We start from the raw sequence: 72,089 nt of genomic DNA, 5'->3' as shown, positions 1-72,089 counted from the left end.
TTGTTTAGCACTCATGCACGGCATGTCTAACCTAGAAATATGAGTTATTGCCCACAGGACCAAGCTTGACCAATGGCGGACAGGAGCTGATGGAAATATGCCCTCCTTTTAGTCAAAGAGTTCTAAAACGCATTTTTTAGTCTCTTCAGAAGGTCGAACTGTATACCCTTGTCTGTCATTCCCGCTCCATGAGACCCTATTCCCAGATAAACTACCTGCAGGCAAAACCTCCTCTTAGCACTGCTTTTGGAGAGGCCGGGTTGAGGCAGCAATTGCCCATTTACTCTTGAAAGTTTATATTCTAAGGACACATACTTAATATTAAACATAGTTAGACATTTCCTCTTATATCAAATGTGCTACATTTTCATGCATTTCAAACTCCTCACAAAGGCCCTCCTTTATGAGCAAAAAAAGAAAATATTATCTCTTAAACTTGGAAAATCAATGTTTTCTAGTTTTTAATGAAATTCAACCATGATGTCAAATATAAGACCTACCTTAAAATGTAAAGACATCAGCTATTATTATGAAGTGTTTTAAGGCACATCTTGAAACATGATCATAGCTAGAATATATATGAAGTTCTATATGATAAAAGATTAACTTAATAACCTTGGAGCATTTTCTCTGCATCAGCAACATTTTAGAGTATTGGAAGAGAAGCACTATATCAAATGATTGGTAAAACTTTCTTTAACAACACATCAAGGGGGGAAAATAGACAAGTTGGTTTCAAATAATTAAACTTGCTTCTCAAGAGAACCATTGTCTAAGAAGTAAAACCCTCTGTTTATTCTCTGTGACAGCCTATTACTTCACCTATTATCTATCACCCCTTTGCCCTTGGAGAATTCTCTTTAAATGTGTTTACAAAGGCAAAGACAAGTTTGAAGCAATTATCAAAGAAATGTGGGGTAGCATGGTACACAAAGAAATAGGCATTGTGCTTAGTTTTCCTTTTATCTACATATTTCCCAGGATCTGGCTTATGCCCAATTCCAGATATCCCTCTTTCTTCCATCATGTACCTCTTGATCTACAATCAATATTTCAAAACCATATTTGGATGCTCATTTTCTTCTTCTTTATATTATTTTTCTACTTCTTTAATACATCATTTCTTTTCTGATAATAGAATTCTAAATTGCTTGGGTATACTTATATTTCTTATTCAGATTTGCATATCATTCTAATATTCTTTGCAAACTAATCTCTACAGTTTGAAATACCTTCATTTTCATATCACTGCAGTATTTTAGTTTATCATTATTAGATTTTCTGAGGTTGTGTTTAGATTTTCTAAGGTTGTGCTTTGCACACTTTCTGAAATATCATGTTATTTGATTTTATAAATATATTTCATTTAAAAATCTTGTATCGGTACCTGTATAAAGTTATTGAGTTATATATTTAGTGGTAACAAGAAATAAAGTAATATTTAGGCAATTTTTAAACTATCATATCCCATACAGGTGAAATTCCAATGAGATGGGCACTCAAACGTTGTTGAGAATATGAATTTGCTACATATTACCATAAGGAACTTTGGGAAGTAAAGTTCCCAAAGGAAAACTTCCCTTTTCCATAAGGAACACAAATCAGTATGTCAAAATAGTCATACTTTTTGATCCATAATGTATCTCACTATCTATCCTGTGGAAATATCCAGAGATGCAGTCAAAAACTTATGGGCAAGAATATATACTCATTTCAGCAGTATTTATACTAGTAGAAAATTTGGAAGAAGCTTTAAAACTTACAAGATTGGTAAAAAAAAAAAATATATATATATATATATATATAAAACGTATCAGCATAGAATTAATGCTGTCATTTAAAAAACATATATGTCATTTTAACGTAACAATGTTTGTGATATAATGTTAAACAGGAAGCAAATACTGAATAGAATATTGAATATCTAGTATTGTATACATTTTAGAAAAAATAAAATTAGATACATAGATTATAAATGTATAAAAATCAGGTATAAAACACTCGGTAAAGTTTTCTCTGAATCATGGGATATCAGGTGATTTTTATTTATTTCTTTATGTTTGCCTGTATTTTATATATCTGGTCCCTAATCAACATGTATTTTTTATATAAATCAGAAAATAACTTTATTTTTTAAAGATTAAAATCCAATTCTGGGTTCTGTTTCTTCTACAATTAGAAAGTAGACTGAAGCTTTGTCACCACGATATTTAATTAGCTAAAAGATGAACCATTAATAAAATAAGTTTTCTCTGAACTCCTGATTACTGCCTTCATTAAAACAATTTTATTTCAAGTGATAGAACTCAAAATGTGTTATAACATCTTATTAAAGATAATGAGCAAGAAATGTAGGTAGCCCCCAGAATCGTGCAGAAAAAGATATTCTCTACATATCTCATTTCCACCTCATTCATTCTTTGTCACTGTCTTTTAGAGCAGCCTGGCTTTCTCCATAGTACAGAACATATGCACACTATCTGTTCCTGAGCATCTCATCTTACAGTATTGGCCAGTTAGACAGAATGTGATTCTCTGACTCAATTTCACTATTCAGAAAGAGTCTGACCAATTTAGCTTGGATCACTTGCAATCATTTGTGGCTAGAGGAAAATTAATAGGGAAGTTTCCAGAAGACCTCATTTATAGAGCTAAAAGAGTCAGAGAAGGCAATTCTCAGAAATGGGAAGTTGTAGAGATTACAGTATGTCCAATACAATAACCATAAGTACATAAATAAATTAATAAACTATTTCTAATTGTATTATTTCAATTAATATTCTAAATGAACTACACTTTATAGTACTGTATAATAATGATTTGATCATACAGGTATATTCCTAGACATTTTTGAAAACCACCTCCCAGTGTGTACTTTATATATTTGTAATATGTAGAATATACCTTTATTATCTAGAAAATATATATTTTTAGAAGAGCTCTATTCAATATAAATATGTGAGCCACATATTTAATTTTAAATTATGTGGCACACATTTTTAAAAAGTAAAAATAAACAGGTAAAATTAATTTTAATAGCATATTTAATTTAAGCAACTATGTCCAAAATATTATTGTTTAAATATGTGGCATTAGCTACATTTCAAGTATTCAACAGCATCTCTGGTTAATGTTTACTCTATTGGATAGTGTAACTCTAAATTATATGGTCAGTATAGGTAAAGGCATAGAACATATGCTTTCTTTATATATGTATATATACTAAATATAGAATATATTTATTCAAAAATTTTATATAAATGTGGAATATCTTTGTTCATATATTCTATATAAGTTATCATTGTAGTGATATAATCGGCATATTACAGAATGATTAAACATAAGTTCTAATGGCTTCACTCACATCCCAGTGCATCATGTATGAGTGCACATGACTGAGGGGACCAGTGTTGTAGAGATTCAATTCCGTTTACTTCTCAAGGATGTAGGAATTCTAAGTGTATCTGCATGAATCAATTAATGTAGAAATTAATTCAATCAATAACAGAAAAAGTATACAAAGAATGAGTTAGGTAATGGATGAAATAAACAAATTTCTGATTACTCTTTACTTGACATTAATGATGACTTGCTAAACTTGTCTCTCTTATACCAGAGAAAAGCTTTTTTTTTTTTATAGAATACACATTTGTAAAAATAAAACTTTCCAATGAATAGTATCAAACTGAAATAAGGAGTCTGGTTCAAGAGAACTTAAATATAACATTTCCCTTTTAAAATTTTCAAAATACTTTGTATTTCATAAGATGCTCCATAAGCATTCATAAATGGATTTGAATTATCACTTGCCACAAGAGCAAAATAAGGAGATCTTAGAGTCAAATCAGAAATATAAAATGTGTAAGAAATTCATAAGGGGAAGAAACAACAACAACCCTGAAAGTCTCCTCTTAATTGTCTCAAGGAATGGCTGAAGCAGCTCTGGAGAACCTTATTGTCTCTATTTTTCTATGGAACTCTTTTTGAAAAATTATTTAACTTTGTTGAGGACTGCACTCATCTTCAGGTAGTCTTTCATTTCAAGAATATCTTAGAATAGTTTTGTGCTAAGGAAACTGAGGTACAAGGGAAATACAAAATAAGTTTCTAGAAGGACCTGGCTAAATGCCACCAGTCCTGTAAAACGGTGATGGGCAATAGGTAGGGCTTGTGAGAAGCCCTGCATTTTCCTATATAGCTCTGCCTTTTGTTCTTTCCTTGTGCCACCCTGAGTGATCAAGTCGAGCAAAAGCCTTGGCTATCATAAGCGAATTGAGAGCAGGCAATTTCTCATTGCCATCAGTCATATCATCTTTGCTTTCTTCCTCTTTATCTTCACCTATGAAATTTAAGGGTGCTTTTTGGCTGGGAAGAAACAAGTAAATGTTCAATGAGAGTCTCTGCCCTACCTTAGTTGATTTAGGGATTAAACAACTCTGGATTAAAGTGAGAAGGGACAAATTGATTTCTGAACTCTGCCAGGGCTCGTAACTTTAAATATATTTTCTCTTCTCAAATCTGTAATTGAAGGAATGGCAAATGTTAGTCCATAAGAGCAACAATCCCCTTTAGGATTGCCAATTCTGGGTTTACCCCTTCTCTTTATCAGCTGTGTAGGATTACAGAAAAGTCAATTCAGGCACTGTCTTTCCCTGCCTTGGAAGTAACTAGACATTTTATGGAACCAACAAGATTTGGATAAACATAACTTAAAGTTGTTAAGACATGTAAAATTTCTTTGAGAATGTTCATCGTACACTATGGATCTACTAAAGTAGTAAATGCTTGACTTAAGAATAATAATAAATTCCTCAAACACAATAATACTGTGAGTTTAAATCAGACCCCAATATAAAAAACATCTTTGGCATGTGTTAATTGCCAGGCATATAAAGGATACTCAAAACAATTTATATCAATATCCCCTCATTAAGGAGGAGCTAGTAAAAGGTATAGCAAAACAAAAGATAACCTTGCCAAAGGGCCATAGTCTTTAGCCTTTATATATTCTTTCCTTGACTCTCTTTTTTGCATGTGTGTTGCTGAAAGTTCATTCATGCCTCTTGGTTTTATGAAATGTCCCTTTGTTAAATAACCAGGACTTTACAGTCCTGACTGCAGCTTCTTACAGAATCACCTTTCCTTTTTCCAGCAATGTTACCCCACAGTTTTTCCTTTTTTGAGATGCTCCTGCACACTCTTCTCCTCCTGTCTATACTGCAAGGCAACACATAATGTTCTCTGCAGCTGCCTGGCTCTATTACTGAAGGTCCCCGCTGTACTCACTGGAACCACACTCTCTCACATAGATCCACTTTCACAGAATTAAATTGTGTCCCTTATGTTGCATTTATGCATTCTGAGCTCACAGCTTTTTCCTTATGAACTGTGCCTGCCTTTGCCCCAAGACAGCATCTTTCAGTCTGTGTCAGGCTACCATAGCTACGCTGGCACTTCCCCCTATCCCCAACCCTACCAACATGGCCATTCAGGTCATTCATTTCTCTGAAAATATTTTCACATTCTTTCTCCACAAAAGGAAAAGTGCTACTTACGTTTAAATGAAGCAACATCATTTTAGACTAAGAAAACTAGAGTTTTCTTTCTTATGTTCACTGTTACCAGAAGAGCCATCACTTAAGGAACAGATATTTTCAAGTATATTTTTTTCAACTACATGACAAACTTAAAATAAAATTCTTTCTCTGAATCCTTCAGAACTGGCAAAACTGATTTTTTCTTATGAATGTTTGCAACCCACTACGGGTGACTTACAAAAGCACAGCATGTCCTGCTTTCTTATGTACAACAAGGTGCACTTCAGAGGACCTGGACTTTTATCACGTGTCCAAAAGTTTGCTTCCTTAAGGAGGTTTTTAAAAATGTCATAACCTCAATAAAACAGGGATTGAAACAATATAAAGATTTCTCTCCTTGAATAATGTTTCTGGTCAGGTGAACACTTGACACTTTCTTCTGATGAAGCATTCTATATAAGAAAAGAATTAGCTCTTCATAGATTATAACTTCCAAAGTGTGCATTTTGTAAGTCAGAAAAAAAAATACTGTATGTTATTACATATGGAACCTAAAAAAGCTGAACTCATAGAAACAGAGAGTAGAATGGTAGTTTCCAGTGGCTAGGGCGTCGGGGGTTAGGGACATGTTGGTCAAAGGGTACAAACTTTTGGCTATAAATGAATAAGTTCTGGGGGTCTAATGTATTGTTAACAAAACTATATCATATGCTTGAAAGTTGCCAAGAGTAGATCTTAAATGTTATCACCATACACACAAAAAAATAGTAATTATGTTAGGTGAAGGATGTGTTAACCTTATTATGGTCATCAGTTCACAACATATACATGTACCAAATCATCATGCTCTACACCTTAAACTTACAAACTGTTATATGTCAATTATTTCTCAATAAATCTGGTGGGGGGGAACAAAAAGTCACTCAGCAGCACAGGTCTTTGCAAAAAAATCACTCTTAAATTAATAACTACATGGGCAAAGTGGAATGCTGAAGTTATCTTTATTTCTTGGACTCAGTTCCTCCACATATTACCTGTAGGCATTTGATAATACTTGCCTGATTTTTAAAATGTGTAGTTTTGTACATTCTATATATTTAAAGTGATTTTACATGCAATTTTTATTTATCCTCATATGCCCCTGTGAGGCTGTAGAACAGACACAATTACTTCTTTTAAGGAATGAAGACACTCAGGCTAAGAGAAGCTATAAGAGCTTACGTGACTTGACCAAATTAACACAGACACATTCATGAATGGAGGCAAGAGAATTAGATTCTAAGTTTACTACAGAATTAATCTCTAAATAAATTACTCTCTAATTCCCCATAATTAATGCATTAATAAGTAATTATTAAATTCTCACTCTGCATTTAGGCATTATGCTGAATTATTAAATTGTCACTGTGTATTAGGCATTATGCTAAAAGTGACCAAGCAAAACCGTACTCTAAGACAATATAGTGTGTAAACAGTGAGAAAAATGTCCTTAACATTAGTTACTTCCTAAGGGGAGTTAGGAGAGACTTCAAGGAGGAAGGCATGCCTCAGCTAGCTCCTGAAAGATGATTACACTTTTAGCCAGTAGATGGTATTCTTGGTACATGGCTAGATATGAGCAATCTAGAAAGATAATATTTAAGGACAAAACTTTAAAAGGTGATTGACAATCATTGTTTGATGTGACTGGAATCCAGGCATGTGAAATGGTTGGAACTGGGGGCAGAGAAGTAGAGATGGGGATGGATGGCGCCTATGTGCCCTCCCCTTGAATCTGGATAGATTCCATGACTGCCTGACCAACAGAATATAATGCAAGTCATGCTTCGCAGACTTCCAGGCCTGGTCCTTAAGAGGCTGGCAGCTTGTACCTCCTGTCTCTACTTGCTCCCAGAAGACAGGCACTATGCTGTAAGGAAACTCACAATCCTGTGGAGAAAAGCCCAGGCTGGGTTCCAGCCAACAGCCGGCACCAAATTCCCAATCCTGTAAGCCACTTGAAAGTAGACCCTCAGCCCCCATGTAAGCCTCCCAGTGATCCTGAATGGAGCAGACATGAGCTAGCTCTTTGAAGCAATAAACACTTGCAGACTCATGGGGAAAATAAATAACTGTTGTTGTTTTAAGCCACTAGGCTTGGGGTGGTTTGTATGCAGCCAGAGATCATTGGGATACAGGGAATTCATGATCAGACTTATAGAAAGGATTCAGGTGTGTGTTGGATGGACTGGCTACTTCATTTGATTAGATGAAGGGATGATAGGGCAGAGGGGAAAAAAGGATTAAATGTTCCACTAAATCAAATGATAATCATATTTTTTAATATCTTTATTGGAGTATAATTGCTTTATAATGGTGTGTTAGTTTCTGCTTTATAACAAAGTGAATCAGCTATACATATACATATATCCCCATATCTCCTCCCTCTTGGGTCTCCCTCCCACCCTCCCTATCCCACCCCTCTAGGTGGTCACAAAACACCGAGCTGATCTCCCTGTGCTATGTGGCTGCTTCCCACTAGCTGTCTATTTTACATTTAGTAGTGTATATATGTCCATGCCACTCGCTCACGTTGTGACAATCATATTTGTGAGCCCAGAATATAAAGCCTGGATTTTAATGATTCCTGAGAACATCCGCATTTTAGGAAAGCTCCATATTTACCTAGAGGATGTGCCATGAAATAAGGTTCATACTCTAAAATGCTTTGCCATCATTGAATATTCCTATCTAATGATAGAAAAAACACAGGAAAGTGACCCTAAACACAGGAGGGTGACCCTAGAATATGAAAATTACTCTTCCTCAAAGGGGCTATTAAAATTTGAAAGTATCTTTAAATCCCAGAATAGACGCTAAAGCTGTTTGAGAGCTTCCTGAAATATCTATCATATATGATTGTTTTTAATTCTGAGTTCCCGAAGAACCCACTATTTTTATTATGATGTATAACCCTTGATTAAAAGACCTGAATAGCCTTTAGAACTATAACACCTTGGTTTGCTCCACTGCTATCTAAACTTTTTTGGAGACGACTTGTGAATGGCTTGGTTTTTTGTTGGTTTGTTTTGCGTTTTGTTTATTCAAAGTCCCTTCACATCTATAAATGGTAGCTTGGTAGGAGATTATCATCCTTATAATTCCTATTTTCTCCATAATTATAGTGTTGAAATTGTTCCAAATATTCCTGAAATATGTCACCCAAGCAGAACACTTTTCTAAATAGTGTTGCTGGGTATGTTTAGTGATCATTTATTATCATATACATTTTATATTTTGAGAATGGTGATTTGACATGTGGGTATTGAAATCTACTTTAAATAAGCCTTATTGTTATGTTTCCTATATTCCTCTGATGATGCATTTACGTGGAATTTTCAAAACCAATAGCAAAGGAAAAATGATCAGTTAAGCCCTAGGTTAAAAAAAAAAAAGAGAGAGAGAGAGTTGTTTATCACCTCACTAAGAAACTATCTTCCAGGGTTTAGGATGACATAAATCACACCCCACTCTGCCTCTGGGAAGTTTGCTCTGGGCTAAGAACAGAGGATGCTGAGATAGTTATGAAAATGCTGAATTAAGGAATATCTGTACTGGAAAAAGAATGAATAAAAAATTGAATTAGCAGCCACAATTTAAAAATCAAGAGTTTCCATCTAAAAATTCGATGCTCTAGCTTCTCTTGAAAATAGAATAACTGGCAGGTCTGGGCCCACATTTCCACACAGCAATCTCTAGCTATGTGGCAGGGTGACTGCCCATTTTAGAGGGGGCATGGGAGCTCCAGGTCCCACCTTTCTTTGCTGGGACTCCCTGCCTTAAGGCAGCATTCTCATCTATCATCTCACCTATAATGTTTTCTAATCATAAAATTATGAGAAAGTGAAATATTTTTGTATCCAGATTTCTAGCAGAAGTAAGAAAATAAAATTTAGTCAAAAACGACAAATACCTCCAAAATATTTCTTATATCCAGGCCACTTTGCTCATTTATATTATATTCCTGACCCCCCATAGGAATTTGAGTTTACTTCCCCTGATTCCCCTGATTTTAGACAGTCAGGGTGAATTATTTGAGCCAAAAGAAAACTGATGACTCCGTTCCTCAGGCCTGAAGGAACTTGACAATATATCAATTTCCATTTTATTCTCTCTCAAAGAATCTGCTCACTGAGAGAGTCAATCCAAACGTCCTTTCATTAGCCTTTAAGCCACCTCACAAAATAGTCACTTATGGTTTTATAACTGCTTTACCCTCTCGACAAAGACGTCAGTCTCATCTCTATACTTCTCACGTATTTTAAATATCCCCCAGATTCAGATTTCACTGCCCTTAGCAGTCTGCTGTCTTATGGCCCGTTAACTCATTCAGCCATTCCCAAGTATCACCATCAAAGCAAGCGGGAGACAGTGATGTTTCTAACTCACAGAATATACCTGCTTCCAATTGCAGGTTCCAATTCCCTCTAATAGCCTCCTTATTTAAAGGCAGCAATCCGATAAATGCTCTAAAAACAAAAATCTTACTGTTATTTAATAAAATTGATTTTTAAATGGATTATTCAAGTAAATGCCTGAATTTTTCATTTGTTTTGTCTTGCTTGGTAAAATTACTCTTGTAAACCTTGGATGGAGGTGGGGATATAGAGCTGTGTCTTGCATCAGTAAATGATCAAACCTCACAATTCCAATGTAAATGGTTACAAGTGCCTCTGCTGCTGACTATGGTCTTAGGAAAGCAGAATGCCCTGAGAAGTGTCATCTATAATGAGGCAATGTCAGTAATTTTAAAAAGTAAACAAACCCTGCTACTAAAATAGATGTAGATGTCGATAGAGATATGGATATGGATATAGGTCTAGATACAGATATATAGGTACAGATCTATAAATATATAGAGATTTCCATAGAAGAACCAACAGAGAGCATTAATAGGCAATCAACAAAAGCCCAAGCAGTGATTAAGCTGCTTTCAGTTGGGGGCTGTACTGTTTGGTAATTAACATCTGTTTCCAGGTTGCATAGGTAGAGGCAAGTTAATAGCATTGCTGCCGAGGCCTTATCTGCTTTCTCTTCTCAGTAGCAGTTATTCTGATTTCTAGGCCTAGAGCCAGAAGAGAAACTGGCACCTGTTTCTGAATCTCTATTGAGGCTTAAAATGGAAAATAATAGCCTAATAAAATGAAAGGATTTTCCTCCGGTCCTGGAGCGGGTGGGAAGAATGCAACCGTTCATTGGAGCGTTCAAGATTTTGTGCAGCAGAACAGATTATGGATAAAAGTTCAGGTGCTCTGCAATTAGTGCTGGGCAAGTGCTCTGGCAAGGCACCCAGCGCCCAAAGACACAGCATGGCTACGGTCTGCCAAACTGTGTCCTTAGGAAACCTCATTTTCCATCCCTTCAAAAGTCTGAATTTTAAGTGTTATGCTCCGAGACAAAATGAAAGAAGCATCTGCATCCTCACAGTGTACATTTCCAGAGGGCTTCCTCTCTGGGTGTGTCAAGAAGCCAGCTCTAATTCTTCCCAAATCACTGCGGGCAGCAGTGATTCCCACACAAAATGCATGGCATGCACCACTTGTCATTATTTATCAAGGAAAATCTGTTGATCATTCACATCAGAACCATGGAGGGAAGAGGAATGGGACCCCAGACCAAACCACAAAATCAAAATCTTCCAGGTTGAAATTCAGAATCCATATTTTTTAGCAAGTTTTATGATTCTTATTCACATTAAAATTGGAGACCTACTGATCCTAGGTTAGTTTTTTTCCTTTCATAAGAATGTATTGAGCACTTACCCTTTAGGCTCATAGATATTGTTTATCTAGTAGTAAAGATCACAGATAATTTATACTTTCATCAAACCTATAGCCTTGTAAAACATAAATAAGTAAAAAAGCAAATCTATTATTACAAATCTTGATCATCTCTATGAAGAAAAAAAGGATGTATCACAAAGAGTAAATAGGGGAAGGCAGGAAACCAGTTAAGCAGGTACATGAGGAGAGCTCTCTATGAAGAGACCTCTTCTCCCCTAGAAAAAAATAACAATTTTCTGTAATATGTCAAACCCTGGTTCCTTGCTAAGGTCTTGGGAAAACTTAAAGTCAGTTCTAAGGAGATTTGGGATAGTACAGCTTTGTGTCTATAAATGTCTATGAATATTCTATTATATTTGATCCTCGTAGAAAGCCTGTGAGGTCATCAAAGGAAATATTATCATCCTCATCTGTAGAAGAGGAAAACTGTGGCAACACAGTTCAACCTGAAAAAGAAGACTTCACAGATGACGAGGATAATTCAACAGACACCCAAAGTAGAAGTAGATTTAGGCCATCTCAGAAATGTATTCCATACCGAAGAAATGGTAATCTTAATAGAGTGAAATGCTTTCTGGCTATGGCATTATCACTGACATCCAAAATTCCTTTCCCTTTATCTAGTCATGTGATAACACTCACCGACACTCTAAATTTAGAAACTGCCCTGAGTTTGATTTAGTTCTTAACCTTGTATTACGAGGAGGATATTGTAATAGGTGTTACAAATGATTAATACACGATCCTATCTCTCAGAGAATTTACAAACTATTGGGTGAGAGAAAGATACACTAGTTGTATATAATATAACCCAAAATTAAATAAGTACTAAGTAAAATATTTGATATAATTAAATCATTCAACAAATATTTAATAAATATCTACTATATGAGCAAAGCTTTTATGACAGGAGAACCTAGCAAAGCATTTTTAAGCAGGTGATATTTGAACTATGCTTTTAATCAGAAAACAGAGATTGATTGTTGGAAAATTAGGAGAAAGAGATTCCATGCAGAGGGCAGAACACAGATAAAATTACAGAGTGATAAAAGTATACAATATGTAGGAAAAATGTAAATATGGATTTGTTTAGGGTTTATAAAATGATGTAGCAGAAGAAGAAGAAAATGGAAAGTTTGAAGTTAGATCAGAGAAAAATCCTTACTGACTTAAGTGTTTAAGACTTTATTCCAAGGCAAGGGGAAGCCATTGTAAGTTTTAAGAGTGAGAAAATATACCGCAATCCATAATTGAGGAAGAAACTTACCTGAATTGCAAAAGGACATATAAAAAAATCTAATATCTCATTTTCCTCTTTGGTTTTATAATTCTTTAGTGTTACATATATCAATATGTACAATATGTATCCCTAAAATTATAACATGTTTAAGTCTAGGAAATAGACATATGTAAGTCTCTTTGAAAATCTCACTTTGTTAAGAACCAGCTCTGTTGATTATTACATGGTCCTGATTTCCTTTCTAAAGGAAGCAGGCAGCGTGGTTTGGAGGTCCTACCTCATCTTAAGTATGTGACTCATTTTACCTGGGCAAGCGGTGTGATTTCTCCATACTTAGTATAGTGCCTGGCACACAGTATCAATATTTAATAAATGAGTGAACGGGGGCTTCCCTGGTGGCGCAGTGGTTGAGAGTCCGCCTGCCGATGCTGGGGACACGGGTTCGTGCCCCAGTCCGGGAGGATCCCACATGCCGTGGAGCAGCTGGGCCCGTGAGCCATGGCCGCTGAGCCTGCGAGTCCGGAGCCTGTGCTCCGCACCGGGAGAGGCCACGGCAGTGAGAGGCCCACGTGCAGCAAAAAATAAATAAATAAATGAGTGAACAAATAAATGTGTTAGATCACAGGTCTAGTATAAACCAAGCTTGGAACTTTGATATTCCCAATTATTTTACACATACAGTTTTCATGGACATGCTGTTTACAAATAAGATGAATCTTCACCAGATTATAGCCTATAAATAGCCCCCTCACTTGAACACCATCCATCTGAAAACAGAGGATAAACTGAGAAAGTGTTCAATGTGCCTTTCCTAGCAATTTGGCTAAAGATAGATAGATAGGTAGACAGATAGACATATATACACAGATATACATATGCACATGCATATATATACATAAATTTCACCCTTAAATTCAGTTTGTTTAAGGAATATCAAGAACTACTTTTAACAAAAGCTAAGATAAAATTTACTTTTACTTTGTGTCAGCTTTTGCAGATTGAAATCAAAGTGAATAAAAGTATAGCATGTTTACATATAAGCAGAATTTAACATGTATTTAAACAGCAATATAAAGTCATCTTGTCACAGGAATCAAGTTTCTTCTTATTGAAACTTACATGACAGCTGCAATTTCTTTAATTATCAAAATATCTGGAAATCAGTTTCATGAGTGAGGTTATTTTTCTTTTTTATGTGATGATTAAATCTCCCTAGAAACATATCATCACATTTTACTTCCAAATAACCTCCAAGACTAAGAAATCATCACTAATTTAGAAAAAGAATATAAATGACATAAAATCTTGCCAAACAAAAATATTGGGATGGGAAATGTCTGTGTTCAAAGAATGTTCATGACAACTGTTGGCAACTCTGCAAAGGAAGAAATACAAAGATGTTAACTACCAAATAGTTTTATTAGAAGGTTATACACTGGGCTTCCCTGGTGGCGCAGTGGTTGAGAGTCCGCCTGCCGATCCAGGGTACAAGGGTTCGTACCCCGGTCTGGGAAGATCCCACATGCCGCGGAGCGGCTGGGCCCGTGCGCCATGGCCGCCGGGCCTGCGCGTCCAGAGCCTGTGCTCCTCAACGGGAGAGGCCACAACAGTGAGAGGCCCGCGCACCGCAGAAAAAAAAAAAAAAAAAAAAAAAAGAAGGTTATACACTTTGAAATTACCATTATCAGCATAGAGAAGAATTCTCTCCAGCTGCTCTTTCTTGTCAACATAGTGGGTAAACATTCATTTTAAGGTACTGCTTTTTTTTAGCCATCCAATTACCAGTTTCTGAGTTGAAAACACAGTAACAAAGGGTTGAATATGTCTATGGGAGTGCAGATATAGGGTTTTCCTGTGCTTTAGTAGAAGTAGAGTCACAAACAGAATTTTAGATTGGGTTTTAATCATCAACGTACATTGATAGCTGAGTGAGCTACTCCCCAATCTTTGGATTCTGGTAGGGTTGAGGCATGGTACAGGGTCCAATGGATGGCTTAGGTAAGGAGAAACTACCAAAAAAACTTTGTGGAACAGGCAAGCATTCTAAAATGTTCACAGAATATTCATGTTTATAAACAGTATAGAATGTTTACCATAAATACCCAGGGAGGAGGACTTAGGAAATAACTGGAATTCCTGGTGGAAAATGACCTAGAAGTATAGTGAATTCACCCTTAAAAGAATGATTTTTAATAGCACAAAGTATGAATTTACAAAAGGATTGTTCAAATGTATAATTAATTTAATTTACAAAACTAGATCAAACTTCAAGTTACATTTAAAGCTATATTCTGTTTAGTTAATGCCAAAAGTAAAAATAAATAAATAAAACAAATAAATAAAACAAATACCGTTTGTATTTCCAATTATCATGAAGAGTATTCTCCAAAAACCAAATGTGTTAAAACATATTTGATCACACAATTCAGGGCTAAATTCTTCCAGTTTCAGTACACAAAACCTCTTTAATCCTCCGAAAACCCAAGTTGACCTAGAATCATAGAGCCTAAGCCTGAGCTCCTTTAAATCCAGAAACTTTAGTAATCCAGTTACTCTAACCCTAAACTCTGAACTGCTTTGAGCCCTAGACCACTCTTCACTCAGATCCTGAGATGTGAGATTGAAATTCTAACAGACTTTTAATAACAAAGAGGATTATTTTATCTAAAAGGTAGAGTGCCCCCAAATAAATCACATAGCACTACATGCACTGAAACTGACAAGGGCATTTTATCAGAACTAGCTTTTCCTTAGGGCTTGATTCATGTGGAAAAAGGAGACTGTCTGGGGCTGAAAAGCAGAAACTCTATTTCCTCCCTATCTGAGTAAGACTGGTTAACCTAGTCCTGGGAAATGTATCTTTTTTTTAAAGTCCCAAACTGTAATCCAAATACTCTATTAACCTAAGTGTGACCTCATTGCTAATTGTTTATGCCTGCCTTTAGGGGCTATGCTTTTTAAGGAACAATTTGTGATCTTTTGATATGTTAATTTAATATGTTTTCTAATTTCCTTTTGTTAATGGTGCCCTTTTGTACATTTGAGTGCAAATTATTGAAAGGGCGTTTTATTTAAGAGGATATTTTCAGATGAGAAACATCTTAACTGAATATTTGAAGCCTGTACAGCTCTTTGTTACTTTTCTAGAGGTCACCATTCCTTCCATCACTGAAGTAAACAGCAACTTGGGTAATATCCAAGGGCAGCACACCATAGTACACTAATTCTTGTTCACAATTATGATCAAAATGTCAAGAAAAATAAATAAATACTTTTACGGGTGGATAGTTTTAATATACAGTGATATTAGAGGCAGAGTACAGTTTGGATCATAATCTAAGACTTCTTGGATCTATTCCTTATCCTGAGTCTAACAAGATGTTTAATGTTGATCAAGCCATGCAATCACTCTGAACCTTGCTGTCGTCTCTGTAATATTAGCAGGTTATACTAAGACCATAATCTGTACTCTGCTTCTAAAGTACTACCATAAATGGTCTAAATTGTCAGCTCCTCAACCTCCAAACAATAAACCTTCTGACTTCCGAAAGGTACAGCAAAGGATTAGTAGAATTTCCAATAATAAGTACATCTCAGTTACGGAAGTTTAGATAAAAGAAAGAATGGTAGATTTAGAGATGGTGACTCTTTGTTCAACTGCAGGGAATGGAGTCAGCAGACAGCCCCCAGCTGACAGCTCATTCCAGGTCCCAGAACCTGTGTCTATCTCAGCTACAGAGAGCCATCTGGCTCACGGTCAAATCCTCCCTAAGGCAGCCTACATTCAGCTACTGGGGGAGGTGGTGGCCCAACATGGAACACTCTGATGGGCTACACACCCTCCCGAACTTTTCACTGGGCAGGCTGCAACTTTGTTAGTCCTACCTCAAAGTTCATCTTCCTCTTTTCCATTCTGTTCCATTCTTCTACTCTATTTTTCCCTAATAAACACTTGTACCACAAATTCCATCTTAGCATCTACTTCCAAAGAACTTAACTTGGGACTAGCCTCTGTACCAGTCCATCCATAAATGGTGGGTTGTACTCTTAGTACAATATCCTATGTCTTCAGAAGTCCATGTCAATTCCAGAGCCCGAAGGTAAGAACTCAACAGGAGTAAAGTTCAAAGGGCCTACTTTTGTCATAAATATTCGGACTATAATTTAGTATTGGATTACCTTCCTAAGTGGAAATCAGACTGCATGATTCACCTATGTTAGAGAGATAAGGAAGAACCTGAGTTTAATGCAGATTCCCCAAAGCTTCTCTGAATAAATCAGAATAGGTTCTAGGCCTTGAGGAAAACTCTAGGTGTACCAACTTACCAGAAAGAGTACTTCTTCATGCCCTGCATACCAGAACTAGTCCAATCCTAAAAGCAAAGACAGGGGTCCAGCTATTTTGATAAAAGTGAATGAAGTGTGATCCTTTCTTTCAAAGCACTAAGTTGACTGATTAATAAGAACTTAAGTTATGTGAAAATTCTGAAATATTTTGCCTTGATTACAGAATATTCAGCACCTACCTTAAGTAGGCATGGGTTTGTGCCTTTACAGAGGCATTGTATGCATACACATTCTCAAAATCTAGAGTGATGAGAATTGTGGAAAATTACCCATATTAGCCGATAAGAAAATGATTCCTAAAATATGGATCTTCTGGCATTTTTCTCAGGATCATCTTATAAATCTGTATAATGGAGGTCAGAAAAATATTTTACTGTGAGTGATAGTCTTGTGAATAGAATTGTTAAATACAGGGATAATCAGTTCTAAATTATCCACTTTATAGTGTGATGACAAATTGAAATTATAATGGAGTAATCACAGTTCAGGCATAGAAAAAGAGTCTGACTGCCACTGAGGACCTGGTTTCAGGCATATCCTGGCACCACTGAGAACCTGAACTTTCTGTGAACTGTACCTAACCCAAGGACAGCAGCCATTTTTAATGCATCTGCTAGCTGCAACTTTGTGTCTCAGGGTTATTACCTCTTGTAACTATGCAACCATTTCAGACCCCAATCAATCTTTACTTAACAAGCATCCTTACTCCTTGCCAGCTCCAATTATAATTCTTGATAAACAACTCATGCAACTAACTGTAACCTGGTGTTTTTTGCCTTTATAGTCCTCCGCCATTTTGTAGTCTAGCAGAACACAATTCCAATGCTTCTTGAATCTGTCTCTCCTAAGCTGCAGTCCTAACAGACCCCAAATAAACAACTTTTTATTTCAATCAGCTCTCTGTTTCTCAAATTTTTGTTACCAAGTGTGATATAACTAAACAGAAAACTGTAAAAGCTAACTCCAAAATCTCTCACCAGTATAGAAGTGTTATGCTATTCTAAATAAAAATAGTTTAAAGATTAAAAACAATAACAAACAAAAAAACCCACCGGAGAGTCCTTGCTCTTGGCATAACAAAAAAGAATAGAATCAGAACTTCAACTCTAAACCCAAATCAATCTTGCTGGTTTAAGGTCCATGGTGTTTGGTTAACGACTGAGGAATGTTACCCATATATCCCAAGAAATTCCTCCCCTTAAACTGTTTTGTTCTGATCTTTTTTTTTTTTTTTTTTGCGGTACGCGGGTCTCTCACTGCTGTGGCCTCTCCCGTTGCGGGGCACAGGCTCCGGACGCGCAGGCTTAGCGGCCATGGCTCACGGGCCCAGCCTCTCCGCAGCATGTGGGATCTTCCCAGACCAGGGCACGAACCCGTGTCCCCTGCACCGACAGGCGGACTCTCAACCACTGTGCCACCAGGGAAGCCCCTTGAACTGTTTTAATTGAACTTTATCAACTGAAACAGGAATTACCTGAGATAATGAATTTATTACTACTTCAAATCCTCAATCTAAATCTTGATTTTAATAACATTTAATGTTATAATAACATTTAATGTTAATTTAATGTTGTTTATTGAGGCCACCTTCCAAGACATTTTTCTAGCAAACCTTTATATTTTTGTAATTACTCACAATTTTAACATAAGGAAAAGTGATACTATGCTAAAATGCATTAGGGCCAGATAATTGAATGCCATGTTCCAAGTGTGATGAAGCTTCAGATTTTACGTAGATACTTTCTTTTTCTCTCCTACTTTTGCCCCATATGTCTATTCAAATCATCTCAAACAAAGATTTTGAAAGTAATTGCCTTTGCTGATTTCAAGGATATATCCCAATGATCCTGGAACAATTGCTCTGGAACCTCTGAAATTCACCGAGAAGTTGCATTATTAGCCCATTAGTTTTTTGTTTAATTTAATTTATTTATTTTTTATACATCAGGTTCTTATTAGTTATCTATTTTATACATATTAATGTATACATGTCAATCCCAATCTCCCAATTCATCCCACCACCATCCCCCCCACTTTCCCCTCTTGGTGTCCATACATTTGTTCTCTACATCTGTGTCTCTATTTCTGCCTTGCAAACCCATTCATCTGTACCATTTTTCTAGATTCTACATATATGTGTTAATACACGATATTTGTTTTTCTCTTTCTGACTTACTTCACTCTGTATAACAGTCTCTAGGTCCATCCACGTCTCTACAAATGACCCAGTTTCGTTCTTTTTTTATGGTTGAGTAATATTCCATTATATATATATGTACCACATCTCCTTTATCCATTAATCTGTCAAGGGGCATTTATGTTGCTTGCATGACCTGACTATTGTAAATAGTGCTGCAATAAACATGGGGGTGCATGTGTCTTTTTGAATTATGGTTTTCTCTGGGTATATGCCCAATAGTGGGATTGCTGGGTCATATGGTAATACTATTTTTAGTTTTTTAAGGAACCTCCATACTGCTCTCCATAGTGGCTATATCAGCTTACATTCCCACCAACAGTGCAAGAGGGGTCCCTTTTCTCCACACCCTCTCCAGCATTTGTTGTTTGTAGATTTTCTGATGATGCCCGTTCTAACTGGTGTGAGGTGATACCTCATTGTAGTTTTGATTTGCATTTCTCTAATAATTAGTGATGTTGAGCAGCTTTTCATGTGCCTCTTGACCGTCTGTATGTCTTCTTTGGAGAAGTGTCTATTTAGGTCTTGTGCTCATTTTTGATTGGGTTGTTTGTTTTTTCAATAGTAAGCTGCATGAGTTGTTTATATATTTTGGAGATTAATCTTTTGTCTGTTGATTTGTTGGCAAATATTTTCTCTCATTCTGAGGGTTATCTTTACATCTTCTTTATAGTTTCCTTTCCTGTGCAAAAGCTTCTAAGTTTCATTAGCTCCCATTTGTTTATTTTTGTTTTTATTTCCATTACTCTAGGAGGAAGGTCAAGAAAGATCTTGCTGTGATTTATGTCAAACAGTGTTCTTCCTATGTTTTCCTCTAAAAGTTTTATAGGGTCCAGTCTTACATTTAGGTCCTTAATCCATTGTGAGTCTATTTTGGTGCATGCTGTTAGGGTGTGTTCTAATTTCATTCTTTTACATGTAGCTGTCCAGTTTTCCCAGCACCATTTATTGAAGAGACTGTCTTTTCTCCATTGTATATCCTTGCCTCCTTTGTCATAGATTAATTGATCATAGGTACACGGGTTTATCTCTGTGCTTTCTGTCCTATTCCATTGATCTATATTTCTGTTTTTGTGCTGGTACCATATTGTCTTGATTACTGTAGCATTGTAGTATAGTCAGAAGCCAGGGAGTCTGATTCCTCCAGCTCTGTTTTTTTCCCTCAAGATTGTTTTGGCTATTCAGGGTCTTTTGTGTCTCCATACAATTTTTAAGATTTTTTGTTCTAGTTCTGTAAAAAATGCCATTGGTAATTTCATAGGGATTGCACTGAATCTGTAGATTGCTTTGGGTAGTATAGTCATTTTCACAATGTTGATTCTTCCAATACAAGAACGTGGTATATCTCTCCATCTGTTTGTGTCATCTTTTATTTCTTTCATCAGTGTCTTACAGTTTTCTGAGTACAGGTCTTTTACCTCCATAGGTAGGTTTATTCCTAGGTATTTTATTCTTTTTGTTGCAATGGTAAATGGGATTGTTTCCTTAATTTCTCTTTCTGATCTTTTGTTGTTAGTGTATAGGAATGCAAGGAATTCCTGTGCATTAATTTTGTATCCTGCAACTTTACCAAACTCATTGATTAGTTCTAGTAGCTTTCTGGTGGCATCTTTAGGATTCTCTATGTATAGTATCATGTCATCTGCAAGCAGTGACAGTTTTACTTCTTTTCCTATTTGGATTCCTTTTATTTCTCTTTCTTGTCTGATTGCCATGGCTAGGACTTCCAAAACTATGTTGAATAATAGTGGTGAGAGTGGACATCCTTGTCTTGTTCCTGATCTTAGAGGAAATGCTTTCAGTTTTTTACCATTGAGAATGATGTTTGCTGTGGGTTTGTCATATATGACCTTTATTATGTTGAGGTAGGTTCCCTCTGTGCCCACTTTCTGGAGAGTTTTTATCATAAATGGGTGTTGGATTTTGTCAAAAGCTTTTTCTGCATCTATTAAGATGATCATATGGTTTTTATTCTTCAATTTGTTAATATGGGGTATCACGTTGATTGATTTGTGTATATTGAAGAATTCTTGCATTCCTGGGATAAATCCCACTTGATCATGATGTATGATCCGTTTAATGTGTTGTTGGATTCTGTTTGCTAGTATTTTGTTGAGGATTTTTGCATCTATATTCATCAGTGATATTGGCCTGTAATTTTCTTTTTTTGTAGTATCTCTGTCTGGTTTTGGTATCGGGGTGATGGTGACCTTGTAGAATGAGTTTGGGAGTGTTCTTTCCTCTGCAACTTTTTGGAAGAGTTTGAGAAGGGTGGGTGTTAGCTCTTCTGTAAATGTTTCATAGAATTCACCTATGAAGCCATCTGGTCTTGGACTTTTGTTTGTTGGAAGATTTTTAATCACAGTTTCAATTTCATTGCTTGTGATTGGTCGGTTCATATTTTCTATTTATTCCTGGTTCAGGCTTGGAAGGTTATACTTTCTAAGAATTTGTCCATTTCTTCCATGTTGTCCATTTTATTGGCATAGAGTTGCTTGTAGTAGTCTCTTAGGATGCTTTGTATTTCTGCAGTGTCTGTTGTAACTTCTCCTTTTTCATTCCTAATTTTATTGATTTGAGTCCTCTCCATTTTTTTCTTGATGCATCTGGCTGAAGGTTTATCAATTTTGTTTATGTTCTCAAAGAATCAGCTTTTAGTTTTATTGATCTTTGCTATTGTTTTCTTTGTTTCTATTTCACTTATTTCTGCTCTGAACTTAATGATTTGTTTCCTTCTACTAACTGGGTTTTGTTTGTTCTTCTTTCTCTAGTTCCTTTAGGTGTAAGGTTAGATTGTTTATTTGAGGTTTTTCTTGTTTATTGAGGTAGGATTGTATTGCTATAAACTACCCTCTTAGAACTGCGTTCGCTGCATCCCATAGGTTTTGGATCATCATGTTTTCATTGTCATTTGTCTCTAGGTATTTTTTGATTTCCTCTTTGATTTCTTCAGTGGTCTCTTGCTTATATAGTAACGTATTGTTTAGTCTCCATGTGTTTGTGTTTTTTACGTTTTTTTCCTTGTAATTAATTTCTAATCTCATAGCGTTGGGGTTGGAAAAGATGCTTGATATGATTTCAATTTTCTTAAATTTTCTGAGACTTGATTTGTGACCCAATATGTGATCTATCCTGGAGAATATTCCGTGTACACTTGAGAAGAAAGTGTAATCTGCTGTTCTTGGATGGAATGTCCTATAAATATCAATTAAATCTATCTGGCCTATTGTGACATTTAAAGCTTCTGTTTCCTTATTAATTTTCTGTCTGGATGATCTGTCCATTGGTGAAAGTGAGGCGTTAAAGTCCCCTACTATTATTGTGTTACTGTTGATTTCTTCTTTTATAGCTGTTAGCAGTTGCCTTATGTATTGAGGTGCTCCTGTGTTGCGTGCATATATATTTATAATTGTTATATCTTCTTGTTAGATTGATCCCTTGACCGTTACGTAGTGTCCTACATAATTTAAGATTATGTAGGACATACATTATGTTATCTCTTTTAACATTCTTTATTTTAAAGTCTATTTTATCTGATATGAGTATTGCTAATCCAGCTTTCTTTTGATTTCCACTTGCATGGAATATCTTTTTACATCTCCTCACTTTCAGTGTGTATGTGTCCCTAGGTCTGAAGTGGGTCTCTTGTAGACAGCATAAATATGGGTCTTGTTTTGTATTTGTCTTCTGGTGGAGCATTTAATCCATTCACATTTAAGGTAATTATCAATATGTATATTCCTATTACCATTTTCTTAATTGTTTTGGGTTTGTTTTTGTAGGTCCTTTTCTTCTCTTGTGTTTCCCACTTAGAGGAGTTCCTTTAGCATTTGTTGTAGAGCTGGTTTGGTGGGCTCTTAGCTTAGCTTGAGAATTCTCTTAGCTTTTGTTTGTCTGTAAAGTTTTTGATTTCTCTCTCAAATCTGAATGAGATCCTTGCTGGGTAGAGTAATCTTCGTTGTAGGTTCTTTCCTCTCATCACTTTAAATATATTGTGCCACTCCCTTCTGATTTGTAGTTTCTGCTGAGAAATCAGCTGTTAACCTTATGGGAGTTCCCTTGTATGTTATTTGTCATTTTTCTCTTGTTGCTTTTAATAATTTTTCTTTGTCTTTACTTTTTGTCAATTTGATTACTACGTGTCTCGGTGTGTTTCTCCTTGGGTCTATCCTGCCTGGGACTCTCTGCACTTCCTCGACTTGGGTGGTCATTTCCTTTCCCATGTTAGGGAAGTTTTTGACTATAATCTCTTCAGATATTTTCTTGGGTCCTTTCTCTCTTTCTCCTTCTGGGACCCCTATAACATGAAATGTTGGTGTGTTTAATGTTGCCCCAGAGGTCTCTTAGGCTCTCTTCATTTCTTTTCATTGTTTTTTCTTTACTCTGTTCCACGGCAGTGAATTTCACCATTTGTCTTACAGATCACTTATCTCTTCTTCTGACTCAGTTATTCTGCTATTGATTCCTTCTAGTGTAGTTTTCATTTCAGTTATTGTATTGTTCATCTCTGTTTGTTTGTTCTTTAATTCTTCTAGGTGTTTGTTCTTTAATTCTTCTAAGTCTTTGTTAAGCATTTCTTGCATCTTCTCAATCTTTGCCTCCATTCTTTTTCCGAGGTCCTGGATCATCTTCACTATCATTATTCTGAATTCTTTTTCTGGAAGCTTGCCTATCTCCACTTCATTTAGTTGTTTTTCTGGGGTTTTATCTTGTTCCTTCATCTGGTACATAGCCCTCTGCCTTTTCATCTTGTCTATCTTTCTGTGAATGTGGTTTTTGTTCCACAGCCTGCAGGATTGTAGTTCTTCTTGCTTCTGCTCTCTGCCCTCTGGTGGATAAGGCTATCTAAGAGGCTTGTGCAAACTTCCTGATGGGAGGGACTGGTGGTGGGTAGAGCTGAGTGTTGCTCTGCTGGGCAGAGCTCAGTAAAACTTTAATCCTCTTGTCTGCTGATGGGTGGGGCTGCATTCCCTCCCTGTTGGTTGTTTGGCTTGAGGTGACCCAGCACTGGAGCCTACAGGCTCTTTGGTGGGGCTAGTGGTGGACTCTGGGAGGGCTCATGCCACAGAGTACTTCCCAGAACTTCTGCTGCCAGTGTCCTTGTCCTCATGGTGAGCCACAGCCACACCCAGCCTCTACAGGAGACCCTCCAACACTAGCAGGTAGGTCTGGTTCAGTCTCCTGTGGGGTCACTGCTCCTTCCCCTGGGTCCTGATGTGCACACTACTTTGTGTGTGCCCTCCAAGAATGGAGTCTCTGTTTCCTCCAGTCCTGTCGAAGTACTGCAATCAAATCCCACTAGACTCCAAAGTCTGATTCTCTAGAAATTCCTCCTCCTGTTGCCAGACCCCCAGGTTGGGAAGCCTATTGTGGGGCTCAGAACCTTCACTCCAGTGGGTGGACTTCTGTGGTATAAGTGTTCTTCCACCCAGTGGTTATGGAATTTGATTTTATTGTGATTACACCCCTCCTACCATCTCACTGCAGCTTCTCCTTTGTCTTTGGATGTGGCGTATCATTTTTGGTGAGTTCCAGTGTCCTCCTGTCAATGACTGTTCAGCAGTTAGTTGTGATTCTAGTGTTCTCACCAGTCCATTAGTATTTTGTTTTAAAATATCATCCCTTGAGGCAATGAAGCCTGTACCTTCTTGTACATCAGACTTTAGTGTTCTGTTCTCATCCCATGTGCCTTGATGGGGGGCATGGGGGGAGGGGAGGGGGGAATATGTGTGTGTGTGTGTGTGTGTGTGTGTGTATATATATGAGGAAGCTGAAGCCCAGTGAAGTTTAATGTTCTATTTTAGATATATATTTATTTACATATATATTTATGTACATATGTATTTATAAACGTGATGACAAACCAAAAATGGCTCCCTCCAACAGCTGATAAGCACTGGATAAGTCAATTCATTCACATCATGCAATTATTTAATACCTATGGTATTGAAGGCAGTGAACCAATAGTCAGAAGATTCCATAACTAGTTCTATAGTCTTGATTCTGCCACTAACTCACTAAAACATCTTGAACAGGACCTTAACTTTCACTGGGTTTCAGTTTCCTCAACTATGAAGGGAGAGGCCTGGGCCAGACAACTAGTTCTAGTGTCCCATGGACCTGTGCCTCTCCTGTGAACAAAAGCGCAGCTAACATAGCTGATGTTCTAGCTTGAAAAGTAGACTGAACTCATATGAAATGAAAAACAATAATGTTTATAAAATACTAATCTGGATGACACAGTGTGAGAATAGTGAGGACCTGAAATGTCAGGAAAAGCTGTGTAGAAAATGCAAGTGATATTCCAATAGGTGTGATAAACAGAAAAGCTTTCCCATCAGCTTTTCTGATGGGAAAGGGAGTTACAGGCTTCACTGCCTCAAGGGATAATACTTTAAAAATACTAATAGACTAATAATGCAACTTCTTGATGAATTTCAGAGGTCCCAGAGTAATCATATCAGAAATGTTGGGGTATATCTTTGAAACAAAAGAAGATGAATTATTTTCATAATTCTTGTTTGAAATGATTTGAATAAAAATATGGGGCAAAAGTAGGAAAGAAAAAGATATTTTAGGGGATCTTGCTCATTTTCCTTATTCAGACCTTTGAGTCAAATGCAAAAAAAGAGGCACCTGGCATCATTTCCAAATCACTATCTTTCTTATTGAAAATGCCAGGTCTGCAGGACCAAACCATCTATATGCAAATTTGGCTTATATTCCTTTTGTTTTGTCACATGAGCAGGAACTACTTGCATGCACAACAGGCAATAAAGATAATTATTCCAGGGCTAGTCTGAGCTGACAAGATTACAACTCCCTCAGTCCCACCTGGGAAGCTTGCTGGGGAGCAGTGATTCCCCAAAAGAAACATCAGAGTTCTACTGTCCCACTTCCTTGGAGCATCCTTGCCAGACCATTACGGGGCTTGATTTTACACAAAAGAGATGATATTCAAGAGACAGAGCAAGGCATTCTTGAGGCTTGAAGGTACATTATGTTGAAATATGTGAAATTGCTTGGCTTCTACCACTGAATGGATTCTGAGGCCAAGCAGAGGTTCAGCATCAACTTCTTGTTGCAGAGTAATATATCTGCCCTGGGGCACAGGCAGGTTATCACCTGTAAAATCTGTGCCAGTCCCCAAAAAAGAAGCCCGCTATTTAGAAAGCACTCTTGCCAGAAATGTGCTGTGCCAGATGGACTACAACACACTTAGGAGACAATCTTTATTGGCAAGCAAACTAGGGAAGGCTTGATGTCCCTCTGCGTGCTTTATGCAGTCACTGCCCAAGAATCATTTGTGAGTGAATGACTGTGTCATTTTCATGATCTGTCTGTTTTTGTATTATTACCCATGGTCTTCCTTTCAACCCTCACCTAGTTCCCTACTCACTGATTCCACATACAGCCACATACTAGGCAATAGTGTTTAGAAAGACCCATTTGGATTCTTCAACCACTGTCATTGATAAGTACTGATTTTCTTTTAAGGCATAAACATTCAGTGGAGATACGCATCTGAAAGACTGGATGAATGACTGCAAGTATGTTCCTCCAGATTCTAGGATAGCAACAGAAGGTAACTTTCATCTAGAGCATATATACCAACTTAGTGAAACTCTATCACTTGTAGTAGTGTTTCTACTAATGTGGAAGATGACACTGTACTAAGCTAGAAGGAGCACTGGACTGGGTATAACATGAACAAAGTCCAACTTTGTCATGTACTAGCTATGACATTTGGAAAAGTTATGAGGGAGAGCAGAATACCCCACTCCAGAATATGCCACTTTGGCATGTGGATTATTTCGAGCTGAAGACAATTGGGGCTCATCAGACTCAAGAAAAGCTTTAGATAGGGGACCTGTATCAGGAAGAGAGCTATTATCCTGAATAACATTTTATATAGAAAGATTTAACTGTAAGACATAGCAACATTTGTTTACCCAACATTTGCTCTTCCCACCTTCCTGTGAATTGTCTTCCTTCCCTTTGAAACCCCAGGCCCCTACCCTCTACTCCTCAGCTCAGGATGGTATATAAGCCTTAATTATCTGACTGCTGGAAAGTCTCATATTTTTATGTGGCTTCCATACATATGAAATTTGTTTTTCTCCTATTAATGTATCCTATGTCAATTTAATTATTAGTCCAGCGAAAGAACACAGAAGGGAAAAGTTTTCCATCCTTAAATTTATATTGAACTCTTGTTGACATTTAAATGAATAATAATATCTGTCCCAACACCTATCTTGCAGGAATGTTAATAGGATCAAAATAAAAGTATAAATATAAACACTTGGCAAACTTCAAAGATAGACAGATAGATGCTAGATAGATGCCAGATAGATAGATGGATAGATAGATAGGCAGACAGTATCTTTACATTTAAGGTTTTTCTAGGCCTGAATGTATCACTCCTTCACCTAAACTTCTAGAGAACTGATCATTACCATTCATTCATTTGAAATTTATAGATTTGAATTCTAATGCTATGTTTTATTCATCTCATTAAAAAATATCAAAACCCTACCCTGTGCCATATTCTAAGAGCAACCTCCTGCCACACAGAGCATAGAGCGTTGGATATGAACTTTTTTTTTAACTCTTCAAGTGTTTGCACCTTAATCCTGCATCTATGCAATAAAAGGCCTAACTAAATGCCTTGTACATAGTAGGAGCTTAATACATCATTTCTATTTGAACCATGATTTTACCTGTCATTCATCAGATTGTCAATTAGGCAACTGATAACTATCAGTAGGGATTATCTGAGCAGTAAATAAAAGCTATTGTGTTAGAGGCCCTCTCCAGGCCTGCTGAACTCAGTTCCGGCTGGGTTTTATACAGTAGGAAAATTTTGCTGACAGCACATGCATATAGACTGGTCATACTTTTATGCCTGAGATGCATGTAGAATGCCTTATCTTTATCACAGGAGCCACGGATAATGTAGCAAGAAAGTGCTGGTGTTAGAAACAAATTATACCTGGAGCTAAATCATCAGAGAAACTGGAAGTATTGGGTTGGCCAAAAATTTCGTTTGGGTTTTTCTAAGATGTTACAGAAAATCCCAAACAAACTTTTTGGCCAACCCAATACTTTTTGCAGTTATGCAGGCAATTTCAGAATGATATGGTTGAAGTGAACAATCTGGGTAGCTTCTATTTAGAGGCACTGGAGACTTAGAAGAATTTCATCCAGGCCAGGCTAAACACCATTACCCACGGGAATACATCTCCCTTGGGAAATGGGAATTTTATAAGGTATGCCCACTGCACTGCTGCCGGCTTGAAGTCCTGTGTTTTCCCTGCTGAAAATGTATCACTTGAGTTTATAGCAGTAAAACATGACTTTTACAAGACTTGTGTGGCAGAGAACTCATTTCTGCTGAGGCTTAAATCCAGTCCGTAAAAGACTAATTCAGCAAAGGAAATGTGAATTGACAATAATATACCTCGGATAATTAAAAATAAACAGTAAAACAAAAGGACCTTCAAATAACCCAGCATATTCATCTATTCATTCATTTATTCACTCATCAGATAATTCTGAGCTTTAGAGGCAGGGGACAGAATGATGCAGGATATGCATGGTCTCTGCCAAAATGGAGATATCACTGCAGCTCACTGTTACAAAAATTCATATTTGGTATATGTTGGATTATAATTCCTAAAACACCTACATATGCTATAAACCTGACAATCTGCTATGTCCTAAGAGGTAATGCCAGGAGAAAGAGAAGGTAAATAAGAGAAGGTGAATATTTAATCTAGGTTGTGTCACTTAAGAGTTCTTGAAAATCATTTAATTCTTACCAAATCAATTTTTTGCGAAGTCAATATTCTCATGTTTAAGATATGGACTATTGTGTTATGAGAAATTGTATGTTAACTTCTTAGTGCATAGTAGTGCCTCAATAAATGATAGCTATTGTTAATGAATGTCTGTACTCTAGATGCATTGCATACCTTCACCTACAAAACCACTCCTCCAGCACACATATGCACAAAAATACACTAGAATGTAAGATTTGTGACAGCAAAGACTTTATGTCTTTTGTCTCCTGCTGGATCCCCTAGTCCCTAGAAAGGATTCTGGTACATATTGAAGACAGAAAAAATATTGTTAGTGAGTGAATAAATGAAAAATAGGAAGTATTGACTCCATTTTGAAGCTGAAAAAGTTGAAGTATCCATACAAAGGTCCTATGATAAGATGCCTGTGACATAGAGAATCCCTCTGTACTTACTGCTGTATCCTGAGACTAAAGGATGGCTAACATGTGTTATGCTCCTGTTGACCTGATATTTTATGTTTCACTTTTCTTCAATTAACTGAAGTTCGATCCAACTTCTCCATACTTCTAAATTGGTTTAGGTCTTCTGTGCAAATAAGTACAAGTAGCCTACCACTTCTCAAGGGATTGGCTCTCTCAATTTACAGTGTTCCTAAACACACTGAGTAGACAGGCAGACATTGTTTTCAAATATTTCAAAGAAAAAGAACTAAAGAAGAAAAGTATCATTTAACACCATCTCTTCTTATTGATCCACACAGAATTCACTATATTTTTAAAATATGTAGTCTTTCATACACTCTTGAAGTTTGGAAAGTGCTGCCTGTTATAATTATATCTATTCCATCAGATATTTAATAATAATCAGCTCATTTTGCCACTTTTCTCATTCAAACAAAATATTAATTTTAAACAGTTTAAACCTTTAATAATGATTACAACTCATTTATTCAACAGGGATAGAATTTAATGGAGTGGCTCCTTGGTAAAACCCATAAAGAAGACAAGAGAAGTTAAAGGGGCAATCTTCTCCCACTTAGAGTGAGCAGTATAACACAGGACCCTAGAAACACTTAGAAAATGATAGAGACAGCTCACGATTAAAAGCCATAATGAAAGAATATGATAATAAGTGTTATAGACATTAACAGTATGGAGAGATCGGGGGTTGGAATGATCAGAAAGTTTAACAATGGAGGAGGAACTTTAATAGGAGTCTTGAAAGATCTGTGGTCTCTCCCTACTCTCCACACTTATTTTCTAATCATTAGCCACAGTAATGAGCATGGTACATTTAGAGAACAGTAAGGAACCCTGCCTGGCAGATAGTTCAAATGCAGCCTTCCAGGCACTCTCACACAGCTACCAAACCGTTAGGCTAACAGCTCACACAATAACTCTTTGTAACCTGAGACACAGAGACTTAGGCACACCTCTCTTAATGCCAAGACCCTGCCAAAGGGTCAAGGGAGACTGTTTGGAGGGTACTGCACTTCAGTACCATTTCATAAAAAGTCCATATGAGAAGCTACGGTCCCCTTAGTGGGAAATTTTTTAGTATCTTAACTTGTTCACTAGTAAGCACTAGAATAAGAACAAATTTTAAGGAAAAAATTCATAACAAAAATTAAATGGAGAATTATGCATTAGAGTTGATATTCCTACAAAAGCTTAATACTTCCTAGAGGTAGACTAATAATATCTACACACGTGCCTGGGAAGCTCCATGGACAAAATACTACAAGCTAACTGAAGAGAGAGCTTTTATAGTCAGCCCTTGTTGAGAAGAGTCATAAATTACTAGTGACTAAGAATAAAATAATATGATTTTTCATATTGCAAAAAATGTGCACAGAGAATATGTGAGAGGAGAAAAATTATGAAGTAGTTTCTTATAAAGGACAAATGTAGTTGTGATAGAAAAAAATATACATAACTAGTTGCTTATTTGACTTTCACCAAGGATCTAGCTAGCTCTAGAATTGTCTCCAGATGTAGACTGGAGTCCTAGCATTATGACAGATATTTCACTAACAATCAAAAAAAAAAAAAAAGGGCTTCCCTGGTGGCGCAGTGGTTGAGAGTCCGCCTGCCGATGCAGGGGACATGGGTTCATGCCCCAGTCCAGGAAGATCCCACATGCCGCGGAGCGGCTGGGCCCATGAGCCATGGCCACTGGGCCTGCGCATCCGGAGCCTGTGCTCCGCAACGGGAGAGGCCACAACAGTGAGGCCCGCGTACCGCAAAAAAAAAAAAAAAAAAAAAAAAAGAGGAAGAATCAGGAAATCTTCTAACCCCAAAGCAGGAGTCAGGAGTCTTATGTGCTAATCTGTTGCCAATTAATCCTATCAAGTGCTTACATCATACTGGTTCATTCTCAAAAATCCCCAAATCTCCACTTGGAAATCTGCTTTAGATTTTCCCCACACCACTTCCATCTTTTCTTTCTTTCATTTCCTTAAGCAATTCTCCAATTGTTCTCTCCTTTACTCAGCTGCCTATCCCAAGAATGTACAAGCAATATACCACCCCACTCCAAGAGCTCACTCATAACATTTGAGTCACACAATCCCCTCAGTCTCTTTGATTCATCTCCTGCAATTTCATGATGATGTATGCCAATAGACCTCTGTGGCCCTGAGGAAATTTGAGTAGGCAGGGCTCGTCCTTGTATACACCATAGTTCGTTTTCTGCCTTCCAACTGTGCTGTGCAGTTCTCTCTACTCTCAAATTCCTTGTTTCTCTTATATCTTGTCTACTCTCCCTGTGGCCAAAAGTTTTCCCCAGGAGGGAGTTAGTTATTAGTCATTTATACCTCTTTTGAGTCTAATTAAGAAAGATCATATCTCAGGATAATTACAACCTAAGCTCATCACGAATAACATGTTGAAAGGCTTGACATACAGGTAAGGATTCTAAATGACAAGACTGGAAAAGATGTTTTCAGGGAATCCTTTCAGAAACGACATTTTCTATCCACCTGCTCCAGGTGGAAGATATGGTGAAACTTGCAGTCCTCTCTTCTTTTTCCTATCCTCTGAGCCAGAACTGCAGACAGCTTCCTTCCTTACTGAATTTTCAGCTGAGTATTCACAGTTGACACCTGTCTGTCAGGTAAGTGTTGAACTCCTGGGAGGCACATCCAGGGGTTGGGGAGAAATTTATTCCAAAAGGATCATGCTCTTTATTAACATCAATCAGTCAACATCTGAACATCACCCTTCACTGTGACTCTACAGATTCCCTATGGGACATGTACTTACAATGCCTTGCTATGTCAGACTTTTCAGTCACTTAAAAAAAAAAAAAAGAAAGAAAGAAAGAAAAAGGAAAAGGAAAGAGAGAACTAGTACCCATAATCTCATAAGCATTTCTTCTAGTGCCTAATTATTTGGATACTATGTGGTGCCCACTGATGGGTGGGGCGGGGAGTCAAATATATAGCATGTACATTTGTGAGAAATTCTGTGTTCTTATAAGCTTGAAATATAGACTTGTCACTTTTTTTTTTTTTTTTTGCGGTACGCGGGCCTCTCACTGTTGCGGAGCACAGGCTCCGGACGCGCAGGCTCAGCGGCCATGGCTCACGGGCCCAGCCGCTCCGCGGCATGTGGGATCTTCCCGGACTGGGACATGAACCCGTGTCCCCTGCATCGGCAGGCGGACTCTCAACCACTGCGCCACCAGGGAAGCCCTAGACTTGTCACTTTTAAAGTGATTTTGCTATATAATAGTACATGAAATGGAAAAGCAAAGGAGGGGCATTGATAAAAATTGTGAACCTCAATTATCTTCTAAAAAAAAATACTCTTTGTACTAGTTTCATCTGTATTATAGACATCTAGACGTCAGATCCAATGTAATATTCATTTCCATTTCCCTAAATGCATGTCACCAGGTACAAGGAAAGGGCTTAATAAAAATTTCTTTAAAAAAAATTTAATGGAGAAATGTTGCTTCAAACAGACAGGGCGATGCATTGCATTCCAAATTCTATCTTTAGCAGTGATCACAGATAATCTATAGGCAAGTATTCTTTTTATTCATTACAGCAATACCAAAATACTGAAATAGAATAATAAGCATTCCTAGCTTACTCTTTTATAGCCCATTTTGCCCCAATTATCCATATAGTTATCAGAATATCTTTTTACTCTATGTTCAGTGTTAACTGTAGGTTATTCTATTTATTGAAACACACTCTCACAATTCACCTATAATTTAGAGAAGTTTTAGATAATACACTTTTTAAAATCACATACATTCCTTCATATAATTTTCTAGAACATATATTCAATCTATATTCATAACTAATTAGCATACACCCTGACTTCAGAAAATATTTTTCCCACCATAGATTTCTTACAATTTTTAAATTAGTTTGTATTTTATGATGAAAAAGATGAATTTCAAAGCTACCAATTTTGATAGCCATAATCAAATAATTCTAGAAATACTGAATAAATCTGCGTAAGCACATATTAAACATTTTTAAATGATTTAATTACTGGAAATAAATATCTACTTGGTCTATGTTAGTTATCTTATTCAAGTCATGCAACCGAATCATTCGAATGCCAGTTAAATATATACAATATCTAACTCCTAAACTACTTGAACAGGGAATCATCACATAAAGGGCATAAGTGTCACTGAGAGGTGGTATCATATTCTGGAAAATATTGGGTTTCTTTCTGTGTAAATATAATGAAGTATCTATTGAAAGCTTCTTTTTTCCCATATATCCAGTTATTTGTTCAATAAATAAATTCTGAGCACTTGTTTTGTACTTGGTTGAGTGGGGGACATGGTTACTTCTCTCAAGGTAATCAACACTTAACTTGTTGAAACAAGCAAGTCACCATTCAAGAGCAAGTGTGTAGTAAATACTTTGAAGATGGTGATATGAATCAAAACACTTGCTATTCTTTGTTTGCTTTGAACACAAGAAAGAGAAAGGATAAAAAATGTCTTCAGTCAAAAACAATTTAGCATATTTGAAATTACTTAATTCAAAGTGTAGGCCCAGTAAGATAAGTTTTGTTAATAAAATAAATAAAGCAGTACCATTTTCGATTTTGGAACACCTAACAAATCATTTTCAGTTTCCTCTTGATTTCCGTGACCTTCCCTACTTATTTTGCGAGTAGAAAAGGAATTCACTGGCAACTCAGTAAATCCAAAAGTAAAAAAATTATTGAAAACAACCAACAGGGAGGGTAGAAGTCACAGTAGGAGCAAAGGTCCCGGGGATGCAGATCATGTCTGGAGGAACAACACCAGCAAGTAATGCAGGTAAGGACCAGCTTAAGACTCGGTTAGGTTCTCCATGGCCAAATACATGGAAGTTAGGGAAGAGTAGAAATGGATGCTAAATGCAGACTCTGAAACACAGAGCAGGCAAGATAATGAGAAGTCAGGTGAGAATTCCACAGCTAAGGCCTAAGGTATTTTCTGTCACTAGGCCAAGGTAAAAAGAGCATTTCAGAGGGTGCTTGCAAATGAGAACACAGAGCAGAAAGAAATCCCTTAGTGCCCTGGAAGAAAGTTAATGTTCCTATTAAATAGGCAACCTCTTTCTCCCAGAGAAGGGCTGGCTAAACCACCACAAAAGAGTAGGAACGGGCCCCAAAACATGTAATTTAATCATCACCCAAACAGAGAGATGTACCCCCAAACAGTTTTCTGATGCAAATATCCATATCCTTTTGATGTTGTTCAACACCATGTTATTCAGAGCAGAACACTTCTGTGGACAAATGAGGAGGTAAAGAACATTAAAGAAAGATGACGAGATACATACTCACTCACACTCATATCTATAAACTCAAGCATTTATTGTGCAAAGTGCTATGGACTGTTAGGTGTTTCCTCATACTTCATCTCTTCGTTTAATCCCCATAAAACCCTCATAAAATGATTCTCCATTTTACCGGTGAGGGAAATGAAGACCAGAAAATTTATTAATTTGTCTAAGTTGACAGAGCTAATAATGAAAGTGTCTAGGATTCAAACACATCGATAAGCTACAAAGTTCATCAACCCATGTTGAAAGGAGAAGCCAAACACACATCCACTTTGTAGTCACATAAAATGAACCCTTGGTTAAATTTTATTAGCATTTTCTTCATTTAGCATTGCTTACATATAACATCATAAACTTTAAGCCTGCTGGAAAATGTAATAAGGAGGAGAAGTTTTATCACATTTTAAATATTAAAAAGGAAGAAAAATTACTTTGATTTTTGATAAGTGATGACATTGCTGCAAGCCAGAATCCTGTCACAGGATTAGAGATTGATTTAGTCTTTCAAAATATCTGACCTAAAGTTAACCCATAAAGGTAAGCAAAAAATTAAATAGAAATGTTATAACACATCAAAATATGTTATAAAAACTGGACCAATATGGTGCATTACAAAAATACCTACTTATTTAGAAATCTAAAATATTAACATATGCATTTTTTCAGTTGTATCCTTATTCTCACTGTATTCAAGGCTTTATTTTTATCTTCATTCCCACTATATTCAAAGCATGCTGGCCTTATTTCTGTCTCTTAACTACATTAACCTCTTTCCCACTATATATTCTTCTCCCAATTATTTGTATGACTAATTTCTTTTTATCTGTTCTGTCTCAAATGAAACATCCCATCTTCAATATCACTTCCTCAAAGATATTTTTATTGAACATTTCAGCTAAAGTATCTCGCTCTCCCTACCCCTCCAAACTCCATAAGCATATGAAATCAAATTATTATTAAATTATTCAATTTATTTCTGTGTATATTTTCTTGACACTAACATGCAAGCTCCCTGATGGATTTATGTATTTATTTCTCTATGACCAGGACCTAGAACCATGCATGACATATATTTATGAGCTGATGGACTGACAGAATAGCAAAGTCACCATTTGCAAGATGATTCAATTTTTTGCTGTCTTATAACTAAAGGTTCTGGAAGCCTTGAAATATATTGTTAGTAGGTCCTTATTACCTTTCTTTTGAAAATTTATGATAAACAGGACTAAAAGCAGGCTAGAGAAAGGTCATATATGAGAAAATAAATACTTAAGTGTGAAAGCCCTTTAGTAACTCAAAATAAATAATAGTTTTCATCTTATTCTGCTACACTGTTAAGGACCAGAGCATGGTGCAGGTTCACAAATCAATCAAAAGCAGCAAGGTAAATCAAGGAGAGAAAACAAAAACTCGGTCTGGTTTACTACCAAGAGCCCAGGATATTGGATGAAGAAAGAAAGGCAAATTAAAATTAAAATCAGGAATACAGGAAATACAGCTCTAGTTTATCAAATCAAGACAAGATACACAGAGTCAAACCCATTCTCCAGTCCAGAAAGGCAGACACACTCATGGGTAAAGTGGTAAGAGGCATGTACACCTGATTTCACTAGGTGGAGTTTCTGCCATAACCTGAGGTTAGCTTTCCTGTTTGTTTAGGCCATTTTTCTCTATTTGAAGTAGCTACTATCTTCCCTCAGTACCTTGCCACCTCCACCCTATACATGTCTCTGCGTCTTCTAGTTTTATTCATCCTTCATTTCCCAGCTCAAGTCTTATCTTTGATATTAAGCATTTCCAATAACTCCACCCCCTAGAATTATCTTCCTTTTCTGAATACCTATTGCTATTTCTATAGTCAGTATCATCATGTTTGCCATTTAATTGTTCTCTCAATAAGGGACTCCTAGGATTTTCTCCCTGAAAAGCTTCTTAGGACAGAAACCGTTTCTTTTGTATATTTCCCTGCAGAGATGAAATAAAGAAATGTTGATTGGAGAATTTACCGACACTTCCTAAAGATAAAAGTATTCTCACTATCTGTAATTATGCACAGAAATCATGGAACTCTTTTACTGCTTTTGGCAATGCCAAGCACAGGTGGGTTCAAGGTAGCAACACTTCTTCAAACTCAAGTAAATCAAAACCTACCGAAAGAATGCTAACTCTGCAGGAGCCTCAGACACTTGGAAGTGAGAGAAGTGACACTGTGCAGAGAAAAAGAAAAAATGGCTCATAGTCATAAGACAACTAAAAGAAAGACAGAGTTTTTAAGAGAGTTCAGTGTGAGAGTGGGTGGAAAAGGGAATTCAATGAAATTTTAAATACAGATCAAATATCTACTATGATTGGAAACTAGTAAGAAATTAGCATATGGAGAGGAAGTGACTTGTGATATTACAGAGGGCTTTACAGTCTAACAGGAAAAGACAACAAAGGAAAGAAGAAATTACATTTTTAAAATAGGATAGTTAATTTTATCAATTACGCAGTTTCAGTCCTTATGCCTACTTGCATTTAATGTTTGGCTATTAAGTGAAAGAGAAAACTTTAAAATGCAAAGAGGCAAAGTGAAGAGAGTTAGCAAGAGAATGCAAGAATATGTTGCTTTCATAACAAGCCATGTGCTGCTTCAATAAAAATGATGTACGACAAACCTGGAATCAATACGAATGTAGATAAAACTTACTCTTTTCACTGGGTAATTCTATAGCTGATACATACCTTGCTGAATATTTATCATTTGAATTCAGAATACTGTTTTGCCAATGCTCAATGTACAAACAATAAATATAAACACTGCTTTCCTCACCATTTTCTTTTATTCTTGCTCTGGCTTTCCAGGACTAGGATAAATGAATAGTAAAGACCCACCTCACGTTCACAAAACATGGTAAAGGAAGCATAAATCCCCAGGATAGCATTGCTAACAAACTCTAAAAGAAGTAAATGGCCCACGGATCCTTTAAATGTTCCAAGTAGAGCAGTTGAATGAATATGAGTCATACATTAAGTGGGATCTTTTGGAAGGATGAATGGATCTTTAACGTGAAGGGGTTTCTTGTCCAAAGCTGGCAGAAAAGGTATGCAAATACCCTTGCCTTTTATATCTTGCAATATTAAGATACTTGTGAATGTGTCACAGATCATTTCAATGTGAGTCCCCAGCCATTACAAAATGAAATCCTCAAAATCAACCCTCTCCTCAAGGGTCATGAAGCAAATTGACTTTGCATTGGTGGTCTCAGTAGAGCCAGAGCTTTTTTTATGGTTATTTCAGTAGCAGGATTGGAGGTAAGAAAGATATAAAACTGAAGTAGTAAATTCTATAGGTCAATATCAGGCACTCCAAATGTTTTTTTCTTGAACAAAGATAGAGTTAGACCCTCTGTCACCCTAGATTCCTTCTTCTCCCTTTTTACATGCAACATATAATGAATCTCCAAGTCCTGTATCTTTCATGCCTCCAAATTACCTTTAAAAGTCATGTTTATCTCCTTCAGTATCGTCACTACCCTGCTTCACAGGACACAATCTCTGTGCCCTCAAAGACTGTAACAGACAATTATTAAGATTTTCTGCCTCAAGACATGGTCTTTCTTGAATATTTCCCCCACATAAAAGTAGAATAATAGTTTTGCCTTCTGATCATGTCATTCTACAACTCAAAACTGTTTTAGGATTTACTATTATCTTGTGAAAAGTCCAGACATTGCAACACAACATTTAAAAGGCACTTAAAATCTTAACTCTAATTACTCTCCAAATTCATGTCTACCATTAGTACTCTGTGTTAATCACTCCAAGATTATTGCCATTGCTTAAACTTATCCTTCTTATCCTTCTCGCTTTGACCAGCCCCCTCCACCCGACTCCATACCAATCTTTCAAAAGATCCCAAATTATAATTTACTTGGTCTGAAAAGGCGTCCCAGCTCATGAAAGGCTGAGTAAGGAACTCTTCTATATGACTAAAAGGTACCCTTCCCATATCAAAGTGTTTAGCACAATGTATTGTTGCTGTATAGAAGCTCCAGTAGAGCAAGGTCATGTCTGTCTTGTTAATTGTGATATGCTCAATACTTAACAGTGCTTGGACCAATACATTTTGTTGAATTGAACTGGGCAAAGGCAAGCCAAGATGGGTAAACTCTGATTCTGGAATTTTAGAGTAGACTTGTAGAAAAGAAAAAATAATAATAATTTAAACAAGGCAATCTCTACAGCAATCCTATCTGAAGTATTGGATGCTATCCATATTTGAAGCATCTACGCACAGTTCAAAACACACACTGTGATGTCCTCCCTGACACCTCTACTCAAAATGAATTTTCCTTCCTCTGAGCAACAATAAATATATTTTACATGGTGTTCAACTTCTCTAGGATCATCTCAAGTCATGTCAGATCATTTGTGAAACATTTATTTTGTCAACCAAAAAACAGAAGAAAGTCATCTTGAGTTTGTCCTTACCTGAGATCATGACCAATCTGACAAACCTGAGTGTTTCTTATTGGCCCCCTACTTTCTGAGAACAATGTAATGTACTTTGGGAAGAATGTAAACTTATTGTAGAGGCCAGATAGCGTTTTTCAATCCTTGCTACACATTCAAATTATGTAGGAAGCTCTAAACCTCTCTCCAGGACAAGTGAACTCAAATCTCTAAGTACGGAGTCTATACTTCTGCATTTTTTCAAAAGATCCCCAAGAATTCTGTGAAGGCTACAAACCGCTGGGTTCAATGAGGAGTCAGTAAACTTGTTCTATAAAGCATCAAATAGTAAGTAGTTTAGGCTTCCCGGACCATATTGTATCTGTTACAACTACTCCACTCTATAGTTATAGCTGACGTATAGTCATAGATAATACACAAACTAATGGTATTAGTTGAGTTCCAATAAAACTTTATTTACAAAAACATACAGTGGACTGGATTCAGCACACAGGTCATAGTTTGTCAGCCTCTGAATTGAAAAATTCTATATCCTCTCCTCAGCTCAATGACTTTATTTGTATTGTGTTATTTCCTATTTTGTTACTGATAAGACATATGATTGTTTCATTAAAAAAAATTAATTTGCTGAAAATAAGACCTACTAAAATTTGGCAGAGAACTTTTAGAATGTGATTCAGAACCATCATAGACAATGTTCTGCTTGTAAATGCATTTATAATTTATGAAAATACGCAAAATTTTCGAAAATTTTATATCATCTTTCATTTGAAGCAACTGAACACTCTTTACACTTACCCTAATTATTTATCTGAAAAGAATATGAAAAGGAATATCAGTGTTCTCACCTTTATTTATGTATTTCAAACGACAACAGTAAAACGCAGCTGTTGCTGGGGTGGAGATGGCACTGGCAGCTCAAGCAGAACTGAAATAGCCCATTACTTGCAAAATCATGTCCATACAGGTGTCTCAGAAGACTGATTTAAGCAACATCAATGGACTGTGAACTACATTGTTGTATTATAGCCCAGATTCATAAAGTTTTATAATGCAGATGAAGAAAAACATGAAATAAGGCTGCAGATGGAATATACAGAAATCCAATTCATGTACAAGTTGTTACTGTATATAAGAAAGGAATTTGAGATTGGTTTCTAAGACTGAAATTTAAGTAGCTGCTGAAGATCTGCACAAGAGTTTAACTCAAGGTAACCATGATGTGAAATAGCCACTTTGGATACTCATTTTGACAATAACTAGTTGTTTTCTACTTCTGAAAACTGTACAATAAAGCACAGTGAGGTCAGATTTCATGTTTTCTTTCTGTAAGGACTAGAACAAAAATTCCTCCACTTTTATTGATCAGGTCTGAAAGCAATTTGATACAAGTATTTTGTGAAGATAAGTGACCACTGGGCTGCTTTAATAGAAACAACCTTAAAACAATGTATATCCAAGTATGGATTATGACAACTGGAGTACTTCTTATGACAGATTTCTGAGTCTGAGCCAGATCTGAGAGACTGTCAAGTGATTCCCTAGTGAATGTTTTATATTAAAATTTGAGAATCGTAGCTTTAAAGAGATAGTATACTACCGTGCAAAGAATCTCAGTCAAAAGTTTGTTATTAACTACCTGAGGGAATTTGAACAAGTCATTTAAGCTTCTAGGTACCCTAAAACTCTGAGATATTATGAATTCTACCCTACAATTGTACAGGAAATAAATAGACCTGTATTTATAACAGGGATGAGTAAGACCTATGAGTGGCTGGTGGGAAAACTGAAAAAGAATGAAAGCTAGCTTGCTTCAGGCCATGATTTGTGTTTTAATTTTTCAACTGAAGAGGTTAACAAACCATTTCACTTCCCCTTTTCTTTCTCTTAAAATACTGAGTATATGCAAACTGGTAAGTGTAATCTTACAAAGTATGTAGGCGAGCACTTACAAATGTACAACACATAGAGTTAAACAACCTTGTAGCCCAGTCACAGCACCAAGTGTCATTCTAGGAAATACCAATAAAAATAAGAATAATTTTAAAGCAATTAAAGTATTTATTGGTCTCTGAAAAAAATTATTACATGGTAAAAATTCATGAAATTTCTGTTCTTCTATCTATATCAAATGATATCAGAAACTGCCATGGCCACCTTCTTACCTGCTACGTTTCTTCTCATCAATAACCTGGATTCTTTATTCAAATACATTATACTAGCCAATACAACAAGAAATAAATACTTCTTCCTTAAAAGGAGCGGGATGTAACAATATCAATAATTTGATATCTTTCCTTTCACATGAGACTATCAGATTTGAATTCTTATAATGGATTACTGTTGTACTCAAACCATTATTTCTTTACTTATTAGACTGAGACATTACCCACTTACTATTTCCTAATACAAAAAGTGGTTAGATTGGAATTCCTAAACTTCCTTCACACAATCTATTGATTTTTGTGTATCATTTCCACATTTTCAATGTTTATAAATTTGTATTCAGTTCTTTAACCATAATTCTCACTTTTACTTGGCATTAGTTTTATTTTAAATAGGCTCAATGCACACCAACAGTCCATTTATAAGTCACCTTCATAATTCCTAAACTCTTTACTTTTGAGTCATCTCTGGATTTCATTATCAAGCATGTCAGGTATGTTCTTTTAATCAATTGGAATACAGATCTGCTTTGAAATTTACAGTCCTGGTGACATGAAACAACGGAGAAAGGGAAACCTAGAGTCTCTTTATTGAAGTATGAAAAGTACCTGAAGGGAGCCAAGGGCAGATAATAAATATCTACTAAATAGAAAGTTCCCTTCCTCTCTACCCCTGCAGCTGCTACCACTGTAGTAGTGGAGGTGGACAAGGGGCTGTAGAAGGTTCACAAGTGATGTAACTTAATGGTTATAGAGAAGATCAAAATATTTTAAGAGAGAAAAAAGAAAATGACACAATAAAAATGAAGATAAGTAAGAATGGCGTTGGATTACTTAAGAGCAATGTTGGATGCTAAGAGGCAGTGAGGCCAAGCATCCAACATTGGGAGGAAAAATGATTTTCATCTAGAATGTCCCATCCAACCAAACCATCAATCAAGCATACAGAGAAAATAAAACATTTTCACGTACACAAGGAATGTTTAGCCATGGCCAAATGTCCCAGTAGTGAAAAAAAAAAAAGCATTAGGCAGACCCTTGAATGCTGACATAGCCCCTCTTCCCAATCTAATGGAACAAAAAGCAGCAAACATCCAGTTTGTAGTATTTATGATCTTGAGGTTTGTCCACTATGTGCCGGCTGCACTGACTGCAGAACCTTGCGCACAATTTGGGCCATAAACAGTCTCTCTTTGATACTTCAACTCATGTATTTTTGCAGTATCATTTACTGGTTTAGTATAAATCAAAGTAAAAGTAATTTGAGCCAAATGCAAATCTTTCTCTCCAATCTTGAACCTACATGAGCTCTATGAAGCAGTCTAATTCAAAAAGTTTCCAATATTTACCTCCTTTTTTAGAAATCTAGAGAATGTGTTCCAACCAAATGAAGGAGTAAACCAAGAAATAAGAAGAAATAAGATTCAAGAAATAAGATATCTAGCAGAGGAGAGAAACTAAGGAAAATACCAGGATGACATTTGTGCATTAATTCTAGAGAGTAATTCTTTCAGATCAGAGCAGAGGGGTAGAGGTCTGAAAGAGGAGGTTGCCAAGAAAATGAAATGGAACAAATAGATTGTTTAATAAATTGGAGAGTTTGGAAATATTATCATTGGTATTTATTAGATCATGTTGGAAAATCCTGGGAAAAAATTGAACATAGGTATATATAAAACTGAGTAAATGGAAAAATGAGGCAATTATTAACCAAACAAAAAACAAATATGTGATGGGATAAGCAGAAGGGATAAGCTTGAGCGCTATAAAAGTGATAACCCCTCAATATCATAGTAATAAATAGATACTGCCTAAAATTGGTGTTTTCTAAAACTGCATACACATATGAAAGAGATATTTAAGTAAATAATAGAAGTTATTGATAAAGAGTTGGAAAGTACTACCTCTGTGGACTGAATATGCAGAACTGGAGAGGCAGTAGAGCAGGAGATTGCTGTTTATCCACGTAAACACTTTAAAAAAATATAATAGTTTATTTAATGTTCACAATCTAACTTTGATTTTTAAAAACCTTAAATTTAAAATGATATATTTAAGATGACGTTTGTGGAAGTGTTTCTTCTTAAATCACAAAGCACACTGTCTCAGCCTAAATCCTCTAGCAAATAGAGCCTGCAGCAAAAAATGCTTTATTTGGGGACATGTAAGCAAGCACTGGAAGTGAGGGTGAGGGAAAAAAAGGAACTGAGGCAACAAAAGATGTGAACCGATGTGATGTAATTTAGCACCATACTAACTACCATTTCACCATGAGCCACAAAGAACAAAAAGGTCAACCTCCTTCAGAAGAACATGGAACATCTTCCAAAAGGCCACAAGGAGGCATTTCATAGTATAACCTTTTATTGGCTCCCCCTCCTTCCTGTTTCATTCCCTGTGTCTCATTACTGCTTCCTAATATCACACTTTCAAACAGACTTCGTACACTTAAGCTGTTGTTTTATGCTCTGCTTTTTTAGGGCTAAGAAAGTTCCCCTGAATTTCTTGAATTCTTGCAAATTCTAGGCCTTTGAACAAAGTGCATAATTGACTATGGAAGCTGAAAATGATGTATCCTCCAGAGAGATTTAGAGACATCCCAGGATAGTAAGGAGAAAGGCTTTTCCTTCCTGGAGTTTTTGCTTACATTTCAGGGCAATAAATCTTGTAATGCCTTCCTTTGCTACCCCAGAAGAGATTTTCTTGCACTCCAGAGAGGTAATGAGTGTCTCTCCCCAGAATGGAAGATGAGAACATCACCAATAGCCCTTATAAAAGCTTAGAGTCTCCTTAGACTGGGATTTCTTCTGTGGTGCAGCCCACTGCAAATGTAGACAAATATCAGACTTATCATCTCACCCTGGGAACATGAGAAGCTGATGCAAGTTATTGCTCTGGCTGATGCTTTTTGTTGTAAGCAAAAAAAAAAAAAAAAAAGATCTCTCTGACCCAGAGAACTTTTGTTCTTCTGTGTTATTGTTTGTGTGTGTGTGTGTATAAACTGTGGCAGATCATCAGACACTTCACAGTTTCTGAACTAACAGGTTATTGGCACCCCCTCTTACTCTTAAAAGGGCCTCATTTCTCCTATTTAACAAAAATATATTAAATCCAAAAAGCTTTTCCTCACATGGAAAGCCTACTTAACTGAAGGCTAACCTCAGGTCTAACTAGTGCTGACAGCTGATCTATATATTCACAAGAAGTAGACTTCTCCAACCATTGATTTTGAACAATTTTGTCACTAGTGTGATAAAATGGAAAGAGCATGGTCTTTTGAGTTAGATAGTTATATATTTGAAATATATTTCAGTATGAAATAGCTATGTAACCTTGAACAGTTTACTTAACTTCTCTGAGCCCCATTGTCCAAACAGGTAAAATGCATCACAGAATTAAAGAAAGGAATAAAAAATGTATATGTAGAGCAACTGCCAGAGCAACAAGCAATCCGTACTTAAAAAATGCTAATTCCCTTCCCTTCAAGGACTGCCACTGGGTATTTAAAACCAAGCTGCACATTCCATAAATTCTTTTGTATTTTAAATAAATCATTCACCAAAAAAAAGGGTGTGGTTTTTTTTTGATTTTTAAATACATCATTCGGCAAAAAAAAAAGGTTTAAAGGAATTTATTTGATACCAGTCAGAGAGAAGCTCTTACAGTTATCATTTATAATCAGTTGAGCACTAGAGTCTAGTCTGGTTTGGATTTTTGTTTTTTTCGATTTTGATTTTGGTTTTCTTTTACAGGCAAAGTAACCAAAATTTAGAGAAATCTAAATTCTTTGGTAAAGAAAAAGACACATTAATATGAATAATATCTTTTCTGCAGTTATTTATTTTAAAATATAGAAAACTCTTCGTGATAACGTAATCAGAATTAAAGTTAGTATCTACAGAAATGACTTTCTATGTACCATGAATTAATTCAACTGTCTCATGCTTTTTGATACTGTACCTGTTCCCTAGAGAAGGATAAATCAACATTTTAAAATACATTACATAAAAATAGAACATGCTTTCAAAAGTTGTGTGTTGTGTATTAATTCTATATATCACTTACAGATTTTTCAACTTATTGAACTTTTAAACTTATGTATTCTAAATGAGAAGAGTATGTTAACCATCAAGTCACACTAGCATTTTCACCTTCAGTACATATTATTTTTAACTCCTGTAAAATGTTATTATTTTCATAGAGAAACTGTGAACAGAATTTTTTTATTTTGCCATAGAAAAGACAGTGTGAGCAAAAATGTTCAAAGACAATAAAGCAATCAGAATTATAACAAGTTAAGCTCATGAAAATATCTAATTTTTGCATTAAAATTCTGTATCAAGGAAAAGTTTCTTTAAAGAAAATATTCCTGATTTTTATTCTATTAAAACCTATTATTATTGTTTTAATTAATGTAATACTTAACCTTTTTTGGTTAAAACTATAATTACCTAATATGAACTCAGGAAAGTTCCCAGCATTGACTTGACATCATTAGAAATTGGAAGAAAAGAAATGCTTGATTTTTTCCAAGAAAACTGTAAAGCTTTCTCATCAATTTAAAACTATCAATGATGTAATTCTGTATAAATTTTTTCACTTAAGTTTATTATCTGCAGGGAAAGTGATAATGTTTATGGACTATATTGGTTACGGGAACACATTTTTCATTAGAAATCAACTGTCTCCACTGTTGTTAGTATATGTGGTTATAGATCAGCAAAACAAGTACTAGCAAATTCGAAGCTACTCGGTAAAGCATGATCTGTGCCTCAGAATTACACCTTTTTTCTAATTGTGCTTTCATGGGGAAGCAGACTTCCAGGATAGCTCCAGAAAATGTGTTTGCCACTTTATAGATCTTTGGGGAAAATTATAAAGCACCTTTGTGTGACTTTCTAGTAGGAATGGTTCATTATAGCCAGAGAGAATGATAGTCTTTTCTTCAATCTAATGATGTTACATTTTATGAGATTTCAAGTCAATGGAATTATCTTTGATGCCAGATGTTACTTATGAAGCAATGGGTGATCTATCTTAATCACAGATTAGTCATCTATGAAAGTATGATGTCTTTCCAATGATGTTCTCTATAATAAGAACTAAGACACTGAGAAATAAATGCAATCCATGATAAATAGCCATCAGGGATCAGAAGCTACTTTCATTAACACATGAAAGAAAAAGGGGAAAAAACCCCACTGGCAGTAATCGACATGGTGTATTATAGCTAGTTCTGATCCTTAACAGGGAGCAGGTATACCACACCTTCCATAATGGATGAACTCCTGAATGTTTGAGTGTAAATTAAGCAAAATCTTTAATACTACAATGTTATTCCCACAAAACAAAGTAATTCACATATCAGATGTCTTTTTGCCTTCTTCAAAGTACCAAATTCTCTCACATTCATTTACCCCACTCTAAACAGTTTCCAAAGCAAAACATGAAAAGGGCCAAAAAAAAAAAAAAAAAGGGTAGCAGAAACTCAGGCAGTCCCCAATTTACAAAGGACTGGTACTGAAGTCTACTTATACATCAGTGATTTGGAATGCATTAATAATATGTTTATTCTGCATATACAATGATCACATTCCCAAACCAGCTCACAAAAGCTTAATTCCCAGGTTAAGGCTTTTTACTAATTTTTTAAAATGAATTGTAGAGAGTAACCACTTTATCCTCCAAATTTCCAGTGTATATTTGTCCTATGACTTTTAGAATACTCTTCCCATACTGACTTATAGTTATTTGTGTACATGTCATTTCTCTTCCACAATGAAATATCTTAAAATGATCTAAGTCAGGTCTAACTGAAAAATACTTTTGAACAAGAAAAACTGCTAAATTAGTTATACTGTAGATGAACACAAAATCATTATAGAGAAGATCTTTCCAACTCTTAAATACCTAATCAGCCTCTATATTAAACAGTCAATTACAAAAACAGCTATTTCTATTCCCCAGGGAAGTATAGAACAAGAGCCTGTGTGACCTGACAAAATCTGTCTCTTGCAAACATTTTGATTCAGATTTGGTTCTTGAGGGAAATTTATATAGAGGTGAGGAGACTTTGAGAAAGGGAATCACATCTTTGGCCCTAATTTCCAGTTTAACATTAGCTCTGATGGACTGAGATGGTCTCAAGAGAGAACTGCTAATGGTGAAAAGAAACAGAGGCTCCAAAAGGAACCACAATAGAAGAAAGAAGAAGTCAGGACCGGGGACTGAAGCTTAACACCTAAGGCTATAAAGTTGATAAAGAAAGGTCAATTCCATTCCCCTCAATGTCAATGTTTGAGAACTATGCCTTAGTAAAAAGAGTTTAAGTTTAAAATTCCATAATCTTCAGAACCCAATGGGGTGCAACTATCGGGGCCAGTGCAGTGATGTGAGCCACCGAGTTTTTCATCACAAAGTAGACAAGGTTGTGTTCATCTATGATGTTTAAGTTTTCAAGCATGTTAGAAGAAAAGGGCCACCTGACACCTGAACGTAGCACTGACTTCTTTTGACTGAATAAGTACCTCATTTGTCTGGACAACTTGAAAGAGAAAATCTCCAAAAAGGCAGTAATAGAGTCTCCTAATAGGGCCAAAAGTATGCATCAAATAATTGGGGCAGGGAGGAATAGAGAGTGCTGTAATAAAATTCTGATCCCATACCTTAAACAACATTTTATTCAATAAATATTTGCTTTTATAATTCTACCATTAACTTTTATATTGAATGCTGCTGTTTGAACAAGAACTTAAATTTAACAAGGGGAGATAAGCAAGGATTTTGATTTGTGGAGATTCAGATTGGGGACATTATAGAATTTTACAGAGGCTTTATTTGATGATAATGATTCATTTTGATGTCTCTTTGCATATTAAGATTTACAGGCTTTTTTCTCTCATTGTAGTTTTAACACTAGCACTACATGATTTTCCTGAAATAGGTACCCAAAAACAAGGGGCTAAAGTTAGGAGTCAGAGAAAGGAAGATGAAGGTGAAAGTCTATGTGTACACGCAAGCAAGAGATGTCTGGAAAAATGCAGTAATCTTTTGCAAGTAAAAGAGGAATTTGGCAGTACCTAAGGCAGCCAAACAGATTCCTCAAGAATGAATGATTGGGGACTTCCCTGGTGGCGCAGTGGTTAAGAATCCACCTGCCAATGCAGGGGACATGGGTTTGATTCCTGGTCTGGGAGGATCCCACATGCCATGGAGCAACTAAGCCTGTGCGGCACAACTACTGAGCCTGCACACCACAACTACTGAAGCCTGTGTGCCCTAGAGCCCACGCACCACAACTACTGAACCCGCGTGCTTCATCTACTGAAGTCTGTGCGCCTACAGTCCGTGCTCCCCAATAAGAGAAGCCATTGCAATAAGCCCACACACTGCAGCAAAGAGTAGCCCCCACTCGCCGCAACTTGAGAAAGCCCACGCATGGAAACGAAGAACCAAAGCAGCCCAAGAAAAAAAAAAAGAATGATTACTAGCTTTTCCACACATGGCTGTGATGATGGGCATTTTTATACCAACCTTTCCACTGAGAACATTTGGAAAAGCCAAATATAATTTTCAAAATTTGTTTGAAGACACTAGAGAGCCACCATAGCAGAAGAATCTGGGGGCCAAAATCCCAGAGGAAAAAAAAAAAAAGATGCATGAAAACCTGGTACTTGCCCCTTCTTTTCCCCAATAAACACTTGCTGATTCATAAGCTGTGGCCTATGTCCAAGCTGCAGGGGAGCAGAAAGCCATGGCTGAGAAGCTAAGCAGACTTGGAGTAATCTCATGGGAGACTGAATGTTCAGGAAGCACCAAGGAGGACCATAGTAAACACCCCAAGATTCCTGTTGTGATCCCTGAATGGCTATATTGTAGAGGAAGAGCTAATTAAAAGTCGTCCTACATTTAGAAAAACTGAAATAATATTACCTGCATATTCCCTAACAGTTTGCCAGAAGCAGCAGTAAGTTCTCGCTGAAGGAAGATAAGATTATTCAGAGGGCTTCCCTGGTGGCGCATTGGTTGGGAGTCTGCCTGCCAGTGCAGGGGACACGGGTTCGTGCCTCGGTCCAGGAGGATCCCACGTGCCGTGGAGCAGCTGGGCCTGTGAGCCATGGCCACTGAGCCTGCGTGTCCAGAGCCTGTGCTCCGCAGCGGGAGAGGCCACAACAGTGAGAGGCCCGCGTACCACCAAAAAAAAAAAAAAAAAAAAAAAAAAAAAAGATTATTCAGAGCCATAAATAGCACCAAAATGTATTGATTACAGTGTTCAGCATTTAATTAAAAATTACCTAGACAATAAGATCAAAATACTAAAAAGAGAAAGAAAAAAGAGATAATAGAAACATGCCCACAAAAGATCCATATACAGGTTTCCCCCACTGTCCAAAAGTAGAGCGTTCCTATGAAAACTTTCATAAGCCAAAATGGTGTAAATCAAAGAAGCAGTTACCTTAGGACACATCTTGCTAATGGATGCACAAAATAAATTGAGATAAAGCACAGAGCTCACAGACACAGCTTGATGCTGAGATGCTGAGTGTAGTTTCCCTGGAAGGAACTTGGCTATACCAATCTCGCTGCTGGGCACACATGCTGCCTTTATAATGGCAAAACAAATGCTGAGCATTATTTCCCCTTTTGCCTTTTTTTGTAAAAGTAAAAGCCCTCTTCAGATTTCTTTCTGTTAGCAAAAACAGGTACTAATTTAGATCTTTCATAAAAGTGAAGTAGCGTAAACTTTCCAAAAGTCGTGGCTATCTGTATTGGAATTATTGACTATGGAATTTAAAATGTGTGTTATTAACATATTCAAGAAAATGAAAGTTGGAAAATCAGGAGACATTTAGAAAATGTATTAAAGAACCAAATGAAAATTCTCCAAATAAAATTTCAATAACTGAAATTAAGAACTCAAATTGATTTAATAGCAAATTAGAGAGACATAGCCAAAATGAAGATTAGTGAGCTAGAAAACAGTCCAGTAGAAAATATCTACACTGAAGTATAAAGAGAAAATGATGGAATATACAAAAAAGATCATAAAAGTAATATAAAATATGGTGAAAAGCTCTAACATATGTGTAATTAGAATCCAAAAAGCCATATTAGAAATATTAGACCAAACATCTTAAAAAACTGCAGAAGGCATTAAGCCTCAGATTTAAGACTTACTATTAAAATAGTTTTCTTGAAGTATCTTGTATTCACAAGTCAAAATTATTTTTTAATTATACCTCTATAGAATAACAATCATACCAGTGACCGCTATTCTATGGACTTTATACTAACTCATTTAATGTTCACAAGAACTCTACAAGGTAGCCATCCTTATCATTCTGATTTGCAGTTAGGAACTGTGGCTCAGAGAGTTTAAGTCATTTCCCATGGTCATAAATCCAGTACGTGGCAAAATCAGGATTCAAACCCTGGCATCTAGTTCTAGAGTCCAGCTCCTAACGACTATGCTTATGTTAATGTATGATGAATGACACTTTTATATGAAAGTGTTGATCAAAGCCTTCCCTGAGGAATTTAAAATCCAAATTAATTTTAATTGTAATTAATTCAGCAAGTCTTTAGTAAAAAACTGCCCAAAAGTTCAAATGTCTTAAAAAAAGATGACAATATACTTTTAAAAATGATTTATGGACAAAGCTAATTGCTTTAAAAAACTTCAACACTAATCTGTAGGTGTCAAGAAGCATACTCCTTGTAATTGGTAAATAATTTTGCAATAGTGTGATTGGTTCTATGTGCTGTTGTAAATATTGGATCTAACTTACATGCAATAAAACTAAGATTTCCATTTCATATTCTCTTCTCCAGTGAATTTGTTTAGTAGGATACAGCAAAGAGCTAAGAAAATCAGTAAGAATACTAAAGTACATCAAGCCAGAACATTACATGATGATAATTATAAAATATTACTTATTTGTGTATATAAAATATCTACATGATTGGAGTTTTCCCAAAGTATGCAAACATTTTCCAGTATTAAGAAACTGGATATTTGATAACTCTAGGAATATGTAATTTTCTTGAAAGAGAGGAAGACAGAGAGTATGATGGCATTAGGATCTTTGTTGCTGGCCATCAAGTCCCAAGAAAGTCTCAATTTTCTATCTTTCCTCAGACTTGAGTGGTCAGGTATTGCCACTGGCTCTGTTAGTTACCATAAATCCTTTCGACAAATCACTTATTGCATAAAGTAGTTTGATTTGCTCTACTTTCACCGAGGGTAAAAAAAATATATCAAAGAGGGAAGAAACTTTGAATATGTCACCTAACACCTTTGAAATTTTTTTCCTCATCACTAAAGTGAAGAGTAAATAATAACTGCGAATAATAATAATAATTTATTGAGTACTATATATATACCAATCAATTTACAACCATTATTTAATTTAACACATAAAACACAGAAAGACAAGAACTCAGCTGAAGGAACTAAGGGACCCATAATCACTGGTTGAGGAGTGCATTGGCTAGTTGGCGATATATCTATTTGACAGGCCAAGAACCAGGCCAATGCATACCCCAGCATCAAATGAGTTAAAGCAACAAGAAAGTTATCTGAAACTTATTTAATTAAATATAATATTTATTCATAAGAATAATCAATTAAGGATTAATTTAGTGATGACCCAAAGTACCTAAATCGCAAATTCAATAGTAACAGTTAAAATCTATGGAGTACTTAGTCATAGCACTACAAACTATGCTAAAGCATTTTATGTATTTTAAACCATTTAATCCTCATAACCACCATGTGAAGTAGGGGTTAGCATCCATATTTTACAGATTAAAAAGCTGAGCCTCAAAGGTATTAAGAAGTTTTCTCTAATGATTATGAATATAGATACAGTTAGATTCATTGATATTGATGCAAATTTTTTTCAGTTAGGAGATTTGGTGTTTATATTAATTAGAGCACAGCTAAGCTACTGTAAGAGACATAAATAAAACTGATCAACAAGATCATAGAATCCAGGGCTAGAAGGAGGCTTCTACCCTTCTAAACATACCATTCCATCTCTTAAGTCCCAGCAGTGTGTACTAACACCCCCTTTGCCCAGACAAAGAGAAGAGAGTGCTTACCTTTTAAGGTATTGCCTAAAAGTTGCACACATATATCCACGGCATATAATGTGGAAAAGCAATTACTAAAATATTATGTGCATATTTCATTTTGCAGTAGGCAAGACCATGTCTATGCAAAGGATGTGAATAAGCTTTTTGCTATTTGCAGTATAAGGGAGAAGTGACTGATATCTTTTGTATAGCTTATTACTGAAAAATGTGCTACAGGGGATAATATTTTTATTTTGCAGTGTACACTAGAAAATATGTGCTGGGATTAATCTTGACAGAGCAGCGTTTTTGCGTCTAATAAGGAAAACCACTACTCAACAATTTTTTTTTAAAGTGATACCTGAATGCCAATCCAGCACATGGTCACATCCAGAGAAAAAAATTGTGAAAACTTTCATTTTAATCACATTTCATTTACTGAGCATATATGTCTTTCAGCATGTTGTGTGAAGAAATTGGCAAAAAATACATGACTAACCTTCCACATTGAAGCATACTGATAGTCAAGGAAAAATGTATTATCAAATTCAAAATAGGGTATGAGATGAAAAACACTTCACGACATAATAATGCCTGGGAAAAACATTTAAATGATTACATATGGCTTGCTTCAGTGGTACATCTCAGGGATATCTTCAATATCTTAAAGAACATAAAGCCATCAATTTAGCACCAAAATATCACAATTTTTATTGATGAAGACAAAAACAAAATGGGAGAATTTCTGAGATCAGTGAGAGTCTCACTCTTTCTTAACATTTAATTCTTTTTTCATTAATTGGAGAAATAGATTAAAAAAAATTTTTTAAGCAATTTACAAACATCCAAATACAACAACAGAACAGCCGTTCCAGAGCCGAAAGTAAACAAAGAATGAATTAATGAATCTGACTTCTGAATGGAAAAGCTTCATTGACTCAGAGGAAATTTGATTTAAATATCCAGAATGATCTAACAATTAGAGCCTCATAATGCCCTTATTGTGAGATAAGATTTTCTATTTTAGTTAAGAATACAGAATAAAAGTTGACTGGATGAGGAATCTAATATGCAGCTCAAGCTAACTATTATCAAACTTAATAGGCATATCTTGGTGAAAGGTCATCATCTTTCTCATGAATATGAAGTTGATATAATTACCAATTTTAAATATTACTTTTAAAATGCTGAAACATCATTAATCTAAAATTGATTGTTTACATATATGCTGAATGTTCCTAAGAGTTTTATTTGAGAAAAACTGTCCTAAACTTTTTACAATTATTCCCATTATTCAGGGAAGATTTACAGGATGAAGGAAATTTCCATTTGGCATTTAATTCAACATCTAAATAAGCAGAAATTACAGAAATGTGAAAAAGTGAAAAGCCATACAGCAAACTTCAGAAAAGTGTAAATTTGAATATAACTTTGTTTTATTTCTACTCTGTCAACACCATCAACTTTAATCAAAGCATATGTTAATAGTATATTATCATAATGTCGGCTTTTGGATTTAATATTCTTCATTATTTGAACTTGTTTTCCCTACTGACACACTATTTTTATTGATCCTTTCATTGATTCTCTAACTAGTTTTGCATCCTTTCAACAGTGAATTAAGAAGAGAATCACAACTTAACCATATATCCTTTTATTACTATGTATAAAAGCTTTTCTTTATCATACCCAGCACTATGTCATAGAGATGATTAAATTAGTTTAGCAGAACTTATTTTTTTTTTTGCGGTACACGGGCCTCTCACTGTTGTGGCCTCTCCCGTTGCGGAGCACAGGCGCCGGACGCGCAGGCTCAGCGGCCATGGCTCACGGGCCCAGCCGCTCCGCGGCATGTGGGATCTTCCCGGACTGGGGCACGAACCTGTGTCCCCTGCATCGGCAGGCGGACTCTCAACCACTGCGCCATCAGGGAAGCCCTAAAGTATTTTTTAATTTATGGGACAAAGATGGTGATTTTTTTTTTCAAGTCTACATTATGTTTTAGTACTTTCTGGACCCACATACCAATCAAAAAAAAACAAAAAATAGCAAAAGGATTTAGCATCTTCTTTGACTCTCCCTACTTGATTCCCCCTATTTTCAAAACAATCATGTAGCAGAGATCCAAGCCTGCAAAACAAGATGAATTGAGTGGAAGAAGATCATTAGAAGGAACAATGTGGCACTCATCATTCTGTGCTGTCACAACACCATCTGTGTTGCACCAGACCAGAGTAACTTTGATATGACAAATAAACCTCTTAGGGGAAACGGGGATTCTATTAATTGTTCCACTGTCTGGCCAAACACTAGCGATATACTCTCCTCTAAAGCAGCACCATACACAATTGTTATTATTGAATTCACAATAGCTATGAATTATGATTTTTAAAATAACATTTATTTCCACTGGATGAAAAATAAGCTTTAAAGTATCTCAGTCTCACTGGGGTGGTGTAAATATATTTATGCAGGCTTCTAATTATATTTAACCTCACCTGGGGGACTGACTCCAGGAATATTGTTTTCTTCACCCAGCTGCTAATAAATATTGTTCAGTGAAACTACATCATGTGTCCTCACGGCAGTCTTTCCCCTCAACTGCAAAACATGCTGAGGTTATTTGTTCAAATAACTTTTGATCTGCAGGCACTGACCTTTTCCTGAACATTACTATTATTAACAACAAAATAATGACAGCTAACATCTATTGAAGGTCTATATGTGCCAGCTGCCCTGCTAACTATCTATGCGGATGAGCCTCACAACAATCCTATGAGCTAGAGGTTATTACCAACACTATAATTTTGTAGATCAGGAGTTAGCCAACATTTTTGGTAAAGGGGCAGATAGTAAATATTTTTAACTTTGCCAGCCTTACAGTCTATCACAGCTACTCAACTGCTATTGTGGTGCAAAAGCTGTAGCGACAATACATAATCAAATAAGTGTACCTGTATTCCAGGAAAACTTTATTTACAAAAAAGGTGTGGGGTGGGGCGGGCAGCAGGCTGGAGTTTGCCTGTGGGCCATTGTTTGCCTACCCCTGTTACAGATGATGAAACTTAGGTTTAGCAAGGTTAAATAAGTCACCCAAGGTCACTAAGTAGTGAGGTCAACCCTTCAAAATAGACTAACTCCAGATCTGAGCACCTAACCACTGTTATACTGCCTCTAGGATTCTGTAGTCTCCTGCATCCTCAGTGATGGGAAGACTGAGGAAATGTGAAAACTGTAACATCTTGACAACTGGCACTGAAATTTCTCTCAGAGAAGGAACTTATTTGTTCTAAAGGAGTCTTGATAAGTCACTTGGGGAAAGTTGAGAACCAAAAGGCGATTGTCAGTAGGCCTTAAGGTAAGAGAAAAGATATGAACAGAAATTTTGAGGTGCAGCATGAGTGGGTAGAGAGAAGGAATAGCTGAATGTGTTATGGGTGATTGTAGCCTGAATTACAGGGAAAAAATCAACAGATATAAACGATTTTTTTTTTAAAGGGAGGAGATAAGAAACTTTTTAACCTTGTTACCTAGGCTATAAGTAATAGATAGCACTTCTCCAACAGTCTTTATAGAAAGACATTTTTTCACATAATCTAAGTCAAAAGTGGGATAGTCTCCAGGTGTGTTATATACGCAGATCCAGCTCTGTTTCTCTGCTATCGCCTCAGCTCTCCCCTCCTCTATGTGTGAATTCTATTATTAGAAAAACTTTCTCCATGGTAGCAAGATGACTGCCTGCAGCAACTGTGGCAGTGTGCTTCCTTGTTCATGTACAGTAAGCAAGACAGGAAAAGAATTCTGTCTGCTAACTGTGGGGGAGGTATCTTTTCTTCCTATCCAATTAGGCTGGCCTCCCTAAATTAATAAATAGCCCACCCAAAGTCCTGAGTGTTTGGGATTTAGTTATGGATTCCCAAAATCATTCTCTGGAAAGAAGGATGAATTTCCTGAGACTGGCCTACTAGAGTAACCATCACATGGCTGCACAGCTGCAAATGTTACCATTTCACTTGAGTCATGTGGGCTGTAGTGGGATGAATGTCTATCTGAACAAAGCTGGGATTCTTTTAGGAACATAAAAGGCACACATCTCTAACTCATATGATCACATACTTATGTTGCTCTGGAACAAGACTGACTTAAAACAACAACAAATAAACAAAAAGAAACAGGGCTTGCCATTAACATCAAGCTTATCTCTGTCTTAGAAACTATCGCATTGCATTATAAGTCAACAAACACTGAGGTTTTACCTTGTGTCAGTCAATATGGCAGACCAAGGCTATAAAGAAAAACTGGCAGGCACTTGTGGGAGACAAAACATAAATAGACATTTTGAAACAATCTGGGGAGTGGATTAATAGTGGCATACTTCTAGTGCTATGGGTGTACTCCAGACAGAAGGAGTCAGAGAAGGCTTCGAAAAAGAGATGGTTTCACTCTCCTCTATTAATTAAGAAAATTAGTTTAAAAATTAAGGCTGTATGACACATTATCATAACATACATGAGGACACATCCAACAATAAAATATTTTCTTTATAATAGTATAGGTATAAGCTAAGTGTCTTTCACAATATCACAACATTCCTTGAAAGGCACCATGTTAGGTACCAGTAAAGGTTAGAAGCGATAAACCATACACAAATATACAGAGATATACATATAGGGAACTCACACACTGAGCACCCCCAAAGAGCATGAGTATTCACATTTATTTGCATTCCCTTACAAAGCTAGAAATCAAGCCTAGGTATTAGGGGTGAAACTATATGGTGAACACAGGAATAGAATTTTGATTTGTACAGAAGAAACATATCTGGAAAATTGCTGCAGTGTCCTTTAAATGTGTAATTTATTTTGAAATGGGAACATATTTCATCTGCAGGGTGTTCGTTTTCTTAATAACTAAATCTGGCATAACTTGTCGAAAAGACAGCTTGCACTTGCACTTAAAGGAAGTACTCGCGGTTATAGGTAGGTGAACATTTTAGAAGGGAAATTACTTAATCTACTGAATTTAGAGCTTTAGAAGGAATACATTAATGTGTAAAGGAAAGAAGACTCGAAGCATAAATGCTTTTAAATTATCCTTTCCCAAGATAAACATTATAGCATCCTGGCTTTCAAGCATACATTAAAGATTCAACAATATAGTCTTTTTCTTGGAATTATTTTGACAGGGTTCAGCCACAGCACTATTGATATTTTGGTCTGGATAGTTCTTTGTCCTTGGGGCTGCCCTGTACATGGTAGGATGTGTGGCAGCATCCATGGCCTCTACCCACTAGATGCCAGTAGCACCTCCTAATTGTGAGAATCAAAAAAATGTCTCCAGACATTGCCAAATAGCCACTGGGGGACAAAATTGCCCCTGGTTGAGACCCACTGTCTTGAGAAATGATTTTACTATCAATCTACAGTTTAAAAATAATATATAACAATTAAATTCCTACCTATTATTAGTTTTCAACATATAAATAATCATTTGTGAAAAATAATGAGCAAGCTGCTTCCAAAGTTAAATTATGGAACATCTTCAAGATTTGTATAAATTAGGGAAACAGCTTAAGGGTCATGAGAAATGCACGGCCAATAGAGATAAAATCAATTCACAGTGATTCCAAAATTGATTATAGCATAGGAAAATATCGCTCTGGTCTTGGATTTATGGTCTGCACACAAAAATGGACTAAATTATCCAAGAAATGTGATAAATAAATAACAAGGGAAACACAAACAAAACCAGGATAAACAAGTCCAAGTTTAGGATTTAGGAGCAATTAAAAAGTGGTGGTAAGTAAAGAATTCCAATCAAGAAATTAGGAGGAGCAGTGACTCTCAGGAGTCAAACGCTCAGTAATAGCTAGGGCCATCCTCTCTCCACACACTGTTTTGTGTTGCCTTAGAGACCTAGAAGACAAGGAAAAGATAGAAACCAGTCTGGCTTGAAGAATCCCAAGAGGCATTTTTAACCATTTGATAAGGAAATATCATTAGACAGAGCCAAATATCTTCTTAAGCATAAGTTAAATATTTTTGACATACAAATTAGTGTATACATATTTCCATACTTGTTTTTATATAATCTCCTTCAATCTGGCTCCCCATTTAAAATGTCTAATACATTGCCTGCAGAGTAATAGGCACAAATAAATATTTTTTATAAATAATTGAATATTTAATAAATGACTTCTGTTTTTTCTATTACCATAACAACCAACATTCCATAAATAACAGCTTTTAGCAAGAAAGTCCTCTTTTAGGGATCTTTACCTTCTTTTTTATCATTTCATTATGTTCGATACTCCCCAAAAGTTATCCAGATTCTAAAGCCTTCAACTTTTCATGACTTCATAGTACCCATAATAATGCTTTTAATACCCTGACACTCTCAAGTAACCTATGGCATATGTTAGATAAGAAAAAATTAGTTTCTTATCTAGAGAGACCAAAACCAATATTGTAGAGAACAAAATTACAAGATATGATATATAGTAGTATAAAGCACTTAAGACATAAAAGAATGGTTATACATTAATAAAATGTATTCAAATAATTAAACATGAATTTAAGTGAATTAAAATGATTCAGCTTTGAGTAACTAAGTCTTCATGCACTCTTCTGGTCAAGTTACAAGGAAAGTCCAAAACAGCTTTTGCATTTCAAGTGCTGTACTACAGCAAAATTCTCTTAAATCCCTTTTATATTTTAGGACTCCATACACTTAAATTTTAGAACTCCCTGGCATTAGGACTTTAAGCAAAATAATGACTAATATTCAGAGCCCAGGGATCTCATAGATCCTGAGATCAGGATACAGTGGGAAGTCAAAGCCAGACATACCATCAAAAGGCCAAAAACATATTCATTTTCATGTTCCTATGGGACATAAAAGAGATCAGTATTTTCCAACTCTGCCTGCATAATATGATCACCTGTAAAGCTTAACACAGTACTGCTGTCCAGATGTCATTCTCATAAATTCAGTTTTAATTGGTCTGGGATGGGACCAGAGCCTCAATATTTTTAAGAGCCCCACAGGTAATTCCAATATGCAAACACTGAGATACAGGCATAATTAAAAGCTAAGTAAGCAGTATCAGGAGTGGAGGGAGAAATGGGTGTTAGATATTTTTAAAAGGTACCACCTAATATTTTTTTATTTGTTAGTATAGTTCATTAGATGTATTATGGTCAGAAGCCACACAGCAACCTTTTTCAGTATCTGCGTTTGCAAAAGTAAAAACTCATAGATGAGAATTTTGGTCACTGCATAACAATATGAAATACAAATATCTTCCTTTTCCTCTCATTAAAACTTTCGTTAGCATTGTCAAATTTTGAAACATTCTTCAATATTAAAAGATGTAATATTTTATTGTGGAAACCAATATAGTTCTTTCAGTGAAAAGATTCCCTTCCTGCAAAGTTGCTGGCTCAAAAAAATTAGGGAAGGACCTGGCTAATACCATTACAAATCAGTAGTCAAGCTATTCATACCACTGCAGGGAGATAATGATATGAAATTATCAAGATGTCTACAAAAAATTAAGAACTTAAAAGGAAATGATTGTCTTTTATATGAATTCATCCATTACATCAATTTATCTGAAAATTAAATATAAAGCTTTTGACCTAAAGAACACCGATAAAGTGAAAATCTAATCAATGGGATTTTATCAAATCAACTGCATAAGCTTTGGATGGGGCTGGACCAGTTGTAGGTATTTTTAAAGACTAATGGTCAAATGAGATTTCATATAAAGTACACCTGTATGAAACTTACAAATAACATAACAGTTTACACATACTCTCTCTGAGTCTGCAATAAAATGAGAGAAAAATATTTTTAAAAAGTTAAATAAAACCGTAAATGTCCAAGGACAAAGACGATGGAACACAACAGCAACAATATTTGGAGAGCTAGAAAACCACTTGAGAAAGTGGAAAGCCAAGCCTACAATGGGGGATCAAGTCTTAGGAAGTAGAGGTACTAGCTTTCTTCCAGGGATACAGCAGGGGATAAAAACAGGCTATTGTTCCTTGTCAACCCCAGTAGAAGACAGGAGTTTTACTCTACGGAAAGGCGGATCCAGAGAGACCCAAAACTTGCCACTGATAGTATACTACTCCCAAACAAGTTCTGATCCAAAGTTCTCCACCTGGAAACAAAAAGGCCATTGCTAGTATAAACAGGTTTTTTAAAGAGATAGATTTTCTGCCCATGGCCATTAAGCTGTAATTTCAAAAACACATATCCAGTGTATCCTAAAGAATTGCAACAGTTGGATTCTCTGCCTTATATTGAAATTTGTGTTCGCAAAGTTTAGGAAGGGAGAAACATTGCAGCAGCTAAGACTGGAATCCAGAAAGAATCACTAGAATGTCCTATTCAGGCTACCCTCAAACATCTCTTGTTTTGAACTCCCTAGTTGGTGGAGATAGAAACTTTTCCCTAAAAGTACCGTCAAGGGAGATGCAGGTTCTGGGCATTGGGGAAGCTCTGCCTTACCACTCCAGCCTGTTGCTTTGTCCTGATTTGGGCAGTGGCTTAAGCCAAAGGAATTGAGCTGAGACCTGAGAGACTGAGAAGGTACGAGACCTGCTGCTAAGAAACAGAAACTGCAGAGCAAAGAATCAGATGCAAAGTTCCTGACTTTACAATTTCTAATTTTATTTACTGCTAAAAGATTCCCATCAAATGAAATTTATAGGCAACTAAACTTAGAGCTTAAGAGAGAGAGGAAAAGAAGAAGGGGCAGGGAAGGCAGGAGAAGGAGAGAAAGAGAGGGAGGGAAGGAGGGGATAGAGGAGAAAGGAAGGAAGGATGGAAGGAAGGAAGGAAGGAAAGAAAAAAATACTTAGGGAAAGAGAAACCCCAAGCTTGGTAAACAATGGTGCATGATTATTTAACTGAGGAGGCAATCCACACGGTCATGATAGAATTGTTCTCTAGTGGTAGACCATTCTGCAGCTAGTGAAGCCTCATTAATAGCCCTTTAGGTATGTCTATAAGGAACTTTGGACAATGGAATTTTCCCCATGGGCAGAATCAGGACAACAAAATATCTAATCAAGAAACTCACTCTGCTTTCTGGAAAATGAGTCAATATTTGAATGCACCTTAATATTTCAGCCTAGCCAGATAATAATGATAAGAGCTAATGCTAGTGGAAAATTCACTTATTATGTGGCAGCACTGTGTTAAGGGTTTATTGAATCCTCAAAACAACTTCATGAGATTGTTTCTATCATTACGTTCATTTTGAGGAAAAGAAAACAAGCTTACAGAACGTAAATCCCATTGCCCAAAGACAGAAAACTTGTAAGTGATAGTGTCAAAATCTAAACCCAAAAATCTGACTCCAGGGCCAGTGACTGTAACTATTCTACTCTAATGAGTATAGTGGTTTGGACACTTGACAACTCTTATGTTGCTTCACATTTTCCCCTTAATTCTATCGTTCTTAACTGTTAGTGATTTTGCCCCTCAGGAGACATTTGGCAATATTTGGAGATGTTTTTCATCGTCACGGCATGGGGAGAAGAGGGAGATGTGCTACTGACATCTGGTGGGTAGAGACAAGGAATGCTGCTAAACATTCCACAATGCACAGGCCAACTCCCAAAAGGAAAGAATTATCCAACCCAAAACGTCAACAGTGGCAATGTTGAGAAACCCCACCTTAGCTGAATGGAAATCGTCATTGTAGGTTGTGAGTATCAGGTGGTCATATGTACCATTCAATATATAAGTTACTGGCTCATGATAAGCCACATCTGGGCTTGATTGAGATGACATCCCATCTTCCAAGAGTCTAGATTTAAAGCTGAATTAAGTAGTTTTGATTGTCACCCATTGAGGGAAGGGGTAAGAGAGTTTGTGATTATACGTAAAACAATTGGATATAACAGAGGAGTCCTTTAGAAATTATACATGTGGAAAGACAGATTAGGTACTGTGCATTCACAGAGTGGATCCGTATGGATATCTGTTATTTTTGTTACCTGTAACCAATCCCCTCCCCTTAGTGACTAGAACATTGTGTTTCCAAATGAACTGCCAATTTGGCCTACCTTTCTAACCAAAGAAGTGAACACATGATCCACACATATCTGTACCTCATTCCCCTGGCCCAGAGATTATTCCAGGGATGGTTACATGGCTATATTAGTACAACAAGAGTTTCTCCTTAGTATTTTTCTAAATGAATATTTTGGATAAAATCCCCTTCTCCTCTCTGATCTTTGATCTAGCGAAAGGTTTTCATATAGAAGAATCTAAAAGACTAGAGCCTATACCCACAGAAAGGTAGAAATAAGATTCTAAGAGAAAGAAGCCTGGCAATACTGAATCTCCAGGTCCAGTGTCTGAGATCTGCAGAACAGCCCTCCCTTCTTTTATGAATTATGTCATTTTCCTTCCAATCAAAAAAAAATTTTTCCTTAAGTTAGATTTCTGCCCATTATTGCTCAAAGACAACATCCCATGGGTATGGCTTTTCACAGAACACTAACTGAACAATTTTGAAGGAGGTTTTTTTTCAAATCTTTTCTAGGTATAAAAGTTCTGTAAACTCTCATGGAGTTTTGTCTTAGCTTTGAGCATCGTCAAGCAGAATTAGCAAAGCATTTTAAAAGAAGCCAAGACCGTATTCACACATTCTGGATACTGCCATGCCATGTACCCTACAAATTCCAATCTTCCAGAAATTCTGAAGCTGCATTCAGTGGCCTTCTGTCACTGTAACCGAAAGCATAGAACAGGGTTCACAGCTATAAAAACAACATCATGGCACTGATCAATCACCACTTCACAGTGTGACCTATGCACAGAAAAAAATTTTTTTTAATTAAAATAAAATAAAATGCAGCATCTCCTCTAAAACCACATGCTCATATATTTTCATTTACTCTCCTGAAAAACTACCAAACTACAATGAGAGGGGAAGTAATAGAAACTCTTTTCTGGTCTCAAAAAGTTATATTTCCATGTAATGCCCACCTAGCACTTCTGTTTCAAAAACTATAATTCAAACAGTATTGCAAAAAGACCATATAGCTCAGTGGTTAATTGATAGGATTGGTGGGGGGAGATTATACTTATTACAGATGAAAGGATTTATGCATGTCAGAAAACTATGAGATTTCATGTTCAGCTAACTTCATCCTCCTTATTCAAAAAGATAGAAGAAAATCAACTCACATGTATTGAGTGCCAAATGTCAATCATCTGCTATTATTTAAAATTAACTTGGGGGCTTCCCTGGTGGCGCAGTGGTTGAGAGTCCACCTGCCGATGCCGGAGACACGGGTTCATGACCCGGTCTGGGAAGATCCCACATGCCGCAGAGTGGCTGGGCCCGTGAGCCATGGTCGCTGAGCCTGCGCATCCCGAGCCTGTGCTCCGCAACGGGAGAGGCCACAACAGTGAGAGGCCCGCGTACCGCAAAAAAAAAAAAAATTAACTTGGAAATGGCACAAAAGTACCTAGATATTCCTATATATTCCTTTGTATGTGTGTGCAAACAAAAGAGACAAAAGGGAACACTTTTAAAAGTAAATGATTTGGGAAGGATTCTGGCAAATATGTGCACTTTAGATCTTGATGGAGAATTGTGTGAGAAATAGGAAATAAAAAGTTGTGATCAGCAAGGTTAGTGGAAGAGAAAAAGAAACAGGGAAAAACAAAAAGAGAAATAGAAAAAATTAAATACATTATATAAATATATATATACATATGTAAATATATATGTTGAAGAAAGACAAACTTCTTTTTATCCCATATGTAATAACCTGTTGCTTTTGTCACACGTTGTGTGACAAAATACGTATGTTTTTATAAAACTATAAATCTTGTATGTAAACCAAGCAATATTAGATTAGAAATAATCTGACAACCTGAACTAGTCTAAGAAAAACAATCCTTAGTCTGCAACGTTTATAGATAAAATCATAATTCAATAAAACATATCTAGAAGTAAATTGTAAAATAATACCAGATATGCATCATTTCCATTTCTTCAAAATATATTCCAAAATTACTTCAAGTAATATCATCTTTAAATACTAATTTTAATATTCTGGTATAACACTGCTGAGCATCTTTATTAGATATGGCTTTAAAATTTAATGCAATGTGGATTGTTAAAAATATATTTATTCTTTTATTTTAAACTAGTGATATATATTTTGTGAATAACAATAGAACTAAGTGGTCCTGTAAATCTTCTAGAATACACAGCTTAAATACCAGCAGCAGGACTTCCCTTGTGGCACAGTGAATAAGAATCCGCCTGCCAATGCAGGGGACATGGGTTCGATCCCTGGACCGGGAAGATCCCACATGCCATGGAGCAACTAAGCCTGTGCGCCAAAACTACTGAGCCTGCACTCTAGAGCCCACAAGCCACAGCTACTGAACCCACACACCACAACTACTGAAGCCCACGTGCCTAGAGCCCGTGCTCTGCAACAAGAGAAGCCGCCTCAGGGAGAAGCCTGCGCACCGCAATGAAGAGTAGCCCCCGCTCTCCACAACTAGAGAAAGCCCACGAGCAGCAGCAAAGACCCAACGCAGCCAGAAATAAATAAAATTAAATCTTAAAAAAAAAAACCCTGCAGCTATGTTTTTTTTTAATTAAAAAAATAAGAAATTGCAGTGAGAATTATAAATACTATAACAAAGACACAGTATAGTACCTTATAATTTTGCTGGGTCACTTACATAAAAATGAATATTTATTAAATTATATAATCTATGAATTGATCAATAAATGTAGCTAAATAGCTAGGAATATAAAATTCACTGTTATTCAGTTCATCTCCTTTGAATCAACCCCATTCAAGTGAAGTTCAAACAATCTATGAGATGGGTTCTATCGAACCAAACACTGATTTTAGTCAAGTGTGTTTTTTGCCTTGTTTGTTGTTGTTTGGGGAATATTGTGAAGAGATTTAACTAAAGCAAACTCTGTAGGCCATTCTCAAGAGAATTTATTTTGGCATCTTCAAATTTGAAAGCTTTGAACATACTATAGATAACACTGAACCACTTAAAATTCCTCTTATCTCCACCCTGCAAATGCCAGATTAGAGCAGATTTCACAGTTCTAAAACTAGTCTTCAAGGTGAAAGATGTGTGGATAATTAAAGTGGTTACTAGACAACAGCTGCCTAAAGTGTATGCTTCACGTTTCTTATAATCTCAGTTTTCCTCCATGTTATGAACTGAATTGCATCAGTCCCCAAATTTATATGTTGAAGCCTTAATTCCTAATGTGACTGTTTTTGGAGAGAGGCCTTTAAGGAGATAATTTAAGTTAAATGAGGTAAAAAACATAAGGCCCTAATCCAATAGGACTTGTGTCTTTATAAGAAGAGGAAGAGAGAGATCTTTCTCCTTCAAGAAGGCCACCATCTGCAAGCCAGGAAGAGAGGCTTCACCAGAAACCAACCCTGACAACACTTGATCTTCAACTTCTAACCTCCAGAACTGTGAGAAAATAAATTTCCATTGTTTGAACAACCCAGTCTGTGGTTCAAACTGAACAGACTAATACATTCCACAACTTCCGTTTCTGGCTTATTCAGTCATCACTTGCACATATGTTGGCACTTATTATCTTTATGAATGTATCAGCTTGTTCATTCAACAAATATTTATTGACTGTCTACTGTATGTTAGAAATTGTCTCAATTCCAATGTCTTTGTTCTCTGTATTAGTCAGGATTCTCCAGAGAAACACAACAAATTTATTATGTATATATAAAATAGGAATTGGCTCATGCAATTATGGAAGCTGAGAAGTCCCACAGTCTGCCATCTGTAACCAGGAAATCCAGTGGTATAATTCAGTTTGAGGCCCAAGGCCTGAGAACCAGGCAGCCACTGGTGTAAGTCCCAGAGTTCAAAGGTTACAGAACAAAAACCTACAATGTCCAAGTGCAGAAAAGATGGATGTCCCAGCTCAAGAAAACAGAAAAAAAATTCACCCCTCCTTCACCTTTTTGCTCAACTCAGGTCCTCAAAGAATTGGATGATACCCACCCACATTGGTGAAGGCAGATCTCTTAACCAAGTCTATTGAATCAAATACTAATCTCTTCCTGAAACACATCACAGACACACACAGAAATACTCTTTTACCAGTTATCTGGGTATCCCTTAGCCCAGTAAAGTTGACACATAAAATTAACCATCACATTTTCCAAAAGATTCTGAAATCAGATGCTCCTTTTCCTAGACCAGACACTGGAAGTAGCCCACCTTGTTTTCACTGTTCTCCCTTCTTTATAACCACCAAATTAGAGAGCTAAGCAATATCCACACTGTAGACAAAGCAGGTCAAAGTATTACTTTCTTCCATTCCTAGTCCTCTGTTAAGAAGGAGAAGGAAAGGAAATAACATTTATGCAAAGACTATAATAGATGTTGTGTGCACTTTATTTTACTTAGCAAATATATAGGAGAGAAATCTTCAGGAATTCTAATTGTTTAAGATTATTCTATAGGATTAGACTCAAAATACCAGTCATTTCCTTAAGTTTTAAAGTTAGAACTTTGGCTTTAAAAGTTAGACTTATACTTTCTCAACAATAATGATCTCTACCTCCATAACACCTCTACAAAGGCTGTGATGCATTTTATTTTTTTTAATATCTTTATTGGAGTATAGTTGCTTTACAATGTTGTGTTAGTGTCTGCTGTACAACAAAATGAATCAGCTATATGTATACATATATCCCCATATCCCCCCCTCTTGAGCCTCCCTCCCACCCTCCCTATCCCACCCTTCTAGGTGGTCACAACGCGCCAAGCTGATCTCCCTGCGCTATGCAGCAGCTTCCTACTAGCTATCTATTTTACATTTGGTAGTGCATATATGTCCATGCTACTCTCTCACTTTGTCCTAGCTTCCCATTCCCCCCCGCCCAACCTCAAGTCTGTTCTCTATATCTGCATCTTTATTCCTGCCCTGTCACTAGGTTCATCAGTACCATATTTTTAGATTCCATATATGTGCATTAGCATCCAGTATTTGTTTTTCTCTTTCTGACTTACTTCACTCTGTATGACAGACTCTGGGTCCATCTACCTCATTACAAATAACTCAATTTCGTTCCTTTTTATGGCTGAGTAATATTCCATTGTATATATATGCCACATCTCCTTTATCCATTCACCTGTCTATGGACACCTAGGTTGCTTCCATGTTCTGGCTATTGTAAATAGTGCTGCAGTGAACATTGTGGTACATGTATCTTTTTGAATTATGGTTTTCTCAGGATATGTGTAATGCATTTTAAAATTCCATTTTGCTTGAGCTGCAACTTGACTTTTCCAATACCTCATGTAAAACTGAAATACTAATGCAACCCAGTGGTCCAAGCTGGGTAAAATGGAGATGTACAACTAACTGTAATTGTGGCTCAAGGGAATCAGATACAGCATCTAAATGCACATATCATCTACAGAATGAAAGCAGTTAGTGCTTTTTAGTAGTTTTGAATTTTAACTTCCATGGCATCTGCCATTTTCTCTTCAATTAGTAGATAATATATAGCATAGTGGTATCCTTGAAATCTGTTAATTTTGGTTTTCTATGTTTAGTTTTATAAGCATTGTGGAATGTTCTGTCCTATGGGCATATGAGCATGATTTTGAAATATGTAGTAAATATATTCAAGTACACATAATAATTTGAATAGGTTACATGTAGAACAAATCCTCAGCTCATAGGACAGTACTTATAGCAAGAAACAAAAACAGCAATACATTAACATGTTCTCAGTATATATCTGTCTACAAGTTTAATTTAGACTCCTAAAATACTCATCCCTGGGTAAAAATGCCAAGCAATATTTTTGCTTGGTTTTGTCAAAATTTCTGGAACTCTCTCAAAATTTCACAAGTTCTGAATTCTACTAAGTGATATTTTTCTTCCTCTTAATTTGTTTGGGTTGCAAAGGAAATGACATTTTCCAACATATTTCTAACTTAAATTTATGTTTTTTGCTATGCAAACATAACTTCTCATCTTGGAAAACAGAATTTCTGACTCCAAACAGCTCTAATGGAAGCAGTTGCTGTCCATGAAGCCTCTGGAGATGATATGCTTGGTCCAAAGGGCAAAACAAAAAATAAATCTGAATGAGGAGAATAAAAGTCACATGACACAGCAGGTCCTTAAATAATTGAACTCGATTTAAAACTTCTCATTTCTTTTTTTAGTTGATCTACAAAGGAATTGGGCTGGGAGAAAGACTGCAATGCATCTGTTTTTATAAGTTTGTGTGTGTGTTTTTAATTTCCCAAGAATAGTTTGCTCTCTTAATGAGCTAAGAAGTGGATAAGTAAAGAACCATAAAATATGGAGATGGAGAAAAAAGAAAAAAAAATTCAATATTTGAAAGCTTTAAGCATATAATAGTTTTCCAGAAATGCTTATTTGTTGATCTATCATGTTTCTGTTTTAAATGGCAAATGTATTAGTCAGCTCTGACTGCCATAATGTAATACCATAGACTGGATGGCTTAAACACAGAAATATATTTCTCACAGCTCTGGAGGTTGTCTGAGACAAGGTCTGGTGGAGTCAGTTTCTTGTGAGGACTCTTCATAGTTTGTAGAGGCCACCTTTTACTGTGCCCTCACAAGGAGAAGAGAGAGAGAGAAAGAAAGCTGTCTGGTGTCTCTTCATATAAGGACACTCAGCCTATCATATTAGGGCCCACCCTTATGACCTCGTTAACTTTAATTACCTCCATAAAGGCCCCATCTCCAAATACAGTCACATTGGGAGTTGGGGATTTCAACATATGAATTTGGGGAGGGGTGTGAAGCACAATTACAGTTAGTTCTACAGTTAGTAGGATAACAGTAATATTCTACCCACCAGAGCCAAACGGTCTCTGCATAGTGGGTTTGATATGACTTAACTGGCAGCTGGGAAATTGTCAAGTGGACAGTAGTTTAACCTGAATATTCTTGCACTTTCCCTGTAAGTCAAGAAGAAGCACAGACTACTTGTTGATACTTAGGATTATGGGACCTTTCCCACCCTGCTTTGGGAGATAGTAAAACTGTTCCATGCAGTCTCAAGAAAATCCTTTTATATAAAAACCTATAGGGCTTCCCTGGTGGTGCAGTGGTTGAGAGTCCGCCTGCCGATGCAGGGGACACGGGTTCGTGCCCCGGTCCGGGAAGATCCCACATGCCGCAGAGCAGCTGGGCCCGTGAGCCATGGCCGCTGAGCCTGCGCGTCAGGAGCCTGTGCTCCGCAACGGGAGAGGCCACAACAGTGAGAGGCCCACGTACCATCAAAAAAAAAACAAACTATAAACACATCATGCACGTTGAACATCTCAGTATATTAATTTTTTCAGGCCATTCATGTTCCAGACTGGATTATCTTAGATATAGGTTCAACAAAAAACACCCACAAAACAAGAAAATCAAATAAATATTTTCTGAGCCCCTATTATGTGAAACCATTACTAGCCATTATAAAATGACTCTTCCACAAGATCTATATGGCTGTTTCCAATAGTTTGTAGCACCAATACACATCATACATCCAAAGCTTTGTGTAATGATTACATTGTTGTGCATGAGGCTTTTCTACTGGGCCCTTTAGTTCTAATATAAAATAAAAGGGATGTTGCTGCAAGGAAAGGATTGGACCAGGCAGCATTATGCGTGGCACACAAAAGAAGTACAAGTTCTCTTTCTAAAAGTTTGCTTTAAATTTCAATAAGTCCATCTTCTGTTTCTCCTTTCCCACAGTGAGAAGGCACAAAGGCCTTTCTACTGTACAACGTTCCCCAAAGATAGCTTCATGAGAAGCAAACATGGGGGCTTCCCTGGTGGTGCAGTGGTTAAGAATCCGCCTGCCAATGCAGGGGACACGGGCTCGAGCCCTGGTCCGGGACGATCCCACATGCCACGAAGCAACTAAGCCCATGCATCACAACTACTGAGCCTGCGCTCTAGAGCCCGCAAGCCACAACTACTGAGCCCGTGAGCCACAACTACTGAGCCCGCATGTCACAGCTACTGAAGCCTGCACGCCTAGAGCCCATGCTCTGCAACAAGAGAAGCCACTGCAATGAGCAGCCTGTGCACCGCAATGAAGAGTAGCCCCCGCTCGCTGCAACTAGAGAAAGCCCACACGCAGCAACGAAGACCCAATGCAGCCAAAAATAAATAAATAAATTTATAAAAAAAAAAAAAAAGGAAGCAAACATGGTATACTTTATATCTGGGTTCAAGAGAAAATTCTCTGAAGACCACCTGTTTCTTAAGTCCTGGCTCTACCATTAGTTAATAATATAAACTTGGTTAGTCATTTTGCAGCTCTCTCATATACAAAAATCAGGGCTTTGAATGAGAAAGTAGCATGGATTGCTTTCAGTTGTGGAATGCTACAATCTTGTTTCTGAAATTTATTTTTAGCCCACCTAAAATGCAGTGACATAAGCTTATAGAATTTTCTTCCCTACATTATGGCCAAAAACTTCATAACAACATGCCAAAAGTTTAATACATGCTTGTAACTGTTTAATTGTTTCTTTTAAGAGAGAAAATAGAGTCTATGATAAGAGTTGAAATTATTTTCCTCTTAGGCTCTATGTGAATAAGAATTAGGTTATTCAGTATCCCAGGTTCTCAATGTGCTGACATATCTCAAGGGAGAGCCTAGACATTTTAATTGCCTCTGTTACACAAAGCCTGCTCAGCTTGTATTGTCAGAAAGTGCTACTGTGGTTTTCCCCAAATGTTTTTGAGGCCCCAGGGTTTCCCTATACAAGTACTGAGGAAGCTTAAGCACTAAGACTGGGTTTATGTCAAAAATCATATTCTCTCCCCTATACGTGCCCAGCTCTAAAAATGAGCTTTTGTAAATGTTTATTTGTCCCTTTTTGAAAAACCCTAAAAACTGGGAATTCAGTAATGTATTAAAATTGTATTCCACAAAACAAAGTGTTTTTCCCTAAAGTCTCCAGATTTCTCATATGCCACATTTTTCAACCTTATTATTCTTAATATGTGCTTTTCACTTTCTGAATGTTTCCTCTGGTAAGACGTGGCATTTTGCCCTTGAGAAGTGAGTGCAAGTCACTATATTTTCCTTCTTAGCCATCTCATGAGACAGGCTGTGAAATGCCAAGAATAATGTAAACTATACAGGAAAATACCATGACGTACTACACCTAGAAATATCTCAGCTTAATAGGTGTTGTGCCATTAACGGTGAATTTTATGGAGGTAAGGAGGTAAATCTGTCATGTAGACAAAGATTTACAATAATACCCACTTCAGTGGATGATTTTCATCACAGTTAGTACCGTCAGGCAACTTGCATGTTTTTCTGAGTCTCTTATGTTATGAAGGCCTCCTCATATTAATCCAAGGTTGGTATCTTGACCTTCCTGCAGTCAATACTGATGATGTAGTTTGCCATTCTTCCTTTCCATTATCAGTGACGTGATTTTAGTCAGTGGGGTGGAGTTTTAGCTAAATAAAAGTGATTGAAAACACTGGTGGGAACGATGTAATAGATAATAATTTTCTACAAATAATGCTTTTTATTGTCACTACAGTGTTAATATATATTTTTTATAACTCATA

Source organism: Monodon monoceros, unplaced genomic scaffold (genome assembly GCF_005190385.1).
Source record: "Monodon monoceros isolate NGI ecotype Baffin Bay Population unplaced genomic scaffold, NGI_Narwhal_1 Super_Scaffold_11, whole genome shotgun sequence".
Lineage (NCBI taxonomy): Eukaryota > Metazoa > Chordata > Mammalia > Artiodactyla > Monodontidae > Monodon > Monodon monoceros.
Note: the sequence above shows the minus strand (reverse complement) of the source record.